Source organism: Salmo salar, chromosome 12, assembly GCF_965601325.2.
Source record: "Salmo salar chromosome 12, fSalSal1, whole genome shotgun sequence".
Classification (NCBI taxonomy): Eukaryota; Metazoa; Chordata; class Actinopteri; order Salmoniformes; family Salmonidae; genus Salmo; species Salmo salar.
This window is the reverse complement of record NC_138302.1, coordinates 72,981,446-73,052,059: the sequence shown is the minus strand read 5'-3', so window position 1 is coordinate 73,052,059 and position 70,614 is coordinate 72,981,446. Positions and strand designations below refer to the sequence as shown.

Sequence of the window (70,614 nt, the reverse complement as noted above, 5' to 3'; positions counted from 1 at the left end):
ACAGAGAGACAGAGAGATAGAGAGACAGCGAAACAGAGAGACAGAGAGAGACAAAGTGACAGAGAGACAGAGAGACAGAGACACAGAAAGACAGACAGAGAGACAGAGAGACAGAGAAACAGAGAGACAGAGAGATAGAGAGACAGAGACACAGAGAGACAGAGACACTGAGAGACAGAGAGACAGAGAGACCGAGAGACTGAGAGACAGAGAGACAGAGACACAGAGAGACAGAGAGACAGAGAGACAGAGAAACAGAGACACAGAGAGACAGACAGAGAGACAGAGAGACAGAGAAACAGAGAGATATAGAGACAGAGAGACAGAGAGACAGAGAGACAGAGAGAGACAGAGAGACAGAGAGAGACAGAGAGACAGAGAGACAGAGAGATAGAGAGACAGAGAAACAGAGAGAAAGAGAGAGACAAAGAGACAAAGTGACAGAGAGACAGAGAGACAGAGACACAGAGAGACAGACAGAGAGACAGAGAGACAGAGAGACAGAGAGATAGAGAGACAGAGAGACAGAGAGACATAGACATAGAGAGACAGAGAGACAGAGAGACAGAGAGACAGAGAGACAGAGAGACAGAGAGAGACAGAGAGACAGAGAGAGACAGAGAGACAGAGAAACAGAGAGATAGAGAGACAGAGACACAGAGAGACAGAGAAACAGAGACACAGAGAGACAGACAGAGAGACAGAGAGACAGAGAAACAGAGAGATATAGAGACAGAGAGACAGAGAGACAGAGAGACATAGACATAGAGAGACAGAGAGACAGTGAGACAGAGAGAGACAGACAGACAGAGAGAGACTAGGAGACAGAGAGACAGAGAGATAGAGAGACAGAGAAACAGAGAGACAGAGAGAGACAAAGAGACAAAGTGACAGAGAGACAAAGAGACAGAGACACAGAGAGACAGACAGAGAGACAGAGAGACAGAGAAACAGAGAGACAGAGAGATAGAGAGACAGAGAGACAGAGAGACATAGACATAGAGAGACAGAGAGACAGAGAGACAGAGAGACAGAGAGACAGAGAGAGACAGAGAGACAGAGAGAGACAGAGAGACAGAGAGACAGAGAGATAGAGAGACAGAGAGACAGAGAGACAGAGAGACAGAGAGACAGAGAGAGACAAAGAGACAGAGAGATAGAGAGACAAAGACAGAGAGACAGAGAGACAGAGACACAGAGAGACAGAGAGACAGAGAGACAGAGAAACAGAGACACAGAGACACAGAGAGACAGAGAGACAGAGAAACAGAGAGACAGAGAGACAGAGAGACAGAGAGACAGAGAGACAGAGAGAGACAAAGAGACAGAGAGATAGAGAGACAAAGACAGAGAGACAGAGAGACAGAGACAAAGAGAGACAGAGAGACAGAGAGAGACAGAGGGACTGAGAGACAGAGAGATCGAGACACAGAGAAACAGAAAGACAGAGAGAGACAAAGAGACAGAGAAACAGAGAGACAGAGAGATAGAGAGACAGAGAGACATAGAAACAGAGAAACAGAGAAACAGAGAGACGGAGAGACAGAGAGACAGAGAAACAGAGAGACAGAGAGACAGAGAGATAGAGAAACTGAGAGACAGAGAGACAGAGAGATAGAGAGACAAAGACAGAGAGACAGAGAGACAGAGACAAAGAGAGACAGAGAGACAGAGAGAGACAGAGGGACTGAGAGACAGAGACACAGAGAGACAGAGAGACAGAGAAATAGAGAGACTTAGAGACAGAGAGACATAGACAAAGAGACACAGAGAGACAGAGAGACAGAGACACAGAGAGACAGACAGAGAGACAGAGAGACAGAGAAACAGAGAGATATAGAGACAGAGAGACAGAGAGACAGAGAGACATAGACATAGAGAGACAGAGAGACAGTGAGACAGAGAGAGACAGAGAGACAGAGAGACAGAGAGACTGAGAGACTGAGAGACAGAGAGACACAGAGAGACAGAGAGACAGAGAGACAGAGAGACAGAGACACAGAGACACAGAGAGACAGAGAGACAGAGAAACAGAGAGACAGAGAAACAGAGAGACAGAGAGACAGAGAGACAGAGAAACAGAGAGACAGAGAGAGACAAAGATACAGAGTGACAGAGAGACAGAGAGACAGAGACACAGAGAGATATAGAGACAGAGAGACAGAGAGACAGAGAGACATAGACATAGAGAGACAGAGAGACAGTGAGACAGAGAGAGACAGAGAGACAGAGAGAGACAGAGAGACAGAGAGACAGAGAGATAGAGAGACAGAGACACTGAGAGACAGAGAGACCGAGAGACAGAGAGACAGAGACACAGAGAGACAGAGAGACAGAGAGACAGAGAGACAGAGAGACAGAGACACAGAGAGACAGAGAGACAGAGAAACAGAGAGACAGAGAAACAGAGAGACAGAGAGACAGAGAGACAGAGAAACAGAGAGACAGAGAGAGACAAAGATACAGAGTGACAGAGAGACAGAGAGACAGAGACACAGAGAGATATAGAGACAGAGAGACAGAGAGACAGAGAGACATAGACATAGAGAGACAGAGAGACAGTGAGACAGAGAGAGACAGAGAGACAGAGAGAGACAGAGAGACAGAGAGACAGAGAGATGGAGAGACAGCGAAACAGAGAGACAGAGAGAGACAAAGTGACAGAGAGACAGAGACACAGAAAGACAGACAGAGAGACAGAGAGACAGAGAAACAGAGAGACAGAGAGATAGAGAGACAGAGACACAGAGAGACAGAGACACTGAGAGACAGAGAGACAGAGAGACCGAGAGACTGAGAGACAGAGAGACAGAGACACAGAGAGACAGAGAGACAGAGAGACAGAGAAACAGAGACACAGAGAGACAGACAGAGAGACAGAGAGACAGAGAAACAGAGAGATATAGAGACAGAGAGACAGAGAGACAGAGAGACAGAGAGAGACAGAGAGACAGAGAGAGACAGAGAGACAGAGAGACAGAGAGATAGAGAGACAGAGAAACAGAGAGAAAGAGAGAGACAAAGAGACAAAGTGACAGAGAGACAGAGAGACAGAGACACAGAGAGACAGACAGAGAGACAGAGAGACAGAGAGACAGAGAGATAGAGAGACAGAGAGACAGAGAGACATAGACATAGAGAGACAGAGAGACAGAGAGACAGAGAGACAGAGAGACAGAGAGACAGAGAGAGACAGAGAGACAGAGAGAGACAGAGAGACAGAGAAACAGAGAGATAGAGAGACAGAGACACAGAGAGACAGAGAAACAGAGACACAGAGAGACAGACAGAGAGACAGAGAGACAGAGAAACAGAGAGATATAGAGACAGAGAGACAGAGAGACAGAGAGACATAGACATAGAGAGACAGAGAGACAGTGAGACAGAGAGAGACAGACAGACAGAGAGAGACTAGGAGACAGAGAGACAGAGAGATAGAGAGACAGAGAAACAGAGAGACAGAGAGACCGAGAGACAGAGAGACAGAGACACAGAGAGACAGAGAGACAGAGAGACAGAGAGACAGAGAGACAGAGAGACAGAGACACAGAGAGACAGAGAGACAGAGAAACAGAGAGACAGAGAAACAGAGAGACAGAGAGACAGAGAAACAGAGAGACAGAGAGAGACAAAGATACAGAGTGACAGAGAGACAGAGAGACAGAGACACAGAGAGATATAGAGACAGAGAGACAGAGAGACAGAGAGACATAGACATAGAGAGACAGAGAGACAGTGAGACAGAGAGAGACAGAGAGACAGAGAGAGACAGAGAGACAGAGAGACAGAGAGATAGAGAGACAGCGAAACAGAGAGACAGAGAGAGACAAAGTGACAGAGAGACAGAGAGACAGAGACACAGAAAGACAGACAGAGAGACAGAGAGACAGAGAAACAGAGAGACAGAGAGATAGAGAGACAGAGACACAGAGAGACAGAGACACTGAGAGACAGAGAGACAGAGAGACCGAGAGACTGAGAGACAGAGAGACAGAGACACAGAGAGACAGAGAGACAGAGAGACAGAGAAACAGAGACACAGAGAGACAGACAGAGAGACAGAGAGACAGAGAAACAGAGAGATATAGAGACAGAGAGACAGAGAGACAGAGAGACAGAGAGAGACAGAGAGACAGAGAGAGACAGAGAGACAGAGAGACAGAGAGATAGAGAGACAGAGAAACAGAGAGAAAGAGAGAGACAAAGAGACAAAGTGACAGAGAGACAGAGAGACAGAGACACAGAGAGACAGACAGAGAGACAGAGAGACAGAGAGACAGAGAGATAGAGAGACAGAGAGACAGAGAGACATAGACATAGAGAGACAGAGAGACAGAGAGACAGAGAGACAGAGAAACAGAGAGATATAGAGACAGAGAGACAGAGAGACAGAGAGACATAGACATAGAGAGACAGAGAGACAGTGAGACAGAGAGAGACAGACAGACAGAGAGAGACTAGGAGACAGAGAGACAGAGAGATAGAGAGACAGAGAAACAGAGAGACAGAGAGAGACAAAGAGACAAAGTGACAGAGAGACAAAGAGACAGAGACACAGAGAGACAGAGAAACAGAGAGACAGAGAGATAGAGAGACAGAGAGACAGAGAGACATAGACATAGAGAGACAGAGAGACAGAGAGACAGAGAGACAGAGAGACAGAGAGAGACAGAGAGACAGAGAGAGACAGAGAGACAGAGAGACAGAGAGATAGAGAGACAGAGAGACAGAGAGACAGAGAGACAGAGAGACAGAGAGAGACAAAGAGACAGAGAGATAGAGAGACAAAGACAGAGAGACAGAGAGACAGAGACACAGAGAGACAGAGAGACAGAGAGACAGAGAAACAGAGACACAGAGACACAGAGAGACAGAGAGACAGAGAAACAGAGAGACAGAGAGACAGAGAGACAGAGAGACAGAGAGACAGAGAGAGACAAAGAGACAGAGAGATAGAGAGACAAAGACAGAGAGACAGAGAGACAGAGACAAAGAGAGACAGAGAGACAGAGAGAGACAGAGGGACTGAGAGACAGAGAGATAGAGACACAGAGAAACAGAAAGACAGAGAGAGACAAAGAGACAGAGAAACAGAGAGACAGAGAGATAGAGAGACAGAGAGACATAGAAACAGAGAAACAGAGAAACAGAGAGACGGAGAGACAGAGAGACAGAGAAACAGAGAGACAGAGAGACAGAGAGATAGAGAAACTGAGAGACAGAGAGACAGAGAGATAGAGAGACAAAGACAGAGAGACAGAGAGACAGAGACAAAGAGAGACAGAGAGACAGAGAGAGACAGAGGGACTGAGAGACAGAGACACAGAGAGACAGAGAGACAGAGAAATAGAGAGACTTAGAGACAGAGAGACATAGACAAAGAGACACAGAGAGACAGAGAGACAGAGACACAGAGAGACAGACAGAGAGACAGAGAGACAGAGAAACAGAGAGATATAGAGACAGAGAGACAGAGAGACAGAGAGACATAGACATAGAGAGACAGAGAGACAGTGAGACAGAGAGAGACAGAGAGACAGAGAGAGACAGAGAGACAGAGAGACAGAGAGATAGAGAGACAGAGAAACAGAGAGACAGAGAGAGACAAAGTGACAGAGAGACAGAGAGACAGAGACACAGAAAGACAGACAGAGAGACAGAGAGACAGAGAAACAGAGAGACAGAGAGACAGAGAAACAGAGACACAGAGAGACAGACAGAGAGACAGAGAGACAGAGAAACAGAGAGATATAGAGACAGAGAGACAGAGAGACAGAGAGACAGAGAGAGACAGAGAGACAGAGAGAGACAGAGAGACAGAGAGACAGAGAGATAGAGAGACAGAGAAACAGAGAGAAAGAGAGAGACAAAGAGACAAAGTGACAGAGAGACAGAGAGACAGAGACACAGAGAGACAGACAGAGAGACAGAGAGACAGAGAAACAGAGAGACAGAGAGATAGAGAGACAGAGAGACAGAGAGACATAGACATAGAGAGACAGAGAGACAGAGAGACAGAGAGACAGAGAGAGACAGAGAGACAGAGAGAGACAGAGAGACAGAGAGACAGAGAGATAGAGAGACAGAGACACAGAGAGACAGAGAAACAGAGACACAGAGAGACAGACAGAGAGACAGAGAGACAGAGAAACAGAGAGATATAGAGACAGAGAGACAGAGAGACAGAGAGACATAGACATAGAGAGACAGAGAGACAGTGAGACAGAGAGAGACAGAGAGACAGAGAGACAGAGAGACAGAGACACAGAGACACAGAGAGACAGAGAGACAGAGAAACAGAGAGACAGAGAAACAGAGAGACAGAGAGACAGAGAGACAGAGAAACAGAGAGACAGAGAGAGACAAAGATACAGAGTGACAGAGAGACAGAGAGACAGAGACACAGAGAGACAGACAGAGAGACAGAGAGACAGAGAAACAGAGAGATAGAGAGACAGAGAGACAGAGAGACAGAGAGACATAGACATAGAGAGACAGAGAGACAGTGAGACAGAGAGAGACAGAGAGACAGAGAGAGACAGAGAGACAGAGAGACAGAGAGATAGAGAGACAGAGAAACAGAGAGACAGAGAGAGACAAAGTGACAGAGAGACAGAGAGACAGAGACACAGAAAGACAGACAGAGAGACAGAGAGACAGAGAAACAGAGAGACAGAGAGATAGAGAGACAGAGAGACAGAGAGACATAGACATAGAGAGACAGAGAGACAGAGAGACAGAGAGACAGAGAAACAGAGAGATATAGAGACAGAGAGACAGAGAGACAGAGAGACATAGACATAGAGAGACAGAGAGACAGTGAGACAGAGAGAGACAGACAGACAGAGAGAGACTAGGAGACAGAGAGACAGAGAGATAGAGAGACAGAGAAACAGAGAGACAGAGAGAGACAAAGAGACAAAGTGACAGAGAGACAAAGAGACAGAGACACAGAGAGACAGAGAAACAGAGAGACAGAGAGATAGAGAGACAGAGAGACAGAGAGACATAGACATAGAGAGACAGAGAGACAGAGAGACAGAGAGACAGAGAGACAGAGAGAGACAGAGAGACAGAGAGAGACAGAGAGACAGAGAGACAGAGAGATAGAGAGACAGAGAGACAGAGAGACAGAGAGACAGAGAGAGACAAAGAGACAGAGAGATAGAGAGACAAAGACAGAGAGACAGAGAGACAGAGACACAGAGAGACAGAGAGACAGAGAGACAGAGAAACAGAGACACAGAGACACAGAGAGACAGAGAGACAGAGAAACAGAGAGACAGAGAGACAGAGAGACAGAGAGACAGAGAGACAGAGAGAGACAAAGAGACAGAGAGATAGAGAGACAAAGACAGAGAGACAGAGAGACAGAGACAAAGAGAGACAGAGAGACAGAGAGAGACAGAGGGACTGAGAGACAGAGAGATAGAGACACAGAGAAACAGAAAGACAGAGAGAGACAAAGAGACAGAGAAACAGAGAGACAGAGAGATAGAGAGACAGAGAGACATAGAAACAGAGAAACAGAGAAACAGAGAGACGGAGAGACAGAGAGACAGAGAAACAGAGAGACAGAGAGACAGAGAGATAGAGAAACTGAGAGACAGAGAGACAGAGAGATAGAGAGACAAAGACAGAGAGACAGAGAGACAGAGACAAAGAGAGACAGAGAGACAGAGAGAGACAGAGGGACTGAGAGACAGAGACACAGAGAGACAGAGAGACAGAGAAATAGAGAGACTTAGAGACAGAGAGACATAGACAAAGAGACACAGAGAGACAGAGAGACAGAGACACAGAGAGACAGACAGAGAGACAGAGAGACAGAGAAACAGAGAGATATAGAGACAGAGAGACAGAGAGACAGAGAGACATAGACATAGAGAGACAGAGAGACAGTGAGACAGAGAGAGACAGAGAGACAGAGAGAGACAGAGAGACAGAGAGACAGAGAGATAGAGAGACAGAGAAACAGAGAGACAGAGAGAGACAAAGTGACAGAGAGACAGAGAGACAGAGACACAGAAAGACAGACAGAGAGACAGAGAGACAGAGAAACAGAGAGACAGAGAGACAGAGAAACAGAGACACAGAGAGACAGACAGAGAGACAGAGAGACAGAGAAACAGAGAGATATAGAGACAGAGAGACAGAGAGACAGAGAGACAGAGAGAGACAGAGAGACAGAGAGAGACAGAGAGACAGAGAGACAGAGAGATAGAGAGACAGAGAAACAGAGAGAAAGAGAGAGACAAAGAGACAAAGTGACAGAGAGACAGAGAGACAGAGACACAGAGAGACAGACAGAGAGACAGAGAGACAGAGAAACAGAGAGACAGAGAGATAGAGAGACAGAGAGACAGAGAGACATAGACATAGAGAGACAGAGAGACAGAGAGACAGAGAGACAGAGAGAGACAGAGAGACAGAGAGAGACAGAGAGACAGAGAGACAGAGAGATAGAGAGACAGAGACACAGAGAGACAGAGAAACAGAGACACAGAGAGACAGACAGAGAGACAGAGAGACAGAGAAACAGAGAGATATAGAGACAGAGAGACAGAGAGACAGAGAGACATAGACATAGAGAGACAGAGAGACAGTGAGACAGAGAGAGACAGAGAGACAGAGAGACAGAGAGACAGAGACACAGAGACACAGAGAGACAGAGAGACAGAGAAACAGAGAGACAGAGAAACAGAGAGACAGAGAGACAGAGAGACAGAGAAACAGAGAGACAGAGAGAGACAAAGATACAGAGTGACAGAGAGACAGAGAGACAGAGACACAGAGAGACAGACAGAGAGACAGAGAGACAGAGAAACAGAGAGATAGAGAGACAGAGAGACAGAGAGACAGAGAGACATAGACATAGAGAGACAGAGAGACAGTGAGACAGAGAGAGACAGAGAGACAGAGAGAGACAGAGAGACAGAGAGACAGAGAGATAGAGAGACAGAGAAACAGAGAGACAGAGAGAGACAAAGTGACAGAGAGACAGAGAGACAGAGACACAGAAAGACAGACAGAGAGACAGAGAGACAGAGAAACAGAGAGACAGAGAGATAGAGAGACAGAGACACAGAGAGACAGAGACACTGAGAGACAGAGAGACAGAGAGACCGAGAGACTGAGAGACAGAGAGACAGAGACACAGAGAGACAGAGAGACAGAGAGACAGAGAAACAGAGACACAGAGAGACAGACAGAGAGACAGAGAGACAGAGAAACAGAGAGATATAGAGACAGAGAGACAGAGAGACAGAGAGACAGAGAGAGACAGAGAGACAGAGAGAGACAGAGAGACAGAGAGACAGAGAGATAGAGAGACAGAGAAACATAGAGAAAGAGTGAGACAAAGAGACAAAGTGACAGAGAGACAGAGAGACAGAGACACAGAGAGACAGACAGAGAGACAGAGAGACAGAGAAACAGAGAGACAGAGAGATAGAGAGACAGAGAGACAGAGAGACATAGACATAGAGAGACAGAGAGACAGAGAGACAGAGAGACAGAGAGACAGAGAGAGACAGAGAGACAGAGAGAGACAGAGAGACAGAGAAACAGAGAGATAGAGAGACAGAGACACAGAGAGACAGAGAAACAGAGACACAGAGAGACAGACAGAGAGACAGAGAGACAGAGAAACAGAGAGATATAGAGACAGAGAGACAGAGAGACAGAGACATAGACATAGAGAGACAGAGAGACAGTGAGACAGAGAGAGACAGAGAGACAGAGAGAGACTAGGAGACAGAGAGACAGATAGATAGAGAGACAGAGAAACAGAGAGACAGAGAGAGACAAAGAGACAAAGTGACAGAGAGACAGAGAGACAGAGATCAGAGAGACAGACAGAGAGACAGAGAGACAGAGAAACAGAGAGACAGAGAGATAGAGAGACAGAGAGACAGAGAGACAGAGAGACAGAGAGACAGAGAGAGACAAAGAGACAGAGAGATAGAGAGACAAAGACAGAGAGACAGAGAGACAGATAGACAGAGACACAGAGAGACAGAGAGACAGAGAAACAGAGACACAGAGACACAGAGAGACAGAGAGACAGAGAAACAGAGAGACAGAGAGACAGAGAGACAGAGAGACAGAGAGACAGAGAGAGACAAAGAGACAGAGAGATAGAGAGACAAAGACAGAGAGACAGAGAGACAGAGACAAAGAGAGACAGAGAGACAGAGAGAGACAGAGGGACTGAGAGACAGAGAGATAGAGACACAGAGAAACAGAAAGACAGAGAGAGACAAAGAGACAGAGAAACAGAGAGACAGAGAGATAGAGAGACAGAGAGACAGAGAGACAGAGAGACAGAGAGATAGAGAGACAAAGACAGAGAGAAAGAGATACAGAGACAAAGAGAGACAGAGAGACAGAGAGAGACAGAGGGACTGAGAGACAGAGACACAGAGAGACAGAGAGACAAGGAAATAGAGAGACTTAGAGACAGAGAGACATAGACAAAGAGACACAGAGAGACAGAGAGAGACAAAGAGACAGAGAGACAGAGAGACAGAGAAACAGAGAGACAGAGAGATACAGAGACATTGAGACAGAGAGACAGAGACAAAGAGAGACAGAGAGACAGAGAGACAGAGAGAGACAGAGTGACTGAGAGAGACAGAGAGACAGAGAGAGACAAAAAGACAGAGTGACAGAGAGACAGAGACACAGAGAGACAGAGAGACAGAGACACAGAGAGACAGAGAGACAGAGAGACAGAGACACAGAGAGACAGAGAGACAGAGAGACATAGAGACAGAGAGAGACAAAGAGACAGAGAGTCAGAGAGACAGAGAGACAGAGAAACAGAGAGACAGAGAGATACAGAGACATTGAGACAGAGACAGAGACAAAGAGAGACAGAGAGACAGAGAGACAGAGAGAGATAGAGAGACAGAGAGACAGAGAGAGACAAAAAGACAGAGTGACAGAGAGACAGAGACACAGAGAGACAGAGAGACAGAGAGACAGAGAGACAGAGAGACAGAGAAACAGAGACACAGAGAGACAGAGAGACAGAGAGACTGAGAGACTGAGAGAGAGAGAGAGACAGAGACACAGAGAGACAGAGAGACAGAGAGACAGAGAGACAGAGAGACAGAGAGAGACAGAGAGACAGAGAGAGACAGAGAGACAGAGAGACAGAAAGATAGAGAGACATAGACACAGAGAGACAGAAAGACAGAGAGACAGAGACACTGAGAGACTGAGAGACAGAGAGACAGAGAGACTGAGAGACTGAGAGACAGAGAGACACAGAGAGACAGAGAGACAGAGAGACAGAGAGACAGAGACACAGAGACACAGAGAGACAGAGAGACAGAGAAACAGAGAGACAGAGAAACAGAGAGACAGAGAGACAGAGAGACAGAGAAACAGAGAGAAGAGAGAGACAAAGATACAGAGTGACAGAGAGACAGAGAGACAGAGACACAGAGAGACAGACAGAGAGACAGAGAGACAGAGAGATATAGAGACAGAGAGACAGAGAGACAGAGAGACATAGACATAGAGAGACAGAGAGACAGTGAGACAGAGAGAGACAGAGAGACAGAGAGAGACAGAGAGACAGAGAGACAGAGAGATAGAGAGACAGAGAAACAGAGAGACAGAGAGAGACAAAGTGATAGAGAGAAAGAGAGACAGAGACACAGAGAGACAGACAGAGAGACAGAGAGACAGAGAAACAGAGAGACAGAGAGATAGAGAGACAGAGAGACAGAGAGACATAGACATAGAGAGACAGAGACACAGAGAGACAGAGACACTGAGAGACAGAGAGACAGAGAGACCGAGAGACTGAGAGACAGAGACAGAGATACAGAGAGACAGAGAGACAGAGAGACAGAGAAACAGAGACACAGAGAGACAGAGAGACAGAGAAACAGAGAGATATAGAGACAGAGAGACAGAGAGACAGAGAGACAGAGAGAGACAGAGAGACAGAGAGACAGAGAGACAGAGAGAGACAGAGAGACAGAGAGAGACAGAGAGACAGAGAGACAGAGAGATAGAGAGACAGAGAAACAGAGAGAAAGAGAGAGACAAAGAGACAAAGTGACAGAGAGACAGAGAGACAGAGACACAGAGAGACAGACAGAGAGACAGAGAGACAGAGAAACAGAGAGACAGAGAGATAGAGAGACAGAGAGACACAGAGACACAGACATAGAGAGACAGAGAGACAGAGAGACAGAGAGACAGAGAGAGACAGAGAGACAGAGAGATAGAGAGACAGAGACACAGAGAGACAGAGAAACAGAGACACAGAGAGACAGACAGAGAGACAGAGAGACAGAGAAACAGAGAGATATAGAGACAGAGAGACAGAGAGACAGAGAGACATAGACATAGAGAGACAGAGTGACAGTGAGACAGAGAGAGAAAGAGAGACAGAGAGAGACTAGGAGACAGAGAGACAGAGAGATAGAGAGACAGACAAACAGAGAGACAGAGAGAGACAAAGAGACAAAGTGACAGAGAGACAGAGAGACAGAGACACAGAGAGACAGACAGAGAGACAGAGAGACAGAGAAACAGAGAGACAGAGAGATAGAGAGACAGAGAGACAGAGAGACATAGACATAGAGAGACAGAGAGACAGAGAGACAGAGAGACAGAGAGACAGAGAGAGACAGAGAGACAGAGAGACAGAGAGACAGAGAGACAGAGAGATAGAGAGACAGAGACACTGAGAGAAAGAGAGACCGAGAGACCGAGAGACAGAGAGACAGAGACACAGAGAGACAGAGAGTCAGAGAGACAGAGAAACAGAGACACAGAGACACAGAGAGACAGAGAGACAGAGAAACAGAGAGACAGAGAGACAGAGAGACAGAGAGACAGAGAGACAGAGAGAGACAAAGAGACAGAGAGATAGAGAGACAAAGACAGAGAGACAGAGAGACAGAGACAAAGAGAGACAGAGAGACAGAGAGACAGAGGGACTGAGAGACAGAGAGATAGAGACACAGAGAAACAGAAAGACAGAGAGACAGAGAGACAGAGAGACATAGAAACAGAGAAACAGAGAAACAGAGAGACAGAGAGACAGAGAGACAGAGAAACAGAGAGACAGAGAGACAGAGAGATAGAGAAACAGAGAGACAGAGAGACAGAGAGATAGAGAGACAAAGACAGAGAGACAGAGAGACAGAGACAAAGCGAGACAGTGAGACAGAGAGAGACAGAGGGACTGAGAGACAGAGACACAGAGAGACAGAGAGACAGAGAAATAGAGAGACTTAGAGGCAGAGAGACATAGACAAAGAGACACAGAGAGACAGAGAGAGACAAATAGACAGAGAGACAGAGAGACAGAGAAACAGAGAGACAGAGAGATACAGAGACATTGAGACAGAGAGACAGAGACAAAGAGAGACAGAGAGACAGGGAGACAGAGAGAGACAGAGTGACTGAGAGAGACAGAGAGACAGAGAGAGACAAAAAGACAGAGTGACAGAGAGACAGAGACACAGAGAGACAGAGAGACAGAGACACAGAGAGACAGAGAGACAGAGAGACAGAGACACAGAGAGACAGAGAGACAGAGAGACATAGAGACAGAGAGAGACAAAGAGACAGAGAGTCAGAGAGACAGAGAGACAGAGAAACAGAGAGACAGAGAGATACAGAGACATTGAGACAGAGAGACAGAGACAAAGAGAGACAGAGAGACAGAGAGACAGAGAGAGACAGAGGGACTGAAAGAGACAGAGAGATAGAGAGACAGAGAGACAGAGAGAGACAAAAAGACAGAGGGACAGAGAGACAGAAACACAGAGAGACAGAGAGACAGAGAGACAGAGAGACAGAGAAACAGAGACACAGAGAGACAGAGAGACAGAGAAACAGAGAGAGACAGAGAGACAGAGAGAGACACAGAGACAGAGAGACATAGACATAGAGAGACAGAGAGACAGTGAGACAGAGAGAGACAGAGAGACAGAGAGAGACTAGGAGACAGAGAGACAGAGAGATAGAGAGACAGAGAAACAGAGAGACAGAGAGAGACAAAGAGACAAAGTGACAGAGAGACAGAGAGACAGAGACACAGAGAGACAGACAGAGAGACAGAGAGACAGAGAAACAGAGAGACAGAGAGATAGAGAGACAGAGAGACAGAGAGACATAGACATAGAGAGACAGAGAGACAGAGAGACAGAGAGACAGAGAGACAGAGAGAGACAGAGAGACAGAGAGAGAGACAGAGAGACAGAGAGATAGAGAGACAGAGACACTGAGAGACAGAGAGACCGAGAGACAGAGAGACAGAGACACAGAGAGACAGAGAGACAGAGAGACAGAGAAACAGAGACACAGAGACACAGAGAGACAGAGAGACAGAGAGACAGAGAGACAGAGAGACAGAGAGACAGAGAGACAGAGAGACAGAGAGAGACAAAGAGACAGAGAGATAGAGAGACAAAGACAGAGAGACAGAGAGACAGAGACAAAGAGAGACAGAGAGACAGAGAGAGACAGAGGGACTGAGAGACAGAGAGATAGAGACACAGAGAAACAGAAAGACAGAGAGAGACAAAGAGACAGAGAAACAGAGAGACAGAGAGATAGAGAGACAGAGAGACATAGAAACAGAGAGACAGAGAAACAGAGAGACGGAGAGACAGAGAGACAGAGAAACAGAGAGACAGAGAGACAGAGAGATAGAGAAACAGAGAGACAGAGAGACAGAGAGATAGAGAGACAAAGACAGAGAGACAGAGACAGAGACAAAGAGAGACAGAGAGACAGAGAGAGACAGAGGGACTGAGAGACAGAGACACAGAGAGACAGAGAGACAGAGAAATAGAGAGACTTAGAGACAGAGAGACATAGACAAAGAGACACAGAGAGACAGAGAGAGACAAAGAGACAGAGAGACAGAGAGACAGAGAAACAGAGAGACAGAGAGATACAGAGACATTGAGACAGAGAGACAGAGACAAAGAGAGACAGAGAGACAGAGAGACAGAGAGAGACAGAGTGACTGAGAGAGACAGAGAGACAGAGAGAGACAAAAAGACAGAGTGACAGAGAGACAGAGACACAGAGAGACAGAGAGACAGAGACACAGAGAGACAGAGAGACAGAGAGACAGAGACACAGAGAGACAGAGAGACAGAGAGACATAGAGACAGAGAGAGACAGAGAGACAGAGAGACAGAGAGAGAAAGAGGGACTGAGAGAGACAGAGAGATAGAGAGACAGAGAGACAGAGAGAGACAAAAAGACAGAGTGACAGAGAGACAGAGACACAGAGAGACAGAGAGACAGAGAGACAGAGAGACAGAGAGACAGAGAAACAGAGACACAGAGAGACAGAGAGACAGAGAAACAGAGAGAGACAGAGAGACAGAGAGAGACACAGAGACAGAGAGATAGAGAGACAGAGACACAGAGAGACAGAGAGACAGAGAGACAGAGATACTGAGAGACAGAGAGACAGAGAGACTGAGAGACTGAGAGAGAGAGAGAGAGAGAGAGAGAGAGAGACAGAGAGACAGAGAAACAGAGACACAGAGACACAGAGAGACAGAGAGACAGAGACACAGAGAGACAGAGAGACAGAGAAACAGAGAGACAGAGAGACAGAGAGACAGAGAAACAGAGAGACAGAGAGACAGAGAGACAGAGAAACAGAGAGACAGAGAGAGACAAAGAGACAGAGTGACAGAGAGACAGAGAGACAGAGAGACAGAGAAACAGAGAGAGACAGAGAGACAGAGAGAGACACAGAGACAGAGAGACAGAGAGACATAGACATAGAGAGACAGAGAGATAGAGAGACAGAGAGACAGAGAGAGACAGAGAGACAGAGAGACAGAGAGACTGAGAGACTGAGAGACACAGAGAGACAGAGAGACAGAGAGACAAAGAGACAGAGAAACAGAGACACAGAGACACAGAGAGACAGAGAGACAGAGAAACAGAGAGACAGAGAAACAGAGAGACAGAGAGACAGAGAGACAGAGAAACAGAGAGACAGAGAGAGACAAAGAGACAGAGTGACAGAGAGACAGAGAGACAGAGACACAGAGAGACAGACAGAGAGACAGAGAGACAGAGAAACAGAGAGATATAGAGACAGAGAGACAGAGAGACAGAGAGACATAGACATAGAGAGACAGAGAGACAGTGAGACAGAGAGAGACAGAGAGACAGAGAGAGACAGAGAGACAGAGAGACAGAGAGATAGAGAGACAGAGAAACAGAGAGACAGAGAGAGACAAAGAGACAGAGTGACAGAGAGACAGAGAGACAGAGAGACAGAGAGACAGATAGACAGAGAGACAGAGAGACAGAGAGAGACAGAGAGACAGAGAGACAGAGAAACAGAGAGACAGAGAGACAGAGAGACAGAGAAACAGAGAGACAGAGAAACAGAGAGACAGAGACAGAGAGAGACAGAGAGACAGAGAGACAGAGAAACAGAGAGACAGAGAGACAGAGAAACAGAGAGACAGAGAGACAGAGAGACAGAGAAATAGAGAGACATAGAGACAGAGAGACATAGACAAAGAGAGACAGAGAGACAGAGAGAGACAAAGAGACAGAGAGACAGAGAGACAGAGAAACAGAGAGACAGAGAGAGACAAAGAGACAGAGTGACAGAGAGACAGAGAAACAGAGAGACAGAGAGATAGAGAGACAGAGAGACAGAGAGACAGAGAGACATAGACATAGAGAGACAGAGAGACAGAGAGAGACAGAGAGACAGAGAGAGACAGAGAGACAGAGAGATAGAGACAGAGAAACAGAGAGAGACAAAGAGACAAAGTGACAGAGAGACAGAGAGACAGAGACACAGAGAGACAGACAGAGAGAAAGACAAACAGAGAAACAGAGAGACAGAGAGATAGAGAGACAGAGAGACAGAGAGACAGAGAGACATAGACATAGAGAGACAGAGAGACAGAGAGACAGAGAGACAGAGAGAGACAGAGAGACAGAGAGAGACAGAGAGACAGAGAGACAGAGAGATAGAGAGACAGAGACACAGAGAGACAGAAAGACAGAGAGACAGAGACACTGAGAGACAGAGAGACAGAGAGACAGAGAGACTGAGAGACTGAGAGACAGAGAGACACAGAGAGACAGAGAGACAGAGAGACAGAGAGACAGAGAAACAGAGACACAGAGACACAGAGAGACAGAGAGACAGAGAAACAGAGAGACAGAGAAACAGAGAGACAGAGAGACAGAGAGACAGAGAAACAGAGAGACAGAGAGAGACAAAGATACAGAGTGACAGAGAGACAGAGAGACAGAGACACAGAGAGACAGACAGAGAGACAGAGAGACAGAGAAACAGAGAGATATAGAGACAGAGAGACAGAGAGACAGAGAGACATAGACATAGAGAGACAGAGAGACAGTGAGACAGAGAGAGACAGAGAGACAGAGAGAGACAGAGAGACAGAGAGACAGAGAGAAAGAGAGACAGAGAAACAGAGAGACAGAGAGAGACAAAGTGACAGAGAGACAGAGAGACAGAGACACAGAGAGACAGACAGAGAGACAGAGAGACAGAGAAACAGAGAGACAGAGAGATAGAGAGACAGAGAGACAGAGAGACATAGACATAGAGAGACAGAGACACAGAGAGACAGAGACACTGAGAGACAGAGAGACAGAGAGACAGAGAGACATAGACATAGAGAGACAGAAAGACAGAGAGACAGAGAGACAGAGAGACAGAGAGAGACAGAGAGACAGAGAGAGAGACAGAGAGACAGAGAGATAGAGAGACAGAGACACTGAGAGACAGAGAGACCGAGAGACCGAGAGACAGAGAGACAGAGACACAGAGAGACAGAGAGACAGAGAGACAGAGAAACAGAGACACAGAGACACAGAGAGACAGAGAGACAGAGAAACAGAGAGACAGAGAGACAGAGAGACAGAGAGACAGAGAGACAGAGAGAGACAAAGAGACAGAGAGATAGAGAGACAAAGACAGAGAGACAGAGAGACAGAGACAAAGAGAGACAGAGAGACAGAGAGAGACAGAGGGACTGAGAGACAGAGAGATAGAGACACAGAGAAACAGAAAGACAGAGAGAGACAAAGAGACAGAGAAACAGAGAGACAGAGAGATAGAGAGACAGAGAGACATAGAAACAGAGAAACAGAGAGATAGAGAGACGGAGAGACAGAGAGACAGAGAAACAGAGAAACAGAGAGATAGAGAGACAGAGAGACATAGAAACAGAGAAACAGAGAAACAGAGAGACGGAGAGACAGAGAGACAGAGAAACAGAGAGACAGAGAGACAGAGAGATAGAGAAACAGAGAGACAGAGAGACAGAGAGATAGAGAGACAAAGACAGAGAGACAGAGACAGAGACAAAGAGAGACAGAGAGACAGAGAGAGACAGAGGGACTGAGAGACAGAGACACAGAGAGACAGAGAGACAGAGAAATAGAGAGACTTAGAGACAGAGAGACATAGACAAAGAGACACAGAGAGACAGAGAGAGACAAAGAGACAGAGAGACAGAGAGACAGAGAAACAGAGAGACAGAGAGATACAGAGACATTGAGACAGAGAGACAGAGACAAAGAGAGACAGAGAGACAGAGAGACAGAGAGAGACAGAGTGACTGAGAGAGACAGAGAGACAGAGAGAGACAAAAAGACAGAGTGACAGAGAGACAGAGACACAGAGAGACAGAGAGACAGAGACACAGAGAGACAGAGAGACAGAGAGACAGAGACACAGAGAGACAGAGAGACAGAGAGACATAGAGACAGAGAGAGACAGAGAGACAGAGAGACAGAGAGAGAAAGAGGGACTGAGAGAGACAGAGAGATAGAGAGACAGAGAGACAGAGAGAGACAAAAAGACAGAGTGACAGAGAGACAGAGACACAGAGAGACAGAGAGACAGAGAGACAGAGAGACAGAGAGACAGAGAAACAGAGACACAGAGAGACAGAGAGACAGAGAAACAGAGAGAGACAGAGAGACAGAGAGAGACACAGAGACAGAGAGATAGAGAGACAGAGACACAGAGAGACAGAGAGACAGAGAGACAGAGATACTGAGAGACAGAGAGACAGAGAGACTGAGAGACTGAGAGAGAGAGAGAGAGAGAGAGAGAGAGACAGAGAGACAGAGAAACAGAGACACAGAGACACAGAGAGACAGAGAGACAGAGAAACAGAGAGACAGAGAGACAGAGAGACAGAGAAACAGAGAGACAGAGAGACAGAGAGACAGAGAAACAGAGAGACAGAGAGAGACAAAGAGACAGAGTGACAGAGAGACAGAGAGACAGAGAGACAGAGAAACAGAGAGAGACAGAGAGACAGAGAGAGACACAGAGACAGAGAGACAGAGAGACATAGACATAGAGAGACAGAGAGATAGAGAGACAGAGAGACAGAGAGAGACAGAGAGACAGAGAGACAGAGAGACTGAGAGACTGAGAGACAGAGAGACACAGAGAGACAGAGAGACAGAGAGACAAAGAGACAGAGAAACAGAGACACAGAGACACAGAGAGACAGAGAGACAGAGAAACAGAGAGACAGAGAAACAGAGAGACAGAGAGACAGAGAGACAGAGAAACAGAGAGACAGAGAGAGACAAAGAGACAGAGTGACAGAGAGACAGAGAGACAGAGACACAGAAAGACAGACAGAGAGACAGAGAGACAGAGAAACAGAGAGATATAGAGACAGAGAGACAGAGAGACAGAGAGACATAGACATAGAGAGACAGAGAGACAGTGAGACAGAGAGAGACAGAGAGACAGAGAGAGACAGAGAGACAGAGAGACAGAGAGATAGAGAGACAGAGAAACAGAGAGACAGAGAGAGACAAAGAGACAAAGTGACAGAGAGACAGAGAGACAGAGAGACAGAGAGACAGATAGACAGAGAGACAGAGAGACAGAGAGAGACAGAGAGACAGAGAGACAGAGAAACAGAGAGACAGAGAGACAGAGAGACAGAGAAACAGAGAGACAGAGAAACAGAGAGACAGAGACAGAGAGAGACAGAGAGACAGAGAGACAGAGAAACAGAGAGACAGAGAGACAGAGAAACAGAGAGACAGAGAGACAGAGAGACAGAGAAATAGAGAGACATAGAGACAGAGAGACATAGACAAAGAGAGACAGAGAGACAGAGAGAGACAAAGAGACAGAGAGACAGAGAGACAGAGAAACAGAGAGACAGAGAGAGACAAAGAGACAGAGTGACAGAGAGACAGAGAAACAGAGAGACAGAGAGATAGAGACAGAGAAACAGAGAGAGACAAAGAGACAAAGTGACAGAGAGACAGAGAGACAGAGACACAGAGAGACAGACAGAGAGAAAGACAAACAGAGAAACAGAGAGACAGAGAGATAGAGAGACAGAGAGACAGAGAGACATAGACATAGAGAGACAGAGAGACAGAGAGACAGAGAGACAGAGAGAGACAGAGAGACAGAGAGAGACAGAGAGACAGAGAGACAGAGAGATAGAGAGACAGAGACACAGAGAGACAGAAAGACAGAGAGACAGAGACACTGAGAGACAGAGAGACAGAGAGACAGAGAGACTGAGAGACTGAGAGACAGAGAGACACAGAGAGACAGAGAGACAGAGAGACAGAGAGACAGAGAAACAGAGACACAGAGACACAGAGAGACAGAGAGACAGAGAAACAGAGAGACAGAGAAACAGAGAGACAGAGAGACAGAGAGACAGAGAAACAGAGAGACAGAGAGAGACAAAGATACAGAGTGACAGAGAGACAGAGAGACAGAGACACAGAGAGACAGACAGAGAGACAGAGAGACAGAGAAACAGAGAGATATAGAGACAGAGAGACAGAGAGACAGAGAGACATAGACATAGAGAGACAGAGAGACAGTGAGACAGAGAGAGACAGAGAGACAGAGAGAGACAGAGAGACAGAGAGACAGAGAGAAAGAGAGACAGAGAAACAGAGAGACAGAGAGAGACAAAGTGACAGAGAGACAGAGAGACAGAGACACAGAGAGACAGACAGAGAGACAGAGAGACAGAGAAACAGAGAGACAGAGAGATAGAGAGACAGAGAGACAGAGAGACATAGACATAGAGAGACAGAGACACAGAGAGACAGAGACACTGAGAGACAGAGAGACAGAGAGACCGAGAGACTGAGAGACAGAGAGACAGAGACACAGAGAGACAGAGAGACAGAGAGACAGAGAAACAGAGACACAGAGAGACAGACAGAGAGACAGAGAGACAGAGAAACAGAGAGATATAGAGACAGAGAGACAGAGAGACAGAGAGACATAGACATAGAGAGACAGAGAGACAGTGAGACAGAGAGAGACAGAGAGACAGAGAGAGACAGAGAGACAGAGAGACAGAGAGATAGATAGACAGAGAAACAGAGAGACAGAGAGAGACAAAGAGACAAAGTGACAGAGAGACAGAGAGACAGAGACACAGAGAGACAGACAGAGAGACAGAGAGACAGAGAAACAGAGAGACAGAGAGATAGAGAGACAGAGAGACAGAGAGACATAGACATAGAGAGACAGAGAGACAGAGAGACAGAGAGACAGAGAGACAGAGAGAGACAGAGAGACAGAGAGAGACAGAGAGACAGAGAGACAGAGAGATAGAGAGACAGAGACACAGAGAGACAGAGAAACAGAGACACAGAGAGACAGACAGAGAGACAGAGAGACAGAGAGACAGAGAGACATAGACATAGAGAGACAGAGAGACAGTGAGACAGAGAGAGACAGAGAGACAGAGAGAGACAGAGAGACAGAGAGACAGAGAGATAGAGAGACAGAGAAACAGAGAGACAGAGAGAGACAAAGAGACAAAGTGACAGAGAGACAGAGAGACAGAGAGACAGAGAGACAGATAGACAGAGAGACAGAGAGACAGAGAGAGACAGAGAGACAGAGAGACAGAGAAACAGAGAGACAGAGAAACAGAGAGACAGAGAAACAGAGAGACAGAGAAACAGAGAGACAGAGACAGAGAGAGACAGAGAGACAGAGAGACAGAGAAACAGAGAGACAGAGATACAGAGAAACAGAGAGACAGAGAGACAGAGAGACAGAGAAATAGAGAGACATAGAGACAGAGAGACATAGACAAAGAGAGACAGAGAGACAGAGAGAGACAAAGAGACAGAGAGACAGAGAGACAGAGAAACAGAGAGAAAAGAGAGAGACAAAGAGACAGAGTGACAGAGAGACAGAGAAACAGAGAGACGAGAGATAGAGAGACAGAGAGACAGAGAGACAGAGAGACATAGACATAGAGAGACAGAGAGACAGAGAGAGACAGAGAGACAGAGAGAGAGAGAGACAGAGAGATAGAGAGACAGAGAAACAGAGAGAGACAAAGAGACAAAGTTACAGAGAGACAGAGAGACAGAGACACAGAGAGACAGACAGAGAGACAGACAAACAGAGAAACAGAGAGACAGAGAGATAGAGAGACAGAGAGACAGAGAGACAGAGAGACATAGACATAGAGAGACAGAGAGACAGAGAGACAGAGAGAGACAGAGAGAGACAGAGAGACAGAGAGACAGAGAGATAGAGAGACAGAGACACAGAGAGACAGAAAGACAGAGAGACAGAGACACTGAGAGACAGAGAGACAGAGAGACTGAGAGACTGAGAGACAGAGAGACACAGAGAGACAGAGAGACAGAGAGACAGAGAAACAGAGACACAGAGACACAGAGAGACAGAGAGACAGAGAAACAGAGAGACAGAGAAACAGAGAGACAGAGAGAGAGAGAGACAGAGAAACAGAGAGACAGAGAGAGACAAAGATACAGAGTGACAGAGAGACATAGAGACAGAGACACAGAGAGACAGACAGAGAGACAGAGAGACAGAGAAACAGAGAGATATAGAGACAGAGAGACAGAGAGACAGAGAGACATAGACATAGAGAGACAGAGAGACAGTGAGACAGAGAGAGACAGAGAGACAGAGAGAGACAGAGAGACAGAGAGACAGAGAGATAGAGAGACAGAGAAACAGAGAGACAGAGAGAGACAAAGTGACAGAGAGACAGAGAGACAGAGACACAGAGATACAGACAGAGAGACAGAGAGACAGAGAAACAGAGAGACAGAGAGATAGAGAGACAGAGAGACAGAGAGACATAGACATAGAGAGACAGAGACACAGAGAGACAGAGACACTGAGAGACAGAGAGACAGAGAGACCGATATACTGAGAGACAGAGAGACAGAGACACAGAGAGACAGAGAGACAGAGAGACAGAGAAACAGAGACACATAGAGACAGACAGAGAGACAGAGAGACAGAGAGAGACAAAGTGACAGAGAGACAGAGAGACAGAGACACAGAGATACAGACAGAGAGACAGAGAGACAGAGAAACAGAGAGACAGAGAGATAGAGAGACAGAGAGATAGAGAGACAGAGACACAGAGAGACAGAGAAACAGAGACACAGAGAGACAGACAGAGAGACAGAGAGACAGAGAGACAGAGAGACATAGACATAGAGAGACAGAGAGACAGTGAGACAGAGAGAGACAGAGAGACAGAGAGAGACAGAGAGACAGAGAGACAGAGAGATAGAGAGACAGAGAAACAGAGAGACAGAGAGAGACAAAGAGACAAAGTGACAGAGAGACAGAGAGACAGAGAGACAGAGAGACAGATAGACAGAGAGACAGAGAGACAGAGAGAGACAGAGAGACAGAGAGACAGAGAAACAGAGAGACAGAGAAACAGAGAGACAGAGAAACAGAGAGACAGAGAAACAGAGAGACAGAGACAGAGAGAGACAGAGAGACAGAGAGACAGAGAAACAGAGAGACAGAGATACAGAGAAACAGAGAGACAGAGAGACAGAGAGACAGAGAAATAGAGAGACATAGAGACAGAGAGACATAGACAAAGAGAGACAGAGAGACAGAGAGAGACAAAGAGACAGAGAGACAGAGAGACAGAGAAACAGAGAGACAGAGAGAGACAAAGAGACAGAGTGACAGAGAGACAGAGAAACAGAGAGACGAGAGATAGAGAGACAGAGAGACAGAGAGACAGAGAGACATAGACATAGAGAGACAGAGAGACAGAGAGAGACAGAGAGACAGAGAGAGACAGAGAGACAGAGAGATAGAGAGACAGAGAAACAGAGAGAGACAAAGTTACAGAGAGACAGAGAGACAGAGACACAGAGAGACAGACAGAGAGACAGACAAACAGAGAAACAGAGAGACAGAGAGATAGAGAGACAGAGAGACAGAGAGACAGAGAGACATAGACATAGAGAGACAGAGAGACAGAGAGACAGAGAGAGACAGAGAGAGACAGAGAGACAGAGAGACAGAGAGATAGAGAGACAGAGACACAGAGAGACAGAAAGACAGAGAGACAGAGACACTGAGAGACAGAGAGACAGAGAGACAGAGAGACTGAGAGACTGAGAGACAGAGAGACACAGAGAGACAGAGAGACAGAGAGACAGAGAAACAGAGACACAGAGACACAGAGAGACAGAGAGACAGAGAAACAGAGAGACAGAGAAACAGAGAGACAGAGAGACAGAGAGACAGAGAAACAGAGAGACAGAGAGAGACAAAGATACAGAGTGACAGAGAGACAGAGAGACAGAGACACAGAGAGACAGACAGAGAGACAGAGAGACAGAGAAACAGAGAGATATAGAGACAGAGAGACAGAGAGACAGAGAGACATAGACATAGAGAGACAGAGAGACAGTGAGACAGAGAGAGACAGAGAGACAGAGAGAGACAGAGAGACAGAGAGACAGAGAGATAGAGAGACAGAGAAACAGAGAGACAGAGAGAGACAAAGTGACAGAGAGACAGAGAGACAGAGACACAGAGATACAGACAGAGAGACAGAGAGACAGAGAAACAGAGAGACAGAGAGATAGAGAGACAGAGAGACAGAGAGACATAGACATAGAGAGACAGAGACACAGAGAGACAGAGACACTGAGAGACAGAGAGACAGAGAGACCGATATACTGAGAGACAGAGAGACAGAGACACAGAGAGACAGAGAGACAGAGAGACAGAGAAACAGAGACACAGAGAGACAGACAGAGAGACAGAGAGACAGAGAAACAGAGAGATATAGAGACAGAGAGACAGAGAGACAGAGAGACATAGACATAGAGAGACAGAGAGACAGTGAGACAGAGAGAGACAGAGAGACAGAGAGAGACAGAGAGACAGAGAGACAGAGAGATAGATAGACAGAGAAACAGAGAGACAGAGAGAGACAAAGAGACAAAGTGACAGAGAGACAGAGAGACAGAGACACAGAGAGACAGACAGAGAGACAGAGAGACAGAGAAACAGAGAGACAGAGAGATAGAGAGACAGAGAGACAGAGAGACATAGACATAGAGAGACAGAGAGACAGAGAGACAGAGAGACAGAGAGACAGAGAGAGACAGAGAGACAGAGAGAGACAGAGAGACAGAGAGACAGAGAGATAGAGAGACAGAGACACAGAGAGACAGAGAAACAGAGACACAGAGAGACAGACAGAGAGACAGAGAGACAGAGAAACAGAGAGATATAGAGACAGAGAGACAGAGAGACAGAGAGAGACAGAGAGACAGAGAGACAGAGAGATAGAGAGACAGAGAAACAGAGAGACAGAGAGAGACAAAGAGACAAAGTGACAGAGAGACAGAGAGACAGAGACACAGAGAGACAGACAGAGAGACAGAGAGACAGAGAAACAGAGAGACAGATAGATAGAGAGACAGAGAGCCAGAGAGACATAGACATAGAGAGACAGAGAGACAGAGAGACAGAGAGACAGAGAGACAGAGAGAGACAGAGAGACAGAGAGAGACAGAGAGACAGAGAGACAGAGAGATAGAGAGACAGAGACACTGAGAGACAGAGAGACCGAGAGACCGGGAGACAGAGAGACAGAGACACAGAGAGACAGAGAGACAGAGAGACAGAGAAACAGAGACACAGAGACACAGAGAGACAGAGAGACAGAGAAACAGAGAGACAGAGAGACAGAGAGACAGAGAGACAGAGAGAGACAAAGAGACAGAGTGACAGAGAGACATAGAAACAGAGAAACAGAGAAACAGAGAGACGGAGAGACAGAGAAACAGAGAGACAGAGAGACAGAGAGATAGAGAGACAAAGACAGAGAGACAGAGAGACAGAGAGACAGAGACAAAGAGAGACAGAGAGACAGAGAGAGACAGAGGGACTGAGAGACAGAGACACAGAGAGACAGAGAGACAGAGAAATAGAGAGACTTAGAGACAGAGAGACATAGACAAAGAGACACAGAGAGACAGAGAGAGACAAAGAGACAGAGAGACAGAGAGACAGAGAAACAGAGAGACAGAGAGATACAGAGACATTGAGACAGAGAGACAGAGACAAAGAGAGACAGAGAGTCAGAGAGACAGAGAGAGACAGAGTGACTGAGAGAGACAGAGATACAGAGAGAGACAAAAAGACAGAGTGACAGAGAGACAGAGACACAGAGAGACAGAGAGACAGAGACACAGAGAGACAGAGAGACAGAGAGACAGAGACACAGAGAGACAGAGAGACAGAGAGACATAGAGACAGAGAGAGACAAAGAGACAGAGAGTCAGAGAGACAGAGAGACAGAGAAACAGAGAGACAGAGAGATACAGAGACATTGAGACAGAGACAAAGAGAGACAGAGAGACAGAGAGACAGAGAGAGACAGAGGGACTGAGAGAGACAGAGAGATAGAGAGACAGAGAGACAGAGAGAGACAAAAAGACAGAGTGACAGAGAGACAGAGACACAGAGAGACAGAGAGACAGAGAGACAGAGAGACAGAGACACAGAGAGACAGAGAGACAGAGAGACAGAGATACAGAGACAGAGAGACAGAGAGACAGAGAGACAGAGACACAGATGATTTCTCTGCAGCAGATCATTGGTTCTACATGTTTTAGCATTTTAAACATCACTTTATTTGCAGGTTCATGAAGTAAATCAGTTTATTAACGTTTAGGAAACAGAAAGTGGCCCCAACTTAACCCCAGATTTCAACCCTGTAGTGAAAACCTTTGGATTTAATATGCAGGAAATGGACCAACATGTAATGAACCCTTGTGTCCATCAGAGGGAGACTGTGGTCCTCCTTCCTCAGCTTCCTCTATAGTCTGATGAGTTTCCTCCATTTACACTTTTCAATAGGGTTACACATCTCCCTAGCAACAGCTGAGAAACTGCCAATTAGATTTTCCTATTGGCTAATATGTAACAACTGAACTGAAACAGAGAGTGATGGGACTTTCCAAACCACGGCCTTTAAATAGAGGAAGTATAAACAGCCAGGTCTCTGGTCTGAACCCAGGATGAGGGTTGGAATGAGGAAGAGCAGAGGACCTGGCCAGGGAACATTGAAAACCAGGAGGACTGGTTCAGCTCTCCTGTAGAATATAAACTGCTGCATTCAGGACATCACACTTTGAGTTGTAACATTAAACTATAGCAGGTTTGGACCAATGAAATCCTGCCTGGAGTTCATCAACAATACATTTGTCATCCAGGTTAATGGTTACCAGAGAGCAGCCTGGGGGTTGTAGTTAAGAGAGGACAGGTCATCATTACCCTTGGCTTTGGGGGTTTAGGGGGTTTAGGGGGTTTAGGGGGTTTGGGGGCTTTGGGGGTTTAGGTCTGATGACTATATGAAGCTTTATTAAATAAAATGTGATTGAGTGAATCGTTGATGTTGTTATTAGTTCCTGACTGCAGTATGAGGTTTCCTTTGTCATCATAAACTATTCTGGCCAGTATTTATTCAACATAATGATGATAGACAGTAATACAGCCTCATCATGTAGACAGTAATACAGCCTCATCATGTAGACAGTAATACAGCCTCATCATGGTAATCAGTAATACAGCCTCATCATGTAGACAGTAATACAGCCTCATCATGTAGACAGTAATACAGCCTCATCATGTAGACAGTAATACAGCCTCATCATGTAGACAGTAATACAGCCTCATCATGTAGACAGTAATACAGCCTCATCATGTAGACAGTAATACAGCCTCATCATGTAGACAGTAATACAGCCTCATCATGTAGACAGTAATACAGCCTCATCATGGTAGTCAGTAATACAGCCTCATCATGTGGACAGTAATACAGCCTCATCATGTAGACAGTAATACAGCCTCATCATGTGGACAGTAATACAGCCTCATCATGTAGACAGTGATACAGCCTCATCATGGTAGTCAGTAATACAGCCTCATCATGTAGACAGTAATACAGCCTCATCATGTAGACAGTAATACAGCCTCATCATGTAGACAGTAATACAGCCTCATCATGGTAGACAGTAATACAGCCTCATCATGTAGACAGTAATACAGCCTCATCATGTGGACAGTAATACAGCCTCATCATGGTAGTCAGTAATACAGCCTCATCAGTAGTTCACGATGTGTAAAGACTTTCAAAGAAATTCAGTAACTCCTACTTCCAGGACACAGAGAAACCTTCAGTAGTCTTTATAACGAGGACTACAAGCTTCTTCCTGTCCTTCTGTTGTGCCACAAATGTCTCATTCAAGTTGAAGCTTTGCCCTAGTAATTAACATTAAAACACTCAACGGTAAATGTATTGTTCAAGTTGTGAGAGTGTTTTCAGCAGGATGTTTAACTCTGTGGTCTGAGATGTGAAGTGGACCAGTCACAGGAAGTCCCTGTAAAGATGGTCCCCAAGTCTGCTCTTTGGGGGTGTTTTATTTTCTGTCAGGTGATATTATACCTGTAAAAGGTGCTGGAGGCTCTACACATATTTACACCTGACTGTCAGTACCTGTCATGTTATCTGCTCGTCTCAGTACCATGGTAACCTACTGAGGTAGACTGCTTTAGGAGCCAAGTCATCAGGTCTCAGCCAACCAGGTGTGAGACTGGGTCAGTCTCCCTGGTGCTGTGACCCCGTGACCCCGAGCACAGAGTTGATGAACAGCTGCAGGGGTTGTTATGGGAGATGAAGAGGTCAAAGGGGAAAGAGGAGGTTCAGTGAACTACACTAGATGGCATTTATATGATTTACAATCAATCTAAAACATAATACAGTAATAATATATATCTCTGTACTTCATCTGGGCAGGAAGATTCTCAAAGCCTCAACAGAAGTGTGAGTGACGGCGTCTACCTAGTTACAGCTGAGTAAGGATGAAACAAGTGACCTGATTGGTCATATTGTTCAGGAAGCTGCTGCAGGGAAAAGGTTGCTTCCCTCCAGTGAAGGTTCACACCAGTCAGAGCTGTTCAGTTTAGTCCTCCTGTCTCTCTGTTGTCTGAACATGAAGACCTCTGTGATTGTCCTCATCCTCTGCTGGCAGGTGTATGCAGAACACAAAGGTAAGGAAATAGTATTAAGTTGATGAGGGAAAGAAAATAATATAATATATGACCAAAAACTTCCTTACGAGAGCTTCTAATGTTTAAAATGGATAATATTGACCCCTGTGTGACTGAATTAACACATTAGTGAAGCTCCTTGGTTATGGACTATTAGGGTTAGACCAGGGACAGGGGTGGTGGGTTAGTTAGTGGCTAGTTAACAGTGATAGTTAGTTGAACATCATAAACCTCCTGTAGTGGTTTAAACAAATATAGTATTACCACATTATTCTGTCACTAATACAAACATTGAAGGGTTAAAGGATGTGTTCATGCTGGTAAAGAATGAGAGGAATATGTTATTATATGTTATTAAATGTTATTAAATGTTATTAAATATTATTAAATGTTATTAAATAATGTGGCTGAACATCACAGCGATGAGCCTCCAGATGTAATATACTAACAGTGTGTTTTATTGGGTTTCTTTTCTCAGTTCTGCATATTGATTTATATATTAGTGGATGCAGTGATTCAGATGGACTGGACATGTATGGACTGGATGGGGAAGAGATGTGGTACGCAGACTTCAACAAGGGGGAGGGAGTGGTGGCCCTGCCTCCGTTTGCAGATCCATTTACCTTCCCTGGATTTTATGAAGGGGCTGTAGGTAACCAGGGGGTATGCAAAGCAAACCTGGCCGTAAACATAAAAGCTTACAAGAACCCAGAAGAGAAAATAGGTAAGAGAGAGAAGTAATTTAGAGTGAATGAATAGGATTAAAGTAGTAAATAGTCACCTCACTATAACCTGTCATAACCTCTGTGGAGCTCCACTATGATCAGTTTTAACGTTACTACAACAAGCCTGATCAACGCTCCAATACACTACAGACTAATGTCATGTGACCTAATGCAGATGGAACAGTGTTTCAGCCCAAAGCGATGACAACACAACCAGGAAGTATGAATGTTAAATGTGTTTCCATAGACCCTCCTCACAGCAGCATCTACCCCCGGGACGATGTGGACCTGGGGGTGGAGAACACCCTCATCTGCCATGTCAGCGGGTTCCACCCTGCACCTGTCCGAGTCAGGTGGACCAGGAACAATCAGAACCTGACAGAGGGAGTACGTCTCAGCACCCCCTACCCCAACGCTGATTTCACCCTCAACCAGTTCTCCAGTCTGCCCTTCACCCCAGAGGAGGGAGACATCTATGGCTGTACTGTGGAGCACAAGGGCCTCGCTGAGCCCCTGACTCGGATCTGGGGTGAGACGACGCAGCACGTTTAGTCTGCAGTACTTTCACTGCTTATGAATATTCTAGTGTCACAAATTCATAGTTTTAGTCATTTGCAATTGATAAAATGAGCTTGAAAACATCAGTTCATCGCTTGATGTTCTTCCTCTGTGTGTGTGTGTGTGTGTGTGTGTGTGTGTGTGTGTGTGTGTGTGTGTGTGTGTGTGTGTGTGTGTGAGTGTGTGTGTGTGTGTGTGTGTGTGTGTGTGTGTGTGTGTGTGTGTGTGTGTGTGTGTGTGTGTGTATCCACAGAGCCTGAGGTGATCCAGCCCAGTGTGGGTCCTGCTGTGTTCTGTGGAGTGGGTCTGACTGTGGGGCTGCTGGGAGTGGCTGCCGGAACATTCTTCCTCATCAAAGGGAACCAGTGTAACTGAGACTACAGCTGTCAGAGCGTCATGACAAATCTGTATAAATACAGAGGACCTCACCATCATTTAGACTGTCTTTGTTAAAACTGTGTATATAGAGTGTAGATGGCAAAGAGGAAAGTGAGGTTAAACTACAGATAATATAGTTTCAGGAGGGGTTATGAGGGGTTAAAAGGGGTTATAAGGGGTTATGAGGGGTCATGAGGGGTTATGAGGGGTTATGAGGTGTTATGAGGGGTTATGAGGGGTTATGTACATGACGTGTACTGGAGATGTATCCTGTTTGGCCCCTTCAGAGGTAGAGCATAACAATAGTCTGATATAGTAAAGATTTCAGCAGTCTGCTAATTATTATTACAATCATTTCATATAACTAATATCATTAAGTTGACTTAGTAATATACAGTTTTATATAATTACATAAACTGTTAATACAATCACCCAGCATGTTTATGTTTACTGTTGATCCTCGGGGTCTCTGTAGTCATGCTGCTGAATAAATCATTTTTAATTACGTTAACTTGGTTGTCAGTCATCACTAATTACAGACGTCACTGAGTGCTCAGGGTTGTGGTGTGTTACAAACTGCTGACAGACACAGGACCCAACCTGGCCACCCTAATGAGGAAGAGGGAGGTAAACTGGGAATTAGCTCCACAAATTGATGTATGCCGGGGGTACGAGTGTACGTCCAGTTTGAGTTATAGTTGGTGTTGGTCCATTTTTAACCTTATATGTTTTTATTAAAGCTTATTAGCCCTGAAACCCCCTGGTCTCTGTCTTCTGGTCCCACTGTCACATGTGACCCCTCCCCCACCTACCTATGGCCACAGCTCATTCCACTGAGTCTATTGGATGTAAATGTACAGATAAACATCCACCCACAACAGTTTGGAATGAATAAACTAGCATTATGGGACAGAATGAAACTTCTGTGATCTGCCACATGTTAAAACAATAACCAGGCCATTCCACATGTTGAGTGCCTTTTATGTCCAGGTGACGTTTGTACATTTTGATAAAACACTCATGGACATTAATATGGAGTTGGTCCCCCCTTTGCTGCTATAACAGCCTCCACTCTTCTGGGAAGGCTTTCCACTAGATGTTGGAACATTGCTGCAGGGACTTGCTTCCATTCAGTCAAAAGAGTATTAGTGAGGTCGGGCACTGATGTTGGGCGATTAGACCTGGCTCGCAGTCAGCGTTCCAATTCATCCCAAAGGTGTTCGATGGGGTTGAGGTCAGGGCTCTGTGCAGGCCCTTCCCCAAACTGTTGCCACAAAGTTGGAAGCACAGAAATCGTCTAGAATGTCATTGCATGCTGTAGCGTTAAGATTTCCCTTCACTGGAACTAAGGGGCCTGAACCATGATAAACAGCCCCAGACCATTATTCCTCCTCCACCAAACATTATAGTTGGCACTATGCATTGGGGCAGGTAACGTTTTCCTGACATAGACCAAACCCAGATCCGTCTGTCAGACTGCCAGATGGTGAAGCGTGATTCATCACTTCAGAGAACGCTTTTCCACTGCTCCAGAGTCCAATGGCGGCGAGCTTTACACCACTCCAGCTAACGCTTGGCATTGCACATGGCGAGCTGAGACTTGTGTGTGGCTGCTCGGCCGTGGAAACCCATTTCAACTGAAGAAAGATGCTCTTCAGCACTCAGTGGTCCCGTTCTGTGAGCTTGCGTGGCCTACCACTTCGCAGCTGAGCCGTTGTTGATCCTAGACGTTTTCCACTTCACAATAACAGCACTTACTGTTGACCGGGGCAGAAATTTGACGAACTGACTTGTTGGAAAGGTGGCATCCTATGACGGTGCCACGTTGAAAGTCACTGAGCTCTTCAGTAAGGCCATTCTACTGCCAATGTTAGGCTATGGAGATTGCATGGCGGTGTGCTCGATTTTATACACCTGTCAGTAACAGGTGTGGCTGAAATAGCAGAATCCACTAATATGAAGGGTGTCCACATACTTTGTATATATAGTGTCTAGCAGTGTGTTTCATTTAAATAAATGTGCTGTTTTCTCTGATAATCCCCATTTTGACCTGTTCCACTTCTAGGAAGATGTTAACCCAAAATGTCCCCAGGTTTTCAGCATCATTATAAAGCCCTAGTCTGGAGATTATTGTTACTGTACTTTTTGTATGAAAAAGGAAGATAGGAACTCTCCAAGTTCCACATTTTATCTGGTCCCACAAGGCATTGCCTGCGTAGCTCCACAAGGTGAAAATCAGAGAAAAGTAAAAGTCTGGACCGACCTGTTTAAGGTGTGTTTTATTCAATATAACGTGACGGGTCGAAGCTCGGGGAAGCGCCTCCCTTTCTGAGCAGCCAGTGTAGAGGTCACAATATATCGTTTCATACACATTTTCTACTTCTTTAATTTAAAGTTTTAAAAAATGTTGTCAGGGTATTTGGACTCTTAGCCTGGTGATATTGAACAGTTTGATACAATTTAGCTACATAATATTACAAAATCTTCCAAGGGACAGTTTAACCCTTTTTATATAAGGTCATCTTGTGGGGTCTAAATCAAATGTAATTAAATGTTATGTTATATAATATTTACATGGTTAGCAGATGTTATTGCGAGGGTGGGGTCTGCCTGGTAACATGTGACGCTGTGTGTCTGCAGCAGATGATTGGCCCATTTCCTCAACAGATAAATAATTTCCTCTGAGCTGCTGCCTTCAGTTCAGTCTCACCCAGCAGAGGAACATGTCGATGTCTATCTTCTGCGTTTCCCTGACCCTGGTTTTGTCCATATTCTCTGGAACAGGTAAGTTGAGAACAAACAAATAGTTTGTTGATCATGTCTGAGTTGTTGTTATTATTATTTGTACATGTTCAACTTCACCTGAAGGACTGATATTATAAGTAATTCTGAAATATTCAATAATTTGCTGAAGAATCTTCATCTCCCAGAAGTTGTTCTCTCTGACAGTTAATCTGACAAAACAATGATCTGTATTATGTTTTCCTTCCAGATGGATATTTTGAACAGGTTGTGAGACAGTGCCGATACTCCTCAAAGGACCTGCAGGGTATAGAGTTTATAGACTCTTATGTTTTCAATAAGGCTGAATATGTCAGATTCAACAGCACTGTGGGGAAGTATGTTGGATACACTGAGCTGGGAGTGAAGAATGCAGAAGCCTGGAACAAAGGTCCTGAGCTGGCTGTAGAGCTAGGGGAGCTGGAGCGTTTCTGTAAGCATAACGCTGCTATCTACTACAGTGCCATACTGGACAAGACAGGTGAGCAGGGCTCCTTACCACCACTGTCCTCTGACTGAGGAAGACATTTACTATTTCATTCAGAATAATGTTATATAGAGATCTGTCTGATGAAGATAATGGTGGAGATTAATTAATATATTTATCTAGACTGAAGGTAAACACTTAAAACAGGATTTTTATCTAAATTGGATGGATGAATAACGTGTTTTTTCTTCAATAGTTTTATAGCTGCAACTATATTTAAACACTGAGTTATATCTGAAAACACAATATTAACAGATAACATTACAGTATGACCAGTCAGCTATGTAGTGACATTACAGTATGACCAGTCAGCTATGTAGTGACATTACAGTAGGACTAGTCAGCTATGTAGTGACATTACAGTAGGACTAGTCAGCTATGTAGTGACATTAAAGTATGACCAGTCAGCTATGTAGTGACATTACAGTATGACCAGTCAGCTATGTAGTGACATTAAAGTATGACCAGTCAGCTATGTAGTGACATTACAGTATGACCAGTCAGCTATGTAGTGACATTACAGTATGACCAGTCAGCTATGTAGTGACATTACAGTATGACCGGTCAGCTATGTAGTGACATTACAGTATGACCAGTCAGCTATGTAGTGACATTACAGTATGACTAGTCAGCTATGTAGTGACATTACAGTATGACCAGTCAGCTATGTAGTGTCATTACAGTAGGACCAGTCAGCTATGTAGTGTCATTACAGTATGACCAGTCAGCTATGTAGTGACATTACAGTAGGACCAGTCAGCTATGTAGTGACATTACAGTAGGAACAGTCAGCTATGTAGTGACATTACAGTAGGACCAGTCAGCTATGTAGTGACATTACAGTAGGACTAGTCAGCTATGTAGTGACATTACAGTATGACCAGTCAGCTATGTAGTGACATTACAGTAGGACTAGTCAGCTATGTAGTGACATTACAGTAGGACTAGTCAGCTATGTAGTGACATTACAGTATGACCAGTCAGCTATGTAGTGACATTACAGTAGGACTAGTCAGCTATGTAGTGACATTACAGTAGGACTAGTCAGCTATGTAGTGACATTACAGCAGGACTAGTCAGCTATGTAGTGACATTACAGTAGGACTAGTCAGCTATGTAGTGACATTACAGTAGGACTAGTCAGCTATGTAGTGACATTACAGTAGGACTAGTCAGCTATGTAGTGACATTACAGTATGACTAGTCAGCTATGTAGTGACATTACAGTATGACCAGTCAGTATGATATACATTACAGTATGATATACATCCAATAATATATGGTGAACTATGGAATATATGATAAACATCCAATAATATACAGTGAACTATGGAATATATGATAAACATCCAATAATATATGGTGAACTATGGAATATATGATAAACATCCAATAATATATGGTGAACTATGGAATATATGATAAACATCCAATAATATATGGTGAACTATGGAATATATGATAAACATCCAATAATATATGGTGAACTATGCTGACATGTTTCTGTTTCCTCCGTTAGTTGAGCCCCATGTCAGACTGAGCTCAGTGGCTCCCCCCAGTGGCAGACACCCTGCCATGCTGATGTGCAGCGCCTACGACTTCTACCCCAAACCAATCAGAGTGACCTGGCTGAGGGACGGACGTGAGGTGAAGTCTGATGTGACCTCCACTGAGGAGCTGGCTAACGGGGACTGGTACTACCAGATCCACTCCCACCTGGAGTACACACCCAGGTCTGGAGAGAAGATCTCCTGCATGGTGGAGCACATCAGCCTCACTGAGCCCATGGTGTATCACTGGGGTAAGGGGGGATACTGGGGTAATGGGGGATACTGGGGTAATGGGGGATACTGGGGTAATGGGGGATACTGGGGTAATGGGGGATACTGGGGTAAGGGGGGATACTGGGGTAATGGGGGATACTGGGGTAATGGGGTGATACTGGGGTAATGGGGGATACTGGGGTAATGGGGGATACTGGGGTAAGGGGGGATACTGGGGTAATGGGGGGATACTGGGGTAAGGGGGGTAATGGGGTAATGGGAATATACTGGGGTAATGGGGGGATACTGGGGTAATGGGGTGATACTGGGGGGATACTGGGGTAATGGGGTGATACTGGTTTGGATACTGGGGTAATGGGGTGATACTGGGGGGATACTGGGGTAATGGGGGATTCTGGGGTAATGGGGGATACTGGGGTAATGGGGGGTTACTGGGGTAATGGGGCGTAATGGGGTGATACTGGGGTAATGGGGGGATACTGGGGTAATGGGGTGATACTGGGGTAATGGGGTGATACTGGGGTAATGGGGTGATACTGGGGTAATGGGGGGATACTGGGGTAATGGGGTGATACTGGGGTAATGGGGGGATACTGGGGTAATGGGGTGATACTGGGGTAATGGGGGATACTGGGGTAATGGGGATACTGGGGGGGTAATGGGGTGATACTGGGGTAATTGGGTGATACTGGGGTAATGGGGTGTGAGATTGGGGTAAGGGTGTGAGAGTGTGGGGTTAGAGTGGGGTAAGTGTGTGAGAGTGGGGTAAGGGTGAGAGTGTGGGGTAATGGGGTGAGAGTGGGGTAAGGGTCTGAGAGTGGGGTAATGGGGTGAGAGTGGGGTAAGGGTGTGAGAGTGGGGTAAGGGTGTGAGAGTGGGGTAAGGGTGTGAGAGTGGGGTAAGGGGTGAGAGTGGGGTAAGGGTGTGAGAGTGGGGTAATGAGGTGAGAGTGTGGGGTAAGTGTGTGAGAGTGGGGTAATGGTGTGAGAGTGGGGTAATGGTGAGAGTGTGGGGTAATGGGGTGAGAGTGGGGTAAGGGTATGAGAGTGGGGTAATGGGGTGAGAGTGGGGTAAGGGTGTGAGAGTGGGGTAAGGGTGTGAGAGTGGGGTAAGGGTGTGAGAGTGGGGTAGTGGGGTGTGAGTGGGGTAAGGGTGTGAGAGTGGGGTAATGGTGTGAGAGTGGGGTAAGGGTGTGAGAGTGGGGTAATGGGCTGAGAGTGGGGTAAGGGTGTGAGAGGGGGGTAAGGGTGTGAGAGTGGGGTAATGGGGTGATACTGGGGTAATGGGGTGATACTGGGGTAATGGGGTGTGAGGTAAGGGTGGTATACATGCTGTGTGTGTATTTAATAGAATACTGATATTGAATCCCAGTAATATTGATGAATGATCCTCTCTCTGACAGACCCGTCCCTGCCTGAGGCTGAGAGGAATAAGATAGCCATCGGTGCGTCTGGTCTGGTGCTGGGAGCCATCTTAGCCTTGGCAGGACTCATCTACTACAAGAAGAAGTCTTCTGGTGAGGTCATCAGTGTGTAGATAACATAGATATATAAACTCTAGAGAGGACACAGGGCTTTATAACAGGACAGTAGTGTTATACAGCACATGGAAGGAATGATGACAACTTGATGTAATAGTGAATAGAACAGAATATGGGATGGTGTTCATCAATATGTGAATGTTATAATGATTCATATTCTCTCTGTCTCTCTCCCTCTCTCTGTCTCTCTCTCTGTCTCTCTCTCTGTCTCTCTGTCCCTCTCTCTGTCTCTCTCTCTGTCTCTGTCTCTCTCTCTGTCTCTCTGTCTCTCTCTCTGTCCCTCTCTCTGTCTCTCTCTCTGTCTCTCTGTCTCTCTCTCTGTCTCTCTGTCTCTCTCTCTGTCCCTCTCTCTGTCTCTCTCTCTGTCTCTCTGTCTCTCTCTCTGTCTCTCTGTCTCTCTCTCTGTCTCTCTCTCTGTCTCTCTCTCTGTCTTTCTCTCTGTCTCTCTCCCTCTCTCTGTCTCTCTCTCTGTCTCTCTCTCGGTCTCTCTCTCTGTCTCTCTCTCTGTCTCTCTCTCTGTCTCTCTCTCTGTCTTTCTCTCTGTCTCTCTCCCTCTCTCTGTCTCTCTCTCTGTCTCTCTCTCTGTCTCTCTCTCTGTCTTTCTCTCTGTCTCTCTCCCTCTCTCTGTCTCTCTCTCTGTCTCTCTCTCTGTCTCTCTCTCTGTCTTTCTCTCTGTCTCTCTCTGTCTCTCATAACAGGGGTGCTGTAGTACTAAGGTGAGAGTCCTGTTCTGATGAATTCCCAGTTACAGTGTCTCATGTTAAAGATGTCATTATAGTCATTTATCTCTCTACCTGTTTACTGTATTTCAGGCTTGAAGACACGTTGCTGAATCTGCAGCAGAAATGGATCCTAAATGAGATGTTCTCGCCTGTTATGAATCAGTGTTCCTGATTGGACGTTACTGCTGGACTGTTTAACTGGACATGAATCAATACTTTCTTAATGAAGCATATTGTTGGTAACATATATTATCCTTTCACCTTTCATATTAATCCATTAACAACTATAGGCTTGATAGTATTTAGACAGTTGTTTATTAATAGATGTGGTAGAGATCTGCTATAACACAGTAAGTTATTCTAGGGGTTATTTACCTGCTGAACTGTTGTCTTTTCACTAACAAATAACACACCTGTTCTTAAAGGAACAGCGGAATATGTTCAGTAAATGGTGAAAATACTGTGGTAAAACAGGTTTTGAGAGACGCTGGTTAATGAGAATAGATTCAGTCTTTGATTTCATTTCTTCATGTTTTAGACTTTAAAAGTCCCCTGTACTGCCATCACCTCTGGAAGTAACCTCCTTCATGTCTCATTCATAATGTCTATATGGTTTCAGCACCCTTCATTTTCTGCTCTGTAATGGTTGTCTTGTCTTCTATATAACTGGGACATATTTTAGACGTTCCTCTGATTTGGTACAAGCTTTTCAATAAACCATTAAACATGTCGTGATGCAGTCTGTTTACTAGGCTGGTTGATGTTTTCTTGGTGTCTGAGGCCAAATGACGGTGGCCTTGAACAAGTCGTGTATCGGCCACTTCCCTGTGGTTGGTGTGACGTCCTGAATCCTACATCGATCTCTTTCTCCTATAAACTCCTGTAGATCTGAAGGATCCAGGTTTAAACGGTGGTCATTACCTCAGCTGCCTTCTGATTGGGTATCACGTACGACCACAGGGACCAGGGGGATGTCATGAACAGTAGAAAGGCTTTGTTATAGACTTATTTATTGATTTATTTATTTCACCTTTATTTAACCAGGTAGGCTAGTTGAGAACAAGTTCTCATTTACAACTGCGACCTGGCCAAGATAAAGCAAAGCAGTTTGACACACATAACAACACAGAGTTACACATGGAGTAAAACAAACATACAGTCAATAATACAGTAGAACAATAAGTCTAAATACAATGTGAGCAAATGAGTTGAGATAAGGGAGGTAAAGGCAAAAAAGGCCATGGTGGCGAAGTACATACAATATAGCAAGTAAAACACTGGAAGTAGAAATATAAATAATAACTTCTGCTGTTCACGACTATAGGCCACATTTACATAATATGCTAATCCAGTTATTGTTGACATCTCAACATTGACCTGCTTTTGAACATATTATTGACATGTACAGTATATTGCATGTCAACTGTACATATAAAGTGCAAACCTGGGTTTAACCTGCTCTATACAACACAGGGGCAGGAGCCATCAGTCCTGAGTCTGCAGAGAGACTGACCACCATTTAATGTGGTGACCCACCTAAAGGCTCTCAAATGTTCTTTACTAGATAATAAAAACATGTTTCTAGTCTGGTCTGGAGCTACAGCCCAGTGAGAATGACCTGGGAAACCCTGGGTTACAACTCCTCATATCTTTACATATTACACACAGAGAGAGAGAGAGAGAGAGAGAGAGAGAGAGGTACGAGGACCACAGGACCCAGAAACTGCTGTCTACTTGCTGCTTACTACATCCATCCTGATAATTGTAATACTACATACTGTATACACTCTGCACGGCTGTGTAGTGGTGTACGACCTTATTCTCCGTAGTCTCCATGGTAACATTGACCTGTTCTGTCTCCTCCTGTAAAGTAAGACATGCTGTACCTCTAGGACTCGTGAAGCTGTGTGTAACAGACTCGCTGGTTTACAGGCCTCAGACAAGGTGCTTCCTCCTCGTTTTAAAGGCATCATTCAGTCAACCACACTGCTACATTTACCTCCACCAGGTACGTGCAGATCAGGTCAAATCTGTCAGGACACATTTCTAAACTGATCATTCTGCACTGAACAAAAATATAAACAACATGTAATGTGTTGGTCCCATGTTTCATGAACTGAAATAAAATCACAGAAATGTTCCATATGAACAAAAATATTGTTTCTCTAGAATGTTTTGCACAAATTTGTTTACATCCCTGTTAGTGAGCATTTCTCCTTTACCTGACAGGTGAGGCATATCAAGAAGCTGATTAAACAGCATGATCTTTACACAGATGCACCTTGTGCTGGGGACAATAAAAGGCCACAGATGTCTCAAGTTTCGAGGGAGCAATTGGAATGCTGACTGCAGGATTCTCCACCAGAGAATGTTATGTTCATTTCTCTACCAATACGCTGCCTCCTACAATGTTTCAGAGAATTTGTCAGTACGTCCAACTGGCCTCACAACCACAGACCCCCTGTAACCACGCCAACCCAGAACCTCCACATCCGGCTTCTTCACCTGGGGGGGGGACAACTTCTGATTGGCTGGGCCTGGCTCCCCAGCACCCTGCCCTGTCAGGTTAAATCCATAGATTAGGGCCTAATGAATTTATTTCAATCGACTGATTTCCTTATTTGAACTGTAACTCAGACATAGAGAGACAGACAAACAGAGAGAAAGAGAGACATAGAGAGACAGACAAACAGAGAGACGGTGTAATGGCTGTCGTATAGAGGGGACCAAAGCGCAGCGTGTTGAGTGCTCATGATGATATTTATTATAACTCAAAATACTGAAACAAAATAACAAAGAGGGAAAAACGAAAGTGCACAGTTCTGTCAGGTACAGCGACTAAACAGAAAATAACTACCCACAAACACAGGTGAAACAAACCCCTACTTAAGTATGATCTCCAATTAGAGACAACGAGGACCAGCTGCCTCTAATTGGAGATCAACCCAAAAAACATCAACATAGAAATAGAAACCTAGAATTTAAACATAGAAATAGAAAACATAGAAAAACACAAAACACCCCCTGTCACGCCCTGACCTACTCTACCATAGAAAATCACCTCTTACTATGGTCAGGACGTGACAGACCGACAGAAAGAAAGAGAGAGACAGAGACAGAGACAGAGACAGAGTGTTGCTCCCATGCTGTGCTGTTGTCTTAGGTCTCTCTTTATGTAGTGTTGTCTATCTTGTCGTGATGTGTGTTTTGTCTTATATATTTTTTAATGTATTTGTATTATTAATCCCAGACCCCGTCTCCACAGGAGGTCTTTTGCCTTTTGATAGGCCGTCATTGTAAATAAGAATTTGTCCTTAACTGACTTTCCTAGTTAAATAAAGGTTAAATAAAATTCAAATACATTTTTTACAAAATATGTATGTATGTAGGGTACTCTGGATAGTGGGATGGAGCAATGTAGGTATTGGTTATATAATTTAAGACTTGTTATGTCAGGTGATTTCCCATACTGCCTCAGGCATGTTTCTGCCAAACAGGGTCACCTCAGGTCATCTGGAGGTACTTTGACTTCTCTGCCTGCCTCCTCAGGGTTAAACACTGCTGGGTTACAATCAACAGACATCCACAGTTACAACCGATCTGGTCTAATTAAAATGAATTTATCAATGGTTCTACATGAAATGTAGGTGTAGAGTTCAAATCTTTGAGAAGTTCAGCGATATATGATGAATAAATACTGATAATTAATCAGGTAGTGGAAATGTAATAATTTGTGCTCAAGGAGACATCAGATTCCCATCTTCAATGAGAAACTCTATTTAGTTAGATCAGACAGGTGTGTTCTCTTACCAAATAATGACACTAACATATTTTACTAAGAATGTGAGAGTAGAGTGAATCACCTAGCTGGTCTCTAACCCAGGTTACCACCACCAATGAACAACACCCTAACCCCTGTCCCAATAAGGGATATCAGTAGGAGGTGTGTTTATTGGGCCAGTATAGTTAGGCCCTGTCCAGAAGGAACCTCCCCTCCTCTCTAGGTACTTATGTAGATGTAACAAGTTGACAGCTGTAAACAACAGGGTGAATGTTGAAGTAAATCTCAGCTCTCAAGAAAACCCCTATTGATCATAGTGATTCAGGAGGACCATTAAAACAGGTCAACATGCCCCACCAACATTATACTATACTGAAAGCTCCAAAATTGTAGGCTTAAATCAAATCTATTATGAGAACAGTTAGATTAACCAATACATGACCTGGAGTAGCAGGAAGATTGGAGTACTATGAACTGATAAACTGTAACGTAGCCTCTCCATGGAGGGGGGGGGGGGGGGGGGGGGGAATCAGGAGCAGGAGAGCAGAAGGGTTCCAGGAAAATCCACCATTTATTTTGGCAGATCCGAAAAACACAACGACACATACAGGGGAGAAATCTTTACTCCATAATGCCTACAAGCAAAATGTCCACGGTAACACATACTGTACAAACAACTAATAACACCCGTGGTGCTATTATACGCACCCCTTTACATGTAGCCAACAGCAAAATAATCCCGCACACAGCCTAACCTGCTGCGGGGAAATATAAAGTCCTGGTGGAAGTCATGACATACACAGGAATTAGAACATTAATATGGGACATTCTGAGAACATGGTAACCACGTTCTGGGTTCTGTCTGACATTTGGATTTTTATATGTTTTCATTTCACCTTTATTTAACCAATAACACAATAGAAAAGTCTATATACAGTGTGTGCAAATGAGGTAAGATTAGGGAGGTAAGGCAATAAATATGCCAATAGTGGCAAAGTAATTACAATTTAGCAATTTACACTGGAGTGATAGATGAGGATGTGCAAGTAGAAATACTGGTTTTACAAAAGAGCAGAAAAACATACAAATATGGGGATGAGGTAGTTGGGTGGGCTATTTACAGATGGGCTGTGTACAGATGCAGCGATCGGTAAGCTGCTCTGACAGCTGATGCTTAGTGAGGGAGATATAAGTCTCCAACTTCAGTGATTTTTGCATTTCGTTCCAGTCATTGGCAGCAGAGAACTGGAAGGAAAGGCGGCCAAAGGAGGAATTGGCTTTGGGGGTGACCAGAGAGATATACCTGCTGGAGCGCGTGCTACAGGTGGGTGCTGCTATGGTGACCAGCGAGCTGAGATAAGGAGGGGGTTTACCTAGGAAAGCCTTATAGATGACCTGGAGCAGGTGGGTTTGGCGACGAGTTGAAGCGAGGGCCATCCAACGAGAGCAAACAGGTCGCAATTGTGGGTAGTATATGGGGCTTTGGTAACAAAACGGATGGCACTGTTATAGACTGCATCCAATTTGCTGAGTAAAGTGTTGGAGGCTATTTTGTAAATGACATCGCCGAAGTCAAGGATCGGTAGGATAGTCAGTTTTACGAGGGTATATTTGGCAGCATGAGTAAAGGAGGCTTTGTTGCGAAATAGGAAGCCGATTCTAGATTTAATTTTGGATTGGAGATGTTTGATGTGAGTCTGGAAGGAGAGTTTACAGTCTAACCAGACACCCAGGTATTTGTAGTTGTCCACATATTCTAAGTCAGAACCGTCCAGAGTAGTGATGCTGGACGGGCGGGCAGGTGCGGGCAGTGATCGGTTGAAGAGCATGCATTTAGTTTTACTTGTGTTTAAGAGCAGTTGGAGGCCACGGAAGGAGAGTTGTATGGTATTGAAGCTCGTCTGGAGGGTTGTTAACACAGTGTCCAAAGAAGGGCCAGAAGTATACAGAATGGTGTCGTCTGCGTAGAGGTGGGTAAGGGAATCACCAGCAGCAAGAGCGACATCATTGATATATACAGAGAAAAGAGTCGGTCCGAGAATTTAACCCTGTGGCACCCCCATAGAGACTGCCAGAGGCCCGGACAACAGGCCCTCCGATTTGACACACTGAACTCTATCTGAGAAGTAGTTGGTGAACCAGGCGAGGCAATCATTTGAGAAACCAAGGCCGTTGAGTCTGCCGATAAGAATACGGTGATTGACAGAGTCGAAATCCTTGGCCAGGTCGATGAAGACGGCTGCACAGTATTGTCTTTTATCGATGGCGGTTAAGATATAGTTTAGTACCTTGAGCGTGGCTGAGGTGCACCCATGACTGGCTTGGAAACTGGATTGCATAGCGGAGAAGGTACGGTGGGATTCAAAGTGGTCGGTAATCTGTTTGTTAACTTGGCTTTCGAAGACTTTAGAAAGGCAGGGTAGGATGGATATAGGTCTGTAGCAGTTTGGGTCTAGAGTGTCTCCCCTTTGAAGAGGGGGATGACCGTGGCAGCTTTCCAATCTATGGGAATCTCAGACGATACGAAAGAGAGGTTGAACAGGCTAGTAATACGGGTTGCAACAATTGCGGTGGAGAATTTTAGAAAGAGAGGGTCCAGATTGTCTAGCCCAGCTGATTTGTAGGGATCCAGATTTTGCAGCTCTTTCAGAACATCAGCTGTCTAGATTTGGGTGAAGGAGAAGTGGGGGGGGGGGGGGGGGGGGACTTGGGCAAGTTGCTGTGGGGGTGCAGAGCAGAGCTGTTGACCGGGGTAGGGGTAGCCAAGTGGAAAGGATGGCCAGCCGTAGAAAAATGCTTATTAAAATTCTCAATTATCGTGGATTTATCAGTGGTGACAGTGTTTCCTAGCCTCAGTGCAGTGGGCAGCTGGGAGGAGGTGCTCTTATTCTCCATGGACTTTACAGTGTCCCAGAACTTTTTGGAATTAGTGCTGCAAGATGCAAATTTCTGTTTGAAAAAGCTAGTCTTTGCTTTCCTGACTGACTGCGTGTATTGGTTCCTGACTTCCCTGAACAGTTGCATATCGCGGGGACTGTTCGATGCTATTGCAGTCTGCCACAGGATGTTTTTGTGCTGGTCGAGGGCATTCAGGTCTGGAGTGAACCAAGGGCTATATCTGTTCTTAGTTCTACATTTTTTGAATGGGGCTTATTTAAGATGGAGAGGAAATCACTTTTAAAGAACAACCAGGCATCCTCTACTGATGGGATGAGGTCAATATCATTAAGGAAATCTTCTCCTACTCTAACATAAAAACATCCTAAAAAGGTTCTCAGAAGGTTTTTGCTAACATATATAGAATGTTACTCTAACTAACAGAAAACTGGACACAAACATTAGGGGAACTTTACAGGTAACATTACAAAAACATTATCGCTCCCTAGAATTGTTAGCTGGGTATGCCCCAACCACAGGACACGAGGGGTCACTGAACAGGACACGAGGGGTCACTGAACAGGACACGAGGGGTAGTATCCTGTACTGCTGTTTCCTTTACATGGTAGTAATCTGTACTGCTGTTTCCTTTACATGGTAGTAATCTGTACTGCTGTTTCCTTTACGTGGTAGTAATCTGTACTGCTGTTTCCTTTATGTGGTAGTAATCTGTACTGCTGTTTCCTTTACGTGGTAGTATCCTGTACTGCTGTTTCCTTTACATGGTAGTAATCTGTACTGCTGTTTCCTTTACGTGGTAGTATCCTGTACTGCTGTTTCCTTTACATGGTAGTAATCTGTACTGCTGTTTCCTTTACGTGGTAGTATCCTGTACTGCTGTTTCCTTTACATGGTAGTAATCTGTACTGCTGTTTCCTTTATGTGGTAGTATCCTGTACTGCTGTTTCCTTTACATGGTAGTATCCTGTACTGCTGTTTCCTTTACATGGTAGTAATCTGTACTGCTACTACCAGTAATCAGAGAAACCTGCAGTAGTCTGTCTACCAGGACCAGAAGTTCTTTCTATCCTTCACTTGTGCCACAAATCATTCAAATCAAAGCTTTCCCTAGTAACTAGTGATAAAACACTAACAGCAAGCCTATTGGTTAAACTGCGAGAGTTGTCAGAGCAGTGGGGACTTCCCAGACTGGTCTGTCTCAGCAGCTTGTTTCCCTCTCTGTGGTCTGAGCCGTTCAGCAGTCACAGGAAGTCCCTGTAAAGATGGTCCTAAAGTCTGCTGTTTGGGGCCTTTAACAGTTTGGGAGTGTTTTATTTTCTGTATCATACTGTCATATACCCAGCCTGCACCTGTTAAATCTGATTGATGAACATTCACTACATGTATTTACAACTTAGTGTGTCAGTACCTGTCATGTTATCTGCTCACCTTAATACCATGTTAACCCACTGAGCTAAAGCCTGTGTATTACCTCTGGAATTTAACACCAGTCATTGGTCCCAACCAGGGGTTGATACCAGGTCACATTGATGCTTTGACCTGGTTGATGAACAGCTGCAGCGGTTGTTATGGGAGATGAGGAGGTCAAGGTTCATTCAGTAAATCACTGTATTAATCTTTAGTAAACAGTAAACAGTACTGAATCTGGGATGAGTACAGGATGTAGTAGGATTTGAAAATATCCCCTTATAGATTCCCAATATAACCCCAGAATTTTTACCCAAGTTTAATATGGTGAAAACCTGTGGATTTAATATGAAGGAAATGGACCCTTGTTTCCATCGTGGAGAGACTGGTCCTCGGCCACTCACAGTGGGATTACACCTCTCCCTGGCAACAGCTGATACAGTGAGAAAAACAATAAATGTTGTTTTCCTATTGGCTAATATGTAACAACTGAACTGAAACAGAGAGTGATGGGACTTTCCAAACCACGGCCTTTAAATAGAGGAAGTATAAACAGCCAGGTCTCTGGTCTGAACCCAGGATGAGGGTTGGAATGAGGAAGAAGTGACTGATGAGCAGAGAAACCAGATGAAACTGTATCCCAGGGTTTTCAGACGACAGGCAGGTTTTCCTCTAACTGTTTACCTGGGCTTTGCTCCTTTCATATTTATTTTGATCCTGACAAACTCCTCTTGCCTGTGACAAGCATACCCATAACACGATGTGGCTCAGTAGCTCAGTTGGTAGAGCATGGAATCTCTATATATACATATATATCATATATATACATCTCTCCCTAGTAACTGGTGAGAACGCTACCTTCCATTTTTCGATTGGTTCTGATTCAGAAAATGGAACTTCAGAACGTTCAGGATTCTTCAGCTGTTCAGTAGACTTTTGGTCCCAGAATTGGCCAAATAATGGCCTGCCCAGCATTTATACATGACCCAAAGCATGATGATGTTAATTACTCCTGTTTTCAATATACTTTGTATCCCTCATTTACTCCAGCGTCTCTATTATTTAGTCAGTTATCTGTAGCTGCATAAAGATCTTTACACAAGGACACCATGATAAAGGACATGGTGATATAGGACATGGTGATATAGGACATGGTGATAAAGGACATGGTGATATAGGACATGGTGATATAGGACATGGTGATATAGGACATGGTGATAAAGGACATGGTGATATAGGACATGGTGATATAGGACATGGTGATATAGGACATGGTGATAAAGGACATGGTGATATAGGACATGGTGATATAGGACATGGTGATAAAGGACATGGTGATATAGGACATGGTGATATAGGACATGGTGATAAAGGACATGGTGATATAGGACATGGTGATATAGGACATGGTGATAAAGGACATGGTGATATAGGACATGGTGATATAGGACATGGTGATAAAGGACATGGTGATAAAGGACATGGTGATATAGGACATGGTGATAAAGGACATGGTGATATAGGACATGGTGATATAGGACATGGTGATAAAGGACATCATGAACTACTGAGTGGATAATGAGGCATCAACATTTACATTGGAGTCATGTAGCAGACGCTCCTATCAGAACGACTTACAGCAGCTAGGTGGGACAACCACGTATCAGGCATAGTAAGTACATTTTTCCTTCAAGTTGATATCAGCAGGGGTCAAGTATAAGTGTTAACCGTTCAACCACAGAGATAAAGCCAGCTCGTCCAGACTAACCAGTCTGGAAAAGGCCTGAACCATCTGAAGTTCCATTTTATAAATCTGAACCAATAGAAAAATGGAAGGTAGCGTTCTCATCAGTTGCTAGGGAGAGATGTGTGGTGTCCCAGCTGAACTGTCACATCAGAGAATGAGAACACTGACCTTTTGTTCCTTTCTAACATTCATAACAACATACATTTTAAGTACAATTTCACCTCAAATTTCACATGATATTGAATAAATATCTAAACGATGAGACCGTGTGTGTTTCCTGGGCAGCCTGGCAGTTTGGAGAAGGTGCTTCCTGTACTGTTGCTATGATTACTTGCCTGAATACTACCTAAGGTCCCTGTACACGTCAGAGCAAAAACCATGACATGAGGTTAAAGGAATTGTCCGTAGAGCTCCGAGACAGGATTGTGTCGAGGCACAGATCTGGGGAAGGTACCAAAACAATTCTGCAGCATTGAAGGTCCCCAAGAACACAGTGGCCTTCATCATTTTAAAATGGAAGAAGTTTGGAACCTCCAAGACTCTTGCTAGAGCTGGACGCCTGGCCTAACTGAGCAATCGGGGAGAAGGGCCTTGGTCAGGGAGGTGACTAAGAACCCGATGGTCACTCTGATAGAGCTCCTCTGTGGAGATGGGAGAACCTTCCAGAAGGACAACCATCTCTGCAGCACTCCACCAGGAGCTCTCAGGACCCACCTGATAGCTGATATGTGATGAGGGTTCTGGCACAAATTGGTTGCCAGGTGGTGGATGAGGGGAGCGTCTCCCCTACTACGTAACATGCTTTGGGTGTCTAGAGAATAGATATAAGTCAAATCAATTCATTTAAAAAATGAGGGCAACATACATCCATTGTTTTGTCAGATTTCCTCAAGTAAATCAGTAAACTTACCTCAGTAAATTTGGTTTGGGTATCGTTGATGGACAGCAATATTCAAACCGAGTCTCTGATTTTCAATCAGATTTAAGTTAGGACTGAGACTATGGCTACCTGCTAGCATGCTAGCAGATACCCATAGACTTCCCGTCATTGCGCTAACACTAATTAGCATTGGGTCTCAAAACTACCTCTAACTTTCTTCACACTGGACACAGAGACATAAAACTGGTATCCAGGAGTTCATCTGACTCTGGGGAGTAAATAAAGGGCCTCAGTGCCGAAATACCAAAATATCCCTTTAACCTTTAAAACTACAGGTTTTGGTCAAATCCAACACAACGTGAAACCCTCTGTATTTTCAAGTATTGTAATATATGCCATTTCACAGAAAGGGTGAGATGCTGAAACTCATCAGACTATAGAGGAAGCTGAGGAAGGAGGACCACAGTCTCCCTCTGATGGACACAAGGGTTCATTACATGTTGGTCCATTTCCTGCATATTAAATACACAGGTTTTCACTACAGGGTTGAAATCTGGGGTTAAGTTGGGGCCACTTTCTGTTTCCTAAAGGTTAATAAACTGATTTACTTCATGAACCTGCAAATAAAGTGATGTTTAAAATGTTAAAACATGTAGAACCAATGATCTGCTGCAGAGAAATCATCTGTCTCTCTGTCGCTCTGTCTCTCTGTCTCTCTGTCTCTGTATCTCTGTCTCTCTGTCTCTCTGTGTCTCTGTCTCTCTGTCTCTCTGTCTCTCTATCTCTCTGTGTCTCTGTGTCTCTGTTTCTCTGTCTCTCTGTCTCTCTGTCTCTCTGTCTCTCTGTGTCTCTGTCTCTCTGTCACTCTGTCTTTTTGTCTCTCTCTGTCTCTCTGTCTCTCTATCTCTCTGTCTCTCTCAGTCCCTCTGTCTCTCTCTGTCTCTCTGTCTCTCTGTCTCTCTGTCTCTCTGTCACTCTGTCTCTTTGTATCTCTCTGTCTCTCTGTCTCTCTGTGTCTCTGTCTCTCTGTCTCTCTGTTTCTCTGTCTCTCTGTCTCTCTATTTTTCTGTCTCTCTGTCTCTCTGTCTCTCTGTGTCTCTGTCTCTCTGTCTCTCTGTGTCTCTGTCACTCTGTCTCTCTGTCTCTCTGCCTCACTGTCACTCTGTGTCTCTGTCTCTCTGTCTCTCTGTCTCTCTGTTTCTCTGTGTCTCTGTCTCTCTGTCTCTCTGTCTCTCTGTTTCTCTGTCTCTCTGTCTCTCTGTCTCTCTGTCTCTCTGTCTCTCTGTTTCTCTGTCTCTCTGTCTCTCTGTGTCGCTTTTTCTCTGTCTCTCTGTCTCTCTGTGTCTCTGTCTCTCTGTCTCTCTGTCACTCTGTGTCTTTGTATTCCTCTGTCTCTCTGTCTCTCTGTTTCTCTGTCTCTCTGTCACTCTGTCCCTTTGTCTCTCTCTGTCTCTCTGTCTCTCTGTTTCTCTGTCTTTCTATCTCTCTGTCTCTCTGTCTCTCTGTCTCTCTCTGTCTCTCTGTCTCTCTTTGTCTATGCCTCTCTTTCTCTCTGTGTCTCTGTCTCTCTGTCACTCTGTCTCTTTGTCTCTCTGTGTCTCCCTGTCTCTCTGTTTCTCTGTCTCTCTGTCTCTCTGTCTCTCTGTTTCTCTGTCTGTCTCTTTGTGTCTCTGTCTCTCTGTCTCTCTGTCTCTCTGTCTCTCTGTTTCTCTGTCTCTCTGTCTCTCTGTCTCTCTGTTTCTCTGTCTCTCTGTCTCTCTGTCTCTCTGTCTCTGTCTCTCTGTCTCTTTGTCTCTCTCTGTCTCTCAGTCTCTCTGTTTCTCTGTCTCTCTGTCTCTTTGTGTCTCTGTCTCTCTGTCTCTCTGTCTCTCTGTCTCTCTGTGTCTCTGTCTCTCTGTTTCTCTGTCTCTGTGTCTCTGTGTCTCTCTGTGTCTCTGTCTCTCTGTCTCTCTGTTTCTCTGTCTTTCTGTCTCTCTGTCTCTCTGTGTCTCTGTCTCTCTGTCTCTATGTTTCTCTGTCTCTCTGTGTCTCTCTGTCTCTCTTTGTCTCTGTCTCTCTGTCTCTCTGTCTCTCTGTCTCTCTATTTCTCTGTCTCTCTGTCTCTCTGTCTCTCTGTCTCTCTCTGTCTCTCTGTCTCTCTTTGTCTATGTCTCTCTGTCTCTCTGTCTATCTGTCTCTCTATTTCTCTGTCTCTCTGTCTCTCTGTCTCTCTGTTTCTCTGTCTCTCTGTCTCTCTGTCTCTCTGTCTCTCTGTCTCTCTGTGTCTCTGTCTCTCTGTCTCTCTGTTTCTCTGTGACTCTGTCTCTCTGTCTCTCTCTGTCTCTCTGTCTGTCTCTGTCTCTCTGTATCTTTGTCTCTCGCTGTCTCTTTGTCTATGTCTCTCTGTCTTTCTGTCTCTCTGTCTCTCTGTCTCTCTGTCTCTCTGTCTCTCTGTCTCTCTCTGTCTCTCTGTGTCTCTGTCTCTCTGTCTCTGTTTCTCTGTCTCTCTGTCTCTCTATTTTTCTGTCTCTCTGTCTCTCTGTCTCTCTGTCTCTCTGTTTCTCTGTCTCTCTGTCTCTCTGTGTCTCTGTCTCTCTGTTTCTCTGTCTCTCTCTGTCTCTCTGTGTCTCTGTCTCTCTGTCTCTCTGTTTCTCTGTCTCTCTGTCTCTCTATTTCTCTGTCTCTCTGTCTCTCTGTCTCTCTGTCTCTCTGTGTCTCTGTCTCTCTGTCTCTCTGTGTCTCTGTCACTCTGTCTCTCTGTCTCTCTGCCTCACTGTCACTCTGTGTCTCTGTCTCTCTGTCTCTCTGTCTCTCTGTTTCTCTGTGTCTCTGTCTCTCTGTCTCTCTGTCTCTCTGTCTCTCTGTCTCTCTGTTTCTCTGTCTCTCTGTCTCTCTGTGTCTCTTTTTCTCTGTCTCTCTGTCTCTCTGTGTCTCTGTCTCTCTGTCTCTAAGTCTCTCTATTTCTCTGTCTCTCTGTCTCTCTGTGTCTCTGTCTCTCTGTCTCTCTGTTTCTCTGTCTCTCCGTCTCTCTGTTTCTCTGTTTCTCTGTTTCTATGTCTCTCTGTCACTCTGTCTCTTTGTCTCTCTCTGTCTCTCTGTCTCTCTGTCTCTCTGTCTCTCTGTCTCTCTGTTTCTCTGTCTCTCTGTCTCTCTGTGTCTCTGTGTCTCTGTTTCTCTGTCTCTCTGTCTCTCTGTCTCTCTGTGTCTCTGTCTCTCTGTCTCTCTGTCTCTCTATTTCTCTGTCTCTCTGTCTCTCTGTCTCTCTGTCTCTCTCTGTCTCTCTGTCTCTCTTTGTCTATGTCTCTCTGTCTCTCTGTCTATCTGTCTCTCTATTTCTCTGTCTCTCTGTCTCTCTGTCTCTCTGTTTCTCTGTCTCTCTGTCTCTCTGTCTCTCTGTCTCTCTGTCTCTCTGTGTCTCTGTCTCTCTGTCTCTCTGTTTCTCTGTGACTCTGTCTCTCTGTCTCTCTCTGTCTCTCTGTCTGTCTCTGTCTCTCTGTATCTTTGTCTCTCGCTGTCTCTTTGTCTATGTCTCTCTGTCTTTCTGTCTCTCTGTCTCTCTGTCTCTCTGTCTCTCTGTCTCTCTGTCTCTCTCTGTCTCTCTGTGTCTCTGTCTCTCTGTCTCTGTTTCTCTGTCTCTCTGTCTCTCTATTTTTCTGTCTCTCTGTCTCTCTGTCTCTCTGTCTCTCTGTTTCTCTGTCTCTCTGTCTCTCTGTCTCTCTGTCTCTCTGTTTCTCTGTCTCTCTCTGTCTCTCTGTGTCTCTGTCTCACTGTCTCTCTGTTTCTCTGTCTCTCTGTCTCTCTATTTCTCTGTCTCTCTGTCTCTCTGTCTCTCTGTCTCTCTGTGTCTCTGTCTCTCTGTCTCTCTGTGTCTCTGTCACTCTGTCTCTCTGTCTCTCTGCCTCACTGTCACTCTGTGTCTCTGTCTCGCTGTCTCTCTGTCTCTCTGTTTCTCTGTGTCTCTGTCTCTCTGTCTCTCTGTCTCTCTGTCTCTCTGTCTCTCTGTTTCTCTGTCTCTCTGTCTCTCTGTGTCGCTTTTTCTCTGTCTCTCTGTCTCTCTGTGTCTCTGTCTCTCTGTCTCTAAGTCTCTCTATTTCTCTGTCTCTCTGTCTCTCTGTGTCTCTGTCTCTCTGTCTCTCTGTTTCTCTGTCTCTCCGTCTCTCTGTTTCTCTGTTTCTCTGTTTCTATGTCTCTCTGTCACTCTGTCTCTTTGTCTCTCTCTGTCTCTCTGTCTCTCAGTCTCTCTGTCTCTCTGTCTCTCTGTTTCTCTGTCTCTCTGTCTCTCTGTGTCTCTGTGTCTCTGTTTCTCTGTCTCTCTGTCTCTCTGTCTCTCTGTGTCTCTGTCTCTCTGTCTCTCGGTCTCTCGGTCTCTCTGTCTCTCAGTGTCTCTGTCTCTCTATCTCTCTGTCTTTCTGTCTCTCTGTCTCTCTCTGTCTCTCTGTCTCTCTCTTTCTCTCTGTCTCTCTGTCTCTCTGTCTCTCTATGTCTATGTCTCTCTGTCTCTCTGTCTCTCTATCTCTCTGTCTCTCTGTTTCTCTGTCTCTCTGTCTCTCTGTCTGTCTCTCTGTGTCTCTGTCTCTCTGTCTCTCTGTCACTTTGTCTCTTTGTCTCTCTCTGTCTCTCTGTCTCTCTGTCTCTCTGTGTCTCTGTCTCTCTGTCTCTCTGTTTCTCTGTCTCTCCGTCTCTCTGTTTCTCTGTTTCTCTGTTTCTATGTCTCTCTGTCACTCTGTCTCTTTGTCTCTCTCTGTCTCTCTGTCTCTCTGTCTCTCTGTCTCTCTGTCTCTCTGTTTCTCTGTCTCTCTGTCTCTCTGTGTCTCTGTGTCTCTGTTTCTCTGTCTCTCTGTCTCTCTGTCTCTCTGTGTCTCTGTCTCTCTGTCTCTCTGTCTCTCTATTTCTCTGTCTCTCTGTCTCTCTGTCTCTCTGTCTCTCTCTGTCTCTCTGTCTCTCTTTGTCTATGTCTCTCTGTCTCTCTGTCTATCTGTCTCTCTATTTCTCTGTCTCTCTGTCTCTCTGTCTCTCTGTTTCTCTGTCTCTCTGTCTCTCTGTCTCTCTGTCTCTCTGTCTCTCTGTGTCTCTGTCTCTCTGTCTCTCTGTTTCTCTGTGACTCTGTCTCTCTGTCTCTCTCTGTCTCTCTGTCTGTCTCTGTCTCTCTGTATCTTTGTCTCTCGCTGTCTCTTTGTCTATGTCTCTCTGTCTTTCTGTCTCTCTGTCTCTCTGTCTCTCTGTCTCTCTGTCTCTCTGTCTCTCTCTGTCTCTCTGTGTCTCTGTCTCTCTGTCTCTGTTTCTCTGTCTCTCTGTCTCTCTATTTTTCTGTCTCTCTGTCTCTCTGTCTCTCTGTCTCTCTGTTTCTCTGTCTCTCTGTCTCTCTGTCTCTCTGTCTCTCTGTTTCTCTGTCTCTCTCTGTCTCTCTGTGTCTCTGTCTCTCTGTCTCTCTGTTTCTCTGTCTCTCTGTCTCTCTATTTCTCTGTCTCTCTGTCTCTCTGTCTCTCTGTCTCTCTGTGTCTCTGTCTCTCTGTCTCTCTGTGTCTCTGTCACTCTGTCTCTCTGTCTCTCTGCCTCACTGTCACTCTGTGTCTCTGTCTCTCTGTCTCTCTGTCTCTCTGTTTCTCTGTGTCTCTGTCTCTCTGTCTCTCTGTCTCTCTGTCTCTCTGTCTCTCTGTTTCTCTGTCTCTCTGTCTCTCTGTGTCGCTTTTTCTCTGTCTCTCTGTCTCTCTGTGTCTCTGTCTCTCTGTCTCTAAGTCTCTCTATTTCTCTGTCTCTCTGTCTCTCTGTGTCTCTGTCTCTCTGTCTCTCTGTTTCTCTGTCTCTCCGTCTCTCTGTTTCTCTGTTTCTCTGTTTCTATGTCTCTCTGTCACTCTGTCTCTTTGTCTCTCTCTGTCTCTCTGTCTCTCAGTCTCTCTGTCTCTCTGTCTCTCTGTTTCTCTGTCTCTCTGTCTCTCTGTGTCTCTGTGTCTCTGTTTCTCTGTCTCTCTGTCTCTCTGTCTCTCTGTGTCTCTGTCTCTCTGTCTCTCGGTCTCTCGGTCTCTCTGTCTCTCAGTGTCTCTGTCTCTCTATCTCTCTGTCTCTCTGTCTCTCTGTCTCTCTCTGTCTCTCTGTCTCTCTCTTTCTCTCTGTCTCTCTGTCTCTCTGTCTCTCTATGTCTATGTCTCTCTGTCTCTCTGTCTCTCTATCTCTCTGTCTCTCTGTTTCTCTGTCTCTCTGTCTCTCTGTCTGTCTCTCTGTGTCTCTGTCTCTCTGTCTCTCTGTCACTTTGTCTCTTTGTCTCTCTCTGTCTCTCTGTTTCTCTGTCTCTCTATCTCTCTGTCTCTCTGTCTCTCTGTCTCTCTCTGTCTCTCTGTCTCTCTCTGTCTCACTGTCTCTCTGTCTCTCTATGTCTATGTCTCTCTGTCTCTCTGTCTCTCTGTCTCTATATCTCTAAGTTTCTCTGTCTCTCTGTCTCTCTGTCTGTCTCTCTGTGTCTCTGTTTCTCTGTCTCTCTGTCTCTCTGTCTCTCTGTGTCTCTGTCTCTCTGTCTCTCAGTCTCTCGGTCTCTCTGTCTCTCTGTCTCTCAGTGTCTCTGTCTCTCTGTGTCTCTGTCTCTCTATGTCTATGACTCTCTGTCTCTCTGTCTCTCTATCTCTCTGTCTCTCTGTTTCTCTGTCTCTCTGTCTCTCTGTCTGTCTCTCTGTGTCTCTGTCTCTCTGTCTCTCTGTCACTTTGTCTCTCTCTGTCTCTCTGTTTCTCTGTCTCTCTATCTCTCTGTCTCTCTGTCTCTCTGTCTCTCTCTGTCTCTCTGTCTCTCTCTGTCTCACTGTCTCTCTGTCTCTCTATGTCTATGTCTCTCTGTCTCTCTGTCTCTATATCTCTCTGTTTCTCTGTCTCTCTGTCTCTCTGTCTGTCTCTCTGTGTCTCTGTCTCTCTGTCTCTCTGTCACTCTGTATCTTTGTCTCTCTCTGTCTCTCTGTTTCTCTGTCTCTCTGTCTCTCTGTCTCTCTGTTTCTCTGTCTCTCTGTTTCTCTGTCTCTCTGTCTCTCTGTGTCTCTGTGTCTCTGTTTCTCTGTCTCTCTGTCTCTCTGTCTCTCTGTCTCTCTGTGTCTCTCTGTCTCTCAGTCTCTCAGTCTCTCTGTCTCTCTGTCTCTCTGTCTCTCTGTCTTTCTGTCTCTCTGTGTCTCTGTCTCTCTATCTCTCTGTCTCTCTGTCTCTCTGTCTCTCTCTGTCTCTCTGTCTCTCTCTGTCTCTCTGTCTCTCTGTCTCTCTATGTCTATGTCTCTCTATCTCTCTGTCTCTCTGTTTCTCTGTTTCTCTGTCTCTCTATCTGTCTCTCTGTGTCTCTGTCTCTCTGTCTCTCTGTCACTTTGTCTCTTTGTCTCTCTCTGTCTCTCTGTCTCTATCTGTCTCTCTGTCTCTCTCTGTCTCTCTGTCTCTCTATGTCTATGTCTCTCTGTCTCTCTGTCTCTCTGTCTCTCTATCTCTCTGTCTCTCTGTTTCTCTGTCTCTCTGTCACTCTGTCTCTTTGTCTCTCTCTGTCTCTCTGTTTCTCTGTCTCTCTGTTTCTCTGTCTCTCTATCTCTCTGTCTCTCTGTCTCTCTGTCTCTCTCTGTCACTCTGTCTCTCTCTGTCTCACTGTCTCTCTGTCTCTCTCTGTCTATGTCTCTCTGTCTCTCTGTCTCTCTGTCTCTATATCTCTCTGTTTCTCTGTCTCTCTGTCTCTCTGTCTGTCTCTCTGTGTCTCTGTTTCTCTGTCTCTCTGTCTCTCTGTCTCTCTATCTCTCTGTCTCTCTGTCTCTCTGTCTCTGTCTCTCTGTCTCTCTCTGTCTCTCTGTCTCTCTGTCTCTCTGTCTCTCTGTCTCTGTATGTCTATGTCTCTCTGTCTCTCTGTCTCTCTATCTCTCTGTCTCTCTGTTTCTCTGTCTCTCTGTCTCTCTGTCTGTCTCTCTGTGTCTCTGTGTCTCTGTCTCTCTGTCACTTTGTCTCTTTGTCTCTCTCTGTCTCTCTGTTTCTCTGTCTCTCTATCTCTCTGTCTCTCTGTCTCTCTGTCTCTCTCTGTCTCTCTGTCTCTCTCTGTCTCACTGTCTCTCTGTCTCTCTATGTCTATGTCTCTCTGTCTCTCTGTCTCTCTGTCTCTATATCTCTAAGTTTCTCTGTCTCTCTGTCTCTCTGTCTGTCTCTCTGTGTCTCTGTTTCTCTGTCTCTCTGTCTCTCTGTCTCTCTGTGTCTCTGTCTCTCTGTCTCTCAGTCTCTCGGTCTCTCTGTCTCTCTGTCTCTCAGTGTCTCTGTCTCTCTGTGTCTCTGTCTCTCTATGTCTATGACTCTCTGTCTCTCTGTCTCTCTATCTCTCTGTCTCTCTGTTTCTCTGTCTCTCTGTCTCTCTGTCTGTCTCTCTGTGTCTCTGTCTCTCTGTCTCTCTGTCACTTTGTCTCTCTCTGTCTCTCTGTTTCTCTGTCTCTCTATCTCTCTGTCTCTCTGTCTCTCTGTCTCTCTGTCTCTCTCTGTCTCTCTGTCTCTCTCTGTCTCACTGTCTCTCTGTCTCTCTATGTCTATGTCTCTCTGTCTCTCTGTCTCTATATCTCTCTGTTTCTCTGTCTCTCTGTCTCTCTGTCTGTCTCTCTGTGTCTCTGTCTCTCTGTCTCTCTGTCACTCTGTATCTTTGTCTCTCTCTGTCTCTCTGTTTCTCTGTCTCTCTGTCTCTCTGTCTCTCTGTTTCTCTGTCTCTCTGTTTCTCTGTCTCTCTGTCTCTCTGTGTCTCTGTGTCTCTGTTTCTCTGTCTCTCTGTCTCTCTGTCTCTCTGTCTCTCTGTGTCTCTCTGTCTCTCAGTCTCTCAGTCTCTCTGTCTCTCTGTCTCTCTGTCTCTCTGTCTTTCTGTCTCTCTGTGTCTCTGTCTCTCTATCTCTCTGTCTCTCTGTCTCTCTGTCTCTCTCTGTCTCTCTGTCTCTCTCTGTCTCTCTGTCTCTCTGTCTCTCTGTCTCTCTATGTCTATGTCTCTCTGTCTCTCTGTCTCTCTGTCTCTCTATCTCTCTGTCTCTCTGTTTCTCTGTTTCTCTGTCTCTCTATCTGTCTCTCTGTGTCTCTGTCTCTCTGTCTCTCTGTCACTTTGTCTCTTTGTCTCTCTCTGTCTCTCTGTCTCTATCTGTCTCTCTGTCTCTCTCTGTCTCTCTGTCTCTCTATGTCTATGTCTCTCTGTCTCTCTGTCTCTCTGTCTCTCTATCTCTCTGTCTCTCTGTTTCTCTGTCTCTCTGTCACTCTGTCTCTTTGTCTCTCTCTGTCTCTCTGTTTCTCTGTCTCTCTGTTTCTCTGTCTCTCTATCTCTCTGTCTCTCTGTCTCTCTGTCTCTCTCTGTCACTCTGTCTCTCTCTGTCTCACTGTCTCTCTGTCTCTCTCTGTCTATGTCTCTCTGTCTCTCTGTCTCTCTGTCTCTATATCTCTCTGTTTCTCTGTCTCTCTGTCTCTCTGTCTGTCTCTCTGTGTCTCTGTTTCTCTGTCTCTGTCTCTCTGTCTCTCTATCTCTCTGTCTCTCTGTCTCTCTGTCTCTGTCTCTCTGTCTCTCTCTGTCTCTCTGTCTCTCTGTCTCTCTGTCTCTCTGTCTCTGTATGTCTATGTCTCTCTGTCTCTCTGTCTCTCTATCTCTCTGTCTCTCTGTTTCTCTGTCTCTCTGTCTCTCTGTCTGTCTCTCTGTGTCTCTGTGTCTCTGTCTCTCTGTCACTTTGTCTCTTTGTCTCTCTCTGTCTCTCTGTTTCTCTGTCTCTCTATCTCTCTGTCTCTCTGTCTCTCTGTCTCTCTCTGTCTCTCTGTCTCTCTCTGTCTCACTGTCTCTCTGTCTCTCTATGTCTATGTCTCTCTGTCTCTCTGTCTCTCTGTCTCTATATCTCTAAGTTTCTCTGTCTCTCTGTCTCTCTGTCTGTCTCTTTGTGTCTCTGTTTCTCTGTCTCTCTGTCTCTCTGTCTCTCTGTGTCTCTGTCTCTCTGTCTCTCAGTCTCTCGGTCTCTCTGTCTCTCTGTCTCTCAGTGTCTCTGTCTCTCTGTGTCTCTGTCTCTCTATGTCTATGACTCTCTGTCTCTCTGTCTCTCTATCTCTCTGTCTCTCTGTTTCTCTGTCTCTCTGTCTCTCTGTCTGTCTCTCTGTGTCTCTGTCTCTCTGTCTCTTTGTCACTTTGTCTCTCTCTGTCTCTCTGTTTCTCTGTCTCTCTATCTCTCTGTCTCTCTGTCTTTCTGTCTCTCTCTGTCTCTCTGTCTCTCTCTGTCTCACTGTCTCTCTGTCTCTCTATGTCTATGTCTCTCTGTCTCTCTGTCTCTCTGTCTCTATATCTCTCTGTTTCTCTGTCTCTCTGTCTCTCTGTCTGTCTCTCTGTGTCTCTGTCTCTCTGTCTCTCTGTCACTCTGTATCTTTGTCTCTCTCTGTCTCTCTGTTTCTCTGTCTCTCTGTCTCTCTGTCTCTCTGTTTCTCTGTCTCTCTGTTTCTCTGTCTCTCTGTCTCTCTGTGTCTCTGTGTCTCTGTTTCTCTGTCTCTCTGTCTCTCTGTCTCTCTGTCTCTCTGTGTCTCTCTGTCTCTCAGTCTCTCAGTCTCTCTGTCTCTCTGTCTCTCTGTCTCTCTGTCTTTCTGTCTCTCTGTGTCTCTGTCTCTCTATCTCTCTGTCTCTCTGTCTCTCTGTCTCTCAGTCTCTCAGTCTCTCTGTCTCTCTGTCTCTCTGTCTCTCTGTCTTTCTGTCTCTCTGTGTCTCTGTCTCTCTATCTCTCTGTCTCTCTGTCTCTCTGTCTCTCTCTGTCTCTCTGTCTCTCTCTGTCTCTCTGTCTCTATCTGTCTCTCTGTCTCTCTCTGTCTCTCTGTCTCTCTATGTCTATGTCTCTCTGTCTCTCTGTCTCTCTGTCTCTCTATCTCTCTGTCTCTCTGTTTCTCTGTCTCTCTGTCACTCTGTCTCTTTGTCTCTCTCTGTCTCTCTGTTTCTCTGTCTCTCTGTCTCTCTGTCTTTCTGTCTCTCTATCTCTCTGTCTCTCTGTTTCTGTTTCTCTGTCTCTCTGTCTGTCTCTCTGTGTCTCTGTCTCTCTGTCTCTCTCTGTCTCTCTGTCTCTCTCTGTCTCTCTGTCTCTCTATGTCTATGTCTCTCTGTCTCTCTGTCTCTATGTCTCTCTGTCTTTCTGTCTCTCTGTCTCTCTGTCTCTCTGTCTCTCTGTTTCTCTGTCTCTCTCTGTCTCTCTGTGTCTCTGTCTCTCTGTCTCTGTTTCTCTGTCTCTCTGTCTCTCTATTTTTCTGTCTCTCTGTCTCTCTGTCTCTCTGTCTCTCTGTTTCTCTGTCTCTCTGTCTCTCTGTCTCTCTGTCTCTCTGTTTCTCTGTCTCTCTCTGTCTCTCTGTGTCTCTGTCTCTCTGTCTCTCTGTTTCTCTGTCTCTCTGTCTCTCTATTTCTCTGTCTCTCTGTCTCTCTGTCTCTCTGTCTCTCTTTGTCTCTGTCTCTCTGTCTCTCTGTGTCTCTGTCACTCTGTCTCTCTGTCTCTCTGCCTCACTGTCACTCTGTGTCTCTGTCTCTCTGTCTCTCTGTCTCTCTGTTTCTCTGTGTCTCTGTCTCTCTGTCTCTCTGTCTCTCTGTCTCTCTGTCTCTCTGTTTCTCTGTCTCTCTGTCTCTCTGTGTCTCTGTCTCTCTGTCTCTCTGTGTCTCTGTCTCTCTGTCTCTCTGTCTCTCTGTGTCTCTGCCTCACTGTCACTCTGTGTCTCTGTCTCTCTGTCTCTCTGTCTCTCTGTTTCTCTGTGTCTCTGTCTCTCTGTCTCTCTGTCTCTCTGTCTCTCTGTCTCTCTGTTTCTCTGTCTCTCTGTCTCTCTGTGTCGCTTTTTCTCTGTCTCTCTGTCTCTCTGTGTCTCTGTCTCTCTGTCTCTAAGTCTCTCTATTTCTCTGTCTCTCTGTCTCTCTGTGTCTCTGTCTCTCTGTCTCTCTGTTTCTCTGTCTCTCCGTCTCTCTGTTTCTCTGTTTCTCTGTTTCTATGTCTCTCTGTCACTCTGTCTCTTTGTCTCTCTCTGTCTCTCTGTCTCTCTGTCTCTCTGTCTCTCTGTTTCTCTGTCTCTCTGTCTCTCTGTGTCTCTGTGTCTCTGTTTCTCTGTCTCTCTGTCTCTCTGTCTCTCTGTCTCTCTGTGTCTCTGTCTCTCTGTCTCTCGGTCTCTCGGTCTCTCTGTCTCTCAGTGTCTCTGTCTCTCTATCTCTCTGTCTCTCTGTCTCTCTGTCTCTCTCTGTCTCTCTGTCTCTCTCTTTCTCTCTGTCTCTCTGTCTCTCTGTCTCTCTATGTCTATGTCTCTCTGTCTCTCTGTCTCTCTATCTCTCTGTCTCTCTGTTTCTCTGTCTCTCTGTCTCTCTGTCTGTCTCTCTGTGTCTCTGTCTCTCTGTCTCTCTGTCACTTTGTCTCTTTGTCTCTCTCTGTCTCTCTGTTTCTCTGTCTCTCTATCTCTCTGTCTCTCTGTCTCTCTGTCTCTCTCTGTCTCTCTGTCTCTCTCTGTCTCACTGTCTCTCTGTCTCTCTATGTCTATGTCTCTCTGTCTCTCTGTCTCTCTGTCTCTATATCTCTCTGTTTCTCTGTCTCTCTGTCTCTCTGTCTGTCTCTCTGTGTCTCTGTTTCTCTGTCTCTCTGTCTCTCTGTCTCTCTATCTCTCTGTCTCTCTGTCTCTCTGTCTCTGTCTCTCTGTCTCTCTCTGTCTCTCTGTCTCTCTGTCTCTCTGTCTCTCTGTCTCTGTATGTCTATGTCTCTCTGTCTCTCTGTCTCTCTATCTCTCTGTCTCTCTGTTTCTCTGTCTCTCTGTCTCTCTGTCTGTCTCTCTGTGTCTCTGTCTCTCTGTCACTTTGTCTCTTTGTCTCTCTCTGTCTCTCTGTTTCTCTGTCTCTCTATCTCTCTGTCTCTCTGTCTCTCTGTCTCTCTCTGTCTCTCTGTCTCTCTCTGTCTCACTGTCTCTCTGTCTCTCTATGTCTATGTCTCTCTGTCTCTCTGTCTCTCTGTCTCTATATCTCTAAGTTTCTCTGTCTCTCTGTCTCTCTGTCTGTCTCTCTGTGTCTCTGTTTCTCTGTCTCTCTGTCTCTCTGTGTCTCTGTCTCTCTGTCTCTCAGTCTCTCGGTCTCTCTGTCTCTCTGTCTCTCAGTGTCTCTGTCTCTCTGTGTCTCTGTCTCTCTATGTCTATGACTCTCTGTCTCTCTGTCTCTCTATCTCTCTGTCTCTCTGTTTCTCTGTCTCTCTGTCTCTCTGTCTGTCTCTCTGTGTCTCTGTCTCTCTGTCTCTCTGTCACTTTGTCTCTCTCTGTCTCTCTGTTTCTCTGTCTCTCTATCTCTCTGTCTCTCTGTCTCTCTGTCTCTCTCTGTCTCTCTGTCTCTCTCTGTCTCACTGTCTCTCTGTCTCTCTATGTCTATGTCTCTCTGTCTCTCTGTCTTTCTGTCTCTATATCTCTCTGTTTCTCTGTCTCTCTGTCTCTCTGTCTGTCTCTCTGTGTCTCTGTCTCTCTGTCTCTCTGTCACTCTGTATCTTTGTCTCTCTCTGTCTCTCTGTTTCTCTGTCTCTCTGTCTCTCTGTCTCTCTGTTTCTCTGTCTCTCTGTTTCTCTGTCTCTCTGTCTCTCTGTGTCTCTGTGTCTCTGTTTCTCTGTCTCTCTGTCTCTCTGTCTCTCTGTCTCTCTGTGTCTCTCTGTCTTTCAGTCTCTCAGTCTCTCTGTCTCTCTGTCTCTCTGTCTCTCTGTCTTTCTGTCTCTCTGTGTCTCTGTCTCTCTATCTCTCTGTCTCTCTGTCTCTCTGTCTCTCTCTGTCTCTCTGTCTCTCTCTGTCTCTCTGTCTCTCTGTCTCTCTGTCTCTCTGTCTCTCTATGTCTATGTCTCTCTGTCTCTCTGTCTCTCTGTCTCTCTATCTCTCTGTCTCTCTGTTTCTCTGTTTCTCTGTCTCTCTGTCTGTCTCTCTGTGTCTCTGTCTCTCTGTCTCTCTGTCACTTTGTCTCTTTGTCTCTCTCTGTCTCTCTGTCTCTCTCTGTCTCTCTGTCTCTCTCTGTCTCTCTGTCTCTCTATGTCTATGTCTCTCTGTCTCTCTGTCTCTCTGTCTCTCTATCTCTCTGTCTCTCTGTTTCTCTGTCTCTCTGTCACTCTGTCTCTTTGTCTCTCTCTGTCTCTCTGTTTCTCTGTCTCTCTGTCTCTCTGTCTTTCTGTCTCTCTATCTCTCTGTCTCTCTGTTTCTCTGTTTCTCTGTCTCTCTGTCTGTCTCTCTGTCTCTCTGTCTCTCTGTGTCTCTGTCACTCTGTCTCTCTGTCTCTCTGCCTCACTGTCACTCTGTGTCTCTGTCTCTCTGTCTCTCTGTCTCTCTGTTTCTCTGTGTCTCTGTCTCTCTGTCTCTCTGTCTCTCTGTCTCTCTGTCTCTCTGTTTCTCTGTCTCTCTGTCTCTCTGTGTCGCTTTTTCTCTGTCTCAATGTCTCTCTGTGTCTCTGTCTCTCTGTCTCTAAGTCTCTCTATTTCTCTGTCTCTCTGTCTCTCTGTGTCTCTGTCTCTCTGTCTCTCTGTTTCTCTGTCTCTCCGTCTCTCTGTTTCTCTGTTTCTCTGTTTCTATGTCTCTCTGTCACTCTGTCTCTTTGTCTCTCTCTGTCTCTCTGTCTCTCTGTCTCTCTGTCTCTCTGTCTCTCTGTTTCTCTGTCTCTCTGTCTCTCTGTGTCTCTGTGTCTCTGTTTCTCTGTCTCTCTGTCTCTCTGTCTCTCTGTGTCTCTGTCTCTCTGTCTCTCGGTCTCTCGGTCTCTCTGTCTCTCAGTGTCTCTGTTCTCTATCTCTCTGTCTCTCTGTCTCTCTGTCTCTCTCTGTCTCTCTGTCTCTCTCTTTCTCTCTGTCTCTCTGTCTCTCTGTCTCTCTATGTCTATATCTCTCTGTCTCTCTTTCTCTCTATCTCTCTGTCTCTCTGTTTATCTGTCTGTCTCTCTGTGTCTCTGTCTCTCTGTCTCTCTGTCACTTTGTCTCTTTGTCTCTCTCTGTCTCTCTGTTTCTCTGTCTCTCTATCTCTCTGTCTCTCTGTCTCTCTGTCTCTCTCTGTCTCTCTGTCTCTCTCTGTCTCACTGTCTCTCTGTCTCTCTATGTCTATGTCTCTCTGTCTCTCTGACTCTCTGTCTCTTTGTCTCTCTCTGTCTCTATGTCTCTCTGTCTCTCTGTCTCTCTGTGTCTCTGTCTCTCTGTCTCTCTGTCTCTCTGTGTCTCTGCCTCACTGTCACTCTGTGTCTCTGTCTCTCTGTCTCTCTGTCTCTCTGTTTCTCTGTGTCTCTGTCTCTCTGTCTCTCTGTCTCTCTGTCTCTCTGTCTCTCTGTTTCTCTGTCTCTCTGTCTCTCTGTGTCGCTTTTTCTCTGTCTCTCTGTCTCTCTGTGTCTCTGTCTCTCTGTCTCTAAGTCTCTCTATTTCTCTGTCTCTCTGTCTCTCTGTGTCTCTGTCTCTCTGTCTCTCTGTTTCTCTGTCTCTCCGTCTCTCTGTTTCTCTGTTTCTCTGTTTCTATGTCTCTCTGTCACTCTGTCTCTTTGTCTCTCTCTGTCTCTCTGTCTCTCTGTCTCTCTGTCTCTCTGTTTCTCTGTCTCTCTGTCTCTCTGTGTCTCTGTGTCTCTGTTTCTCTGTCTCTCTGTCTCTCTGTATCTCTGTCTCTCTGTCTCTCTGTCTCTCTGTCTCTCGGTCTCTCGGTCTCTCTGTCTCTCAGTGTCTCTGTCTCTCTATCTCTCTGTCTCTCTGTCTCTCTGTCTCTCTCTGTCTCTCTGTCTCTCTCTTTCTCTCTGTCTCTCTGTCTCTCTGTCTCTCTATGTCTATGTCTCTCTGTCTCTCTGTCTCTCTATCTCTCTGTCTCTCTGTTTCTCTGTCTCTCTGTCTCTCTGTCTGTCTCTCTGTGTCTCTGTCTCTCTGTCTCTCTGTCACTTTGTCTCTTTGTCTCTCTCTGTCTCTCTGTTTCTCTGTCTCTCTATCTCTCTGTCTCTCTGTCTCTCTGTCTCTCTCTGTCTCTCTGTCTCTCTCTGTCTCACTGTCTCTCTGTCTCTCTATGTCTATGTCTCTCTGTCTCTCTGTCTCTCTGTCTCTATATCTCTCTGTTTCTCTGTCTCTCTGTCTCTGTCTCCCTGTCTCTCTCTGTCTCTCTGTCTCTCTGTCTCTCTGTCTCTCTGTCTCTGTATGTCTATGTCTCTCTGTCTCTCTGTCTCTCTATCTCTCTGTCTCTCTGTTTCTCTGTCTCTCTGTCTCTCTGTCTGTCTCTCTGTGTCTCTGTGTCTCTGTCTCTCTGTCACTTTGTCTCTCTCTGTCTCTCTGTTTCTCTGTCTCTCTATCTCTCTGTCTCTCTGTCTCTCTGTCTCTCTCTGTCTCTCTGTCTCTCTCTGTCTCACTGTCTCTCTGTCTCTCTATGTCTATGTCTCTCTGTCTCTCTGTCTCTCTGTCTCTATATCTCTAAGTTTCTCTGTCTCTCTGTCTCTCTGTCTGTCTCTCTGTGTCTCTGTTTCTCTGTCTCTCTGTCTCTCTGTCTCTCTGTGTCTCTGTCTCTCTGTCTCTCAGTCTCTCGGTCTCTCTGTCTCTCTGTCTCTCAGTGTCTCTGTCTCTCTGTGTCTCTGTCTCTCTATGTCTATGACTCTCTGTCTCTCTGTCTCTCTATCTCTCTGTCTCTCTGTTTCTCTGTCTCTCTGTCTCTCTGTCTGTCTCTCTGTGTCTCTGTCTCTCTGTCTCTCTGTCACTTTGTCTCTCTCTGTCTCTCTGTTTCTCTGTCTCTCTGTCTCTCTGTCTCTCTGTCTCTCTGTCTCTCTCTGTCTCTCTGTCTCTCTGTCTCTCTGTCTCTCTATGTCTATGTCTCTCTGTCTCTCTGTCTCTCTGTCTCTATATCTCTCTGTTTCTCTGTCTCTCTGTCTCTCTGTCTGTCTCTCTGTGTCTCTGTCTCTCTGTCTCTCTGTCACTCTGTATCTTTGTCTCTCTCTGTCTCTCTGTCTCTCTGTTTCTCTGTCTCTCTGTTTCTCTGTCTCTCTGTCTCTCTGTGTCTCTGTGTCTCTGTTTCTCTGTCTCTCTGTCTCTCTGTCTCTCTGTCTCTCTGTGTCTCTCTGTCTCTCAGTCTCTCAGTCTCTCTGTCTCTCTGTCTCTCTGTCTCTCTGTCTTTCTGTCTCTCTGTGTCTCTGTCTCTCTATCTCTCTGTCTCTCTGTCTCTCTGTCTCTCTGTCTCTCTCTGTCTCTCTGTCTCTCTGTCTCTCTGTCTCTCTATGTCTATGTCTCTCTGTCTCTCTGTCTCTCTGTCTCTCTATCTCTCTGTCTCTCTGTTTCTCTGTTTCTCTGTCTCTCTGTCTGTCTCTCTGTGTCTCTGTCTCTCTGTCTCTCTGTCACTTTGTCTCTTTGTCTCTCTCTGTCTCTCTGTCTCTCTCTGTCTCTCTGTCTCTCTCTGTCTCTCTGTCTCTCTATGTCTATGTCTCTCTGTCTCTCTGTCTCTCTGTCTCTCTATCTCTCTGTCTCTCTGTTTCTCTGTCTCTCTGTCACTCTGTCTCTTTGTCTCTCTCTGTCTCTCTGTTTCTCTGTCTCTCTGTCTCTCTGTCTCTTTGTCTCTCTCTGTCTCTCTGTCTCTCTTTGTCTATGTCTCTCTGTCTCTATGTCTCTCTATTTCTCTGTCTCTCTGTCTCTCTGTCTCTCTCTGTCTCTGTCTCTCTGTTTCTCTGTCTCTCTGTTTCTCTGTCTCTCTGTCTCTCTGTCTCTCTGTTTCTCTGTCTCTCTGTCTCTCTGTCTCTCTGTGTCTCTATTTCTCTGTTTCTCTGTCTCTCTATCTCTCTGTCTCTCTATCTCTCTGTCTCTCTTTGTCTCTGTCTCTCTGTCTCAATGTCTCTGTCTCTCTGTCTCTCTGTCTCTCTGTGTCTCTGTCTCTCTGTCTCTCTGTGTCTTTGTCTCTCTGTCACTCTGTCTTTTTGTCTCTCTCTGTCTCTCTGTCTCTCTCAGTCACTCTGTCTCTCTCTGTCTCTCTGTCTCTCTGTCTCTCTTTGTCTCTGTCTCTCTGTCTCAATGTCTCTGTATCTCTCTGTCTCTCTGTCTCTCTGTTTCTCTGTCTCTCTGTCTCTCTGTCTCTTTGTCTCTCTCTGTCTCTCTGTGTCTCTTTGTCTATGTCTCTCTGTCTATAAGTCTCTCTATTTCTCTGTCTCTCTGTCTCTCTGTGTCTCTGTCTCTCAGTCCCTCTGTCTCTCTCTGTCTCTCTGTCTCTCTTTGTCTCTGTCTCTCTGTCTCTCTGTCTTTGTCTCTCTATCTCTCTGTCTCTCTGTCTCTCTGTCTCTCTGTCTCTCTGTCTCTCTGTCTCTCTCTGTCTCTCTGTCTCTCTTTGTCTATGTCTCTCTGTCTCTATGTCTCTCTATTTCTCTGTCTCTCTGTCTCTCTGTCTCTCTCTGTCTCTGTCTCTCTGTTTCTCTGTCTCTCTGTTTCTCTGTTTCTCTGTCTCTCTGTCTCTCTGTCTCTCTGTCTCTCTGTCTCTCTGTCTCTCTGTGTCTCTATTTCTCTGTCTCTCTGTCTCTCTGTCTCTCTCTGTCTCTCTGTCTCTCTGTCTATCTGTCTCTCTGTCTCTCTGTCTCTCTGTCTCTCTGTCTCTTTGTCTCTCTTTGTCTATGTCTCTCTGTGTCTATGTCTCTCTATTTCTCTGTCTCTCTGTCTCTCTCTGTCCTCGTCTCTCTGTTTCTCTGTTCCTCTGTTTCTCTGTCTCTCTGTCTCTCTGTCTCTCTGTCTCTCTGTCTCTCTGTGTCTCTATTTCTCTGTCTCTCTGTCTTTCTGTCTCTCTGTGTCTCTGTCTCTCTATCTCTCTGTCTCTCTGTCTCTCTGTCTCTCTCTGTCTCTCTGTCTCTCTCTGTCTCTCTGTCTCTCTGTCTCTCTGTCTCTCTGTCTCTCTATGTCTATGTCTCTCTGTCTCTCTGTCTCTCTGTCTCTCTATCTCTCTGTCTCTCTGTTTCTCTGTTTCTCTGTCTCTCTGTCTGTCTCTCTGTGTCTCTGTCTCTCTGTCTCTCTGTCACTTTGTCTCTTTGTCTCTCTCTGTCTCTCTGTCTCTCTCTGTCTCTCTGTCTCTCTCTGTCTCTCTGTCTCTCTATGTCTATGTCTCTCTGTCTCTCTGTCTCTCTGTCTCTCTATCTCTCTGTCTCTCTGTTTCTCTGTCTCTCTGTCACTCTGTCTCTTTGTCTCTCTCTGTCTCTCTGTTTCTCTGTCTCTCTGTCTCTCTGTCTTTCTGTCTCTCTATCTCTCTGTCTCTCTGTTTCTCTGTTTCTCTGTCTCTCTGTCTGTCTCTCTGTCTCTCTGTCTCTCTGTGTCTCTGTCACTCTGTCTCTCTGTCTCTCTGCCTCACTGTCACTCTGTGTCTCTGTCTCTCTGTCTCTCTGTCTCTCTGTTTCTCTGTGTCTCTGTCTCTCTGTCTCTCTGTCTCTCTGTCTCTCTGTCTCTCTGTTTCTCTGTCTCTCTGTCTCTCTGTGTCGCTTTTTCTCTGTCTCTCTGTCTCTCTGTGTCTCTGTCTCTCTGTCTCTAAGTCTCTCTATTTCTCTGTCTCTCTGTCTCTCTGTGTCTCTGTCTCTCTGTCTCTCTGTTTCTCTGTCTCTCCGTCTCTCTGTTTCTCTGTTTCTCTGTTTCTATGTCTCTCTGTCACTCTGTCTCTTTGTCTCTCTCTGTCTCTCTGTCTCTCTGTCTCTCTGTCTCTCTGTCTCTCTGTTTCTCTGTCTCTCTGTCTCTCTGTGTCTCTGTGTCTCTGTTTCTCTGTCTCTCTGTCTCTCTGTCTCTCTGTGTCTCTGTCTCTCTGTCTCTCGGTCTCTCGGTCTCTCTGTCTCTCAGTGTCTCTGTTCTCTATCTCTCTGTCTCTCTGTCTCTCTGTCTCTCTCTGTCTCTCTGTCTCTCTCTTTCTCTCTGTCTCTCTGTCTCTCTGTCTCTCTATGTCTATGTCTCTCTGTCTCTCTGTCTCTCTATCTCTCTGTCTCTCTGTTTATCTGTCTGTCTCTCTGTGTCTCTGTCTCTCTGTCTCTCTGTCACTTTGTCTCTTTGTCTCTCTCTGTCTCTCTGTTTCTCTGTCTCTCTATCTCTCTGTCTCTCTGTCTCTCTGTCTCTCTCTGTCTCTCTGTCTCTCTCTGTCTCACTGTCTCTCTGTCTCTCTATGTCTATGTCTCTCTGTCTCTCTGACTCTCTGTCTCTTTGTCTCTCTCTGTCTCTATGTCTCTCTGTCTCTCTGTCTCTCTGTGTCTCTGTCTCTCTGTCTCTCTGTCTCTCTGTGTCTCTGCCTCACTGTCACTCTGTGTCTCTGTCTCTCTGTCTCTCTGTCTCTCTGTTTCTCTGTGTCTCTGTCTCTCTGTCTCTCTGTCTCTCTGTCTCTCTGTCTCTCTGTCTCTCTGTCTCTCTGTGTCGCTTTTTCTCTGTCTCTCTGTCTCTCTGTGTCTCTGTCTCTCTGTCTCTAAGTCTCTCTATTTCTCTGTCTCTCTGTCTCTCTGTGTCTCTGTCTCTCTGTCTCTCTGTTTCTCTGTCTCTCCGTCTCTCTGTTTCTCTGTTTCTCTGTTTCTATGTCTCTCTGTCACTCTGTCTCTTTGTCTCTCTCTGTCTCTCTGTCTCTCTGTCTCTCTGTCTCTCTGTTTCTCTGTCTCTCTGTCTCTCTGTGTCTCTGTGTCTCTGTTTCTCTGTCTCTCTGTCTCTCTGTATCTCTGTCTCTCTGTCTCTCTGTCTCTCTGTCTCTCGGTCTCTCGGTCTCTCTGTCTCTCAGTGTCTCTGTCTCTCTATCTCTCTGTCTCTCCTGTCTCTCTGTCTCTCTCTGTCTCTCTGTCTCTCTCTTTCTCTCTGTCTCTCTGTCTCTCTGTCTCTCTATGTCTATGTCTCTCTGTCTCTCTGTCTCTCTATCTCTCTGTCTCTCTGTTTCTCTGTCTCTCTGTCTCTCTGTCTGTCTCTCTGTGTCTCTGTCTCTCTGTCTCTCTGTCACTTTGTCTCTTTGTCTCTCTCTGTCTCTCTGGTTTCTCTGTCTCTCTATCTCTCTGTCTCTCTGTCTCTCTCTCTGTCTCTCTCTGTCTCTCTGTCTCTCTCTGTCTCACTGTCTCTCTGTCTCTCTATGTCTATGTCTCTCTGTCTCTCTGTCTCTCTGTCTCTATATCTCTCTGTTTCTCTGTCTCTCTGTCTCTGTCTCCCTGTCTCTCTCTGTCTCTCTGTCTCTCTGTCTCTCTGTCTCTCTCTCTCTCTGTGTCTCTGTCTCTCTGTCTCTCAGTCTCTCGGTCTCTCTGTCTCTCTGTCTCTCAGTGTCTCTGTCTCTCTGTGTCTCTGTCTCTCTATGTCTATGACTCTCTGTCTCTCTGTCTCTCTATCTCTCTGTCTCTCTGTTTCTCTGTCTCTCTGTCTCTCTGTCTGTCTCTCTGTGTCTCTGTCTCTCTGTCTCTCTGTCACTTTGTCTCTCTCTGTCTCTCTGTTTCTCTGTCTCTCTGTCTCTCTGTCTCTCTGTCTCTCTGTCTCTCTCTGTCTCTCTGTCTCTCTGTCTCTCTGTCTCTCTATGTCTATGTCTCTCTGTCTCTCTGTCTCTCTGTCTCTATATCTCTCTGTTTCTCTGTCTCTCTGTCTCTCTGTCTGTCTCTCTGTGTCTCTGTCTCTCTGTCTCTCTGTCACTCTGTATCTTTGTCTC

General features: G+C 45.6%; 2 protein-coding genes across 2 annotated transcripts; both read left to right on the top strand.

The window, feature by feature from the left end:
• The first annotated feature begins 29,232 nt into the window (after window positions 1-29,232).
• Window positions 29,233-31,573, top strand: LOC145859545 (H-2 class II histocompatibility antigen, A-U alpha chain). The gene is made up of 4 exons (XM_082959285.1): window positions 29,233-29,401; window positions 29,880-30,125; window positions 30,374-30,655; window positions 30,938-31,573. The coding sequence occupies exons 1-4, from the start codon at window positions 29,344-29,346 to the stop codon at window positions 31,057-31,059; spliced, it is 708 nt and encodes a 235-aa protein (XP_082815411.1). The 5' UTR covers window positions 29,233-29,343; the 3' UTR covers window positions 31,060-31,573.
• Window positions 31,574-33,556: 1,983 nt separating this feature from the next.
• On the top strand, window positions 33,557-39,106 carry LOC100136577 (H-2 class II histocompatibility antigen, I-E beta chain). The gene is made up of 6 exons (XM_082959284.1): window positions 33,557-33,846; window positions 34,055-34,324; window positions 35,850-36,131; window positions 37,517-37,630; window positions 38,353-38,370; window positions 38,467-39,106. Exons 1-5 carry the CDS (start codon window positions 33,786-33,788, stop codon window positions 38,361-38,363), a joined length of 738 nt encoding a protein of 245 aa, XP_082815410.1. The 5' UTR covers window positions 33,557-33,785; the 3' UTR covers window positions 38,364-38,370; window positions 38,467-39,106.
• Window positions 39,107-70,614: the final 31,508 nt, after the last annotated feature.

Coding starts and splice junctions, on each gene's coding strand:
- LOC145859545 (XM_082959285.1), top strand. CDS start 29,344: ATGAAGACCTCTGTGATTGTCCTCATCCTCTGCTGGCAGGTGTATGCA. Junction 30,126..30,373: donor GAACCCAGAAGAGAAAATAG/GTAAGAGAGAGA, acceptor GTGTTTCCATAG/ACCCTCCTCACAGCAGCATC. Junction 30,656..30,937: donor GCCCCTGACTCGGATCTGGG/GTGAGACGACGC, acceptor GTGTATCCACAG/AGCCTGAGGTGATCCAGCCC.
- LOC100136577 (XM_082959284.1), top strand. CDS start 33,786: ATGTCGATGTCTATCTTCTGCGTTTCCCTGACCCTGGTTTTGTCCATA. Junction 33,847..34,054: donor GTCCATATTCTCTGGAACAG/GTAAGTTGAGAA, acceptor TTTTCCTTCCAG/ATGGATATTTTGAACAGGTT. Junction 34,325..35,849: donor TGCCATACTGGACAAGACAG/GTGAGCAGGGCT, acceptor TTCCTCCGTTAG/TTGAGCCCCATGTCAGACTG.